This window comes from Arvicola amphibius, chromosome 18 (genome assembly GCF_903992535.2).
Source record: "Arvicola amphibius chromosome 18, mArvAmp1.2, whole genome shotgun sequence".
Lineage (NCBI taxonomy): Eukaryota > Metazoa > Chordata > Mammalia > Rodentia > Cricetidae > Arvicola > Arvicola amphibius.
The window spans coordinates 2,245,724-2,317,812 of NC_052064.1; the positions used below are offsets into that span (position 1 = coordinate 2,245,724).

At 37.2% G+C, this 72,089-nt stretch overlaps 1 protein-coding gene across 5 annotated transcripts; it reads right to left on the reverse strand.

The window, feature by feature from the left end:
* Positions 1–9,260: 9,260 nt before the first annotated feature.
* Cd36 (CD36 molecule) lies at positions 9,261–58,243 on the reverse strand. Of its 5 annotated transcripts, XM_038315516.1 has the most exons (17): positions 58,106–58,243; positions 57,353–57,481; positions 54,551–54,772; positions 37,440–37,529; positions 36,748–36,956; positions 28,267–28,427; positions 23,542–23,689; positions 22,958–23,137; positions 21,715–21,806; positions 19,579–19,625; positions 16,758–16,827; positions 15,711–15,898; positions 14,446–14,564; positions 13,267–13,340; positions 12,694–12,748; positions 11,648–11,812; positions 9,261–9,407 (listed from the first exon to the last, which is right to left on the reverse strand). In XM_038315516.1, the coding sequence occupies exons 5-16, from the start codon at positions 36,865–36,867 to the stop codon at positions 11,648–11,650; spliced, it is 1,419 nt and encodes a 472-aa protein (XP_038171444.1). In that variant the 5' UTR covers positions 36,868–36,956; positions 37,440–37,529; positions 54,551–54,772; positions 57,353–57,481; positions 58,106–58,243; the 3' UTR covers positions 9,261–9,407. The 5 variants fall into 5 exon arrangements, with proteins under 5 accessions (XP_038171444.1, XP_038171443.1, XP_038171445.1 ...); XM_038315515.1 differs by lacking the exon at positions 54,551–54,772; XM_038315517.1 differs by lacking the exons at positions 54,551–54,772; positions 57,353–57,481 and having other exon boundaries at positions 58,106–58,232.
* Between the last annotated feature and the right edge of the window lie 13,846 nt (positions 58,244–72,089).

Consider the following 72,089-nt stretch of genomic DNA (forward strand, 5'->3'; position numbering starts at 1 on the left):
AATCCCAGCACTCGGGAGGCAGAGGCAGGCGGATCTCTGAGTTTGAGGCCAGCCTGGTCTACAAGAGCTAGTTCCAGGACAGACTCTAGAAACTACAGGGAAACCCTGTCTCGAAAAACAAACAAACAAACAAACAAACAAAAAACAAATAATAACAGGAGAGGACAGACCTGCAAATCCAAACCATAGGATCTCCATGACACAGGGTAATAACAGGATATCCAGAAGATGTCCCAGTGAGGGCTTAGTGTCAATAGTGTAGCAGAAGCCAGATGCCTCAAACCAGACCAATGACTCATTACAATGAACATAATTACCACAGATGTATGGACTAAGGGGTAAACTGTGCAACTCACTGGGCCACACTTAGCTTCCACACCGAGATTTGTTTGCTTGTTTTTAAGGTTTTGACTATACTTTTAAATTTTGTTTTGTTTTCTTGAGGGAGGTTGAAAGAGCAGAGGGTGGAGGTGAGGGGAAGGGGAGATGAGTGTGATTAGGAATGTATAATGTGAAATATACAAAGAATCAATAAAATTTAATAAAAAAATAACAGGTAAGATCATGTTAACAGCAAAGTTTTACATTTAAAAACTATGTTACTTTGGAGTCCTACCAATAACAAAACAAAACAAAAAACCTGCAAAGCCTTACTGTATATAGTTAATACAGATGAAGGTAACTCACTCTTAGGTAATTAGCATGGTTCATCCCATAATATATGACTAACAACAATAAAGACCGGGGCTGATCTTGTTCACTGAATGACAAAGGTACAATGGGCAGCATTTCAGTCCAGAGAGTCAGGCCACAGAAGAACGGCCTCAGTATCACAAGAACACAGGACTTTATTCCAGACCACTGATCTGATGGGAACACTCTACAGTGAAGTCCAGCCAGAAAGAGCTTGACAAAGCTCAAACAATGATCACAGGTTCAAAGATGGACAGCTGTCGTACAGGTGTTCATATGCACGGAGCAGTCAATATTTGTACTGATGACTTTCCAGAGACAGTCTGCAATTCTAATCCTCCATGCATGTGTAAGCAGCAAAATGCAAGTTACCATTCTCAAAACTGTTCATTTTCTAAGCCCATTTGCAGATGGAATTGAGCTTTAGACAACTTATAGACAGCAGCTTAATGGAGATTTTGTTTTAAAATTGACTCTTGAATGAATGATATTGTTTTTTTACAGAATAAAACACAGATTAATTTATGAACAAGCACCATTGTTGTGTGGAATAAAATGTAATTTATGAACAAACCTGAATATAAAAATAACTTCTCTGAATATCATTTACTTTCACTAGGAAAAATAATTTAATATGTTCAATAAACCTTCTATCTACCAGTACAATAAGTATGTATTACCCAATATGGGCTATTTAAATATTTCTTTTATTTACTTAATCTTTTGAGACAGACAGTATCTCACTGTTAGGACAAGCTGGCCTTGTTCTTATGAATCTCTTGCTTCCAACTATTGAGTACCAAAGAATGCAAGGATATTCCATTTATTCCAAGCTTATATAACTTGCAGAAAAATCTCTGTAAATTTTATAAAGAAAGTCACGTGTGTGAATATACATGTACATGTGTGCTATTGAACAGACCAATATCTCAATTACATGCGGATGTGTGTTTACATATGAATATATGTATACGTGTGTGCTATTGAACAGACCTATAGCTCAATTATATGGGGATGTGTGTTTACATATGAATATATGTATACGTGAGTGCTATTGAACAGACCTATAGCTCAATTACATCGGGATTGCCTCACTGTATTATGTCGTTGATAGAAAAATTAGAAAAATGTCAATAGACATTTTTGCCATTCAAAGATAAGTACGCATTGTTTATTCTGTGATTGAAATTTTTCTTTTATTAAAGATAGATAATTTTCACATACCTCTTCTCTAAAGCATTTTTGATTTTCATTTGACAATTAAATTTTTTGACTTTTTAACGTTAAGGAATTCTTAACATATTTAGGCTGGTTTATTTCCACAGTTCCTTCAGTTCCAGGGCTCTTAGCAGCAGTCTTTTGATTTTCGACAATCAAAAAATTAAAAATCAACACAATATTACTATACAGGATCCAGACTCCCTGTATGTTTCTCATCTCTACATGGCTTTTTTCATTTATATAACTTTTACTGTCTCTTTAAAGACTTTATTATTTTTAATCTATTTATTCCTTTCTATGACTGCCTTTATTCATTTTCTTTATTTCATAAACCTACACACATTGTAAAACACACTGAAACCTGTTTAGAGGGTTTTCTTCTCCATCTAGATATCTTTTTACTGCATATCTTTTAGCATTTTTGGACTGCACGAACAAGTTTTAGACCATTAAGCTACACCTGGATCCTCCGCATGTTCTAGCAGCTGACATCACCTACTCTCAGGTTGGGTTGGGAAATTCAAGCCCAAAGCTTGCATCTAGGATATACATGACCAGGAACTGTGTTCAACCTTACCTGAGTTCTTAACTGCCAATGCTTGTGTTGTGTCAGGCACAACCTACTGGCTGTTCAAATGCTTTAGCAGGTACAAACTCTTAAAGAATCTATTTTGTTTTTGCAGCTTTCTCAGGCTCTACATGGGTATTCAGGCTCCATGATGGAATACCAAAAATGTTGTATGATGTTTTACTCTTTCGGCTTTTGAGGGGGGGCCCACCACTCATCTCCTAAATAAATCACACACAGGCTTTTTCTTATGAATGCCTGGCCTTAGCTTGGCTTGTGTCTTGCCAATTTTTCTTAATTTATCCTGACTACCTTTTGGGTTTTTATCTTTATTTCTGTATATATTTTTTTACTTCTTTCTCCATGGGTGGCTGTGTAGCTGGGTGGCTAGAACCTGATGTCTTCCTCTCCTTGTTCTCTTACTGCTCCTCCTTCCTCATTTCTCCTTCTGTTTATACTCTCTGCCTGCCAGTGCAGCTATCCTTGCTTCTGCTTTGCTATTATTGGTAATTCATATCTTTATTAGGACTCTGGGGTGGTGGAGGCAGGCACAGTAACACAGCTTCACAGAGTTGAAAAATGCAGTGTCAACAAAAGTAATACACCTGAAAATAATATTCCCCAACATCCATCTTAGACTGTCTGTCCACATAATGTCTGACTGTGTATCTGTGTATGTTCCTATCTGCTGCCAGAGGAATAATAATGATAATGATAATGACTGAATAAGGCACTGAGTATAGCAGAATATCTTTAGGAATCATTTTTATAGATTATTTTCCCCCCAGTAGTGCTGGTTTTACTGTAGGTCTCTGGGTTGTCTAGTCAATGGTTCTTGAATATGCAAGCAGTGTCAACATGAGCTTCTTCTTATGCCTTAAGTCAAATCAGACATTGATACCCTACTCCCACAAGTTCATTGATACCATCACTGCAGCATACTTTGCAGGCAGAGCAGATTATAGATCAAAGGTTTTGTGGCTGGGTTGGTACCCATGTTTCTCTTTCTATATCCTACAGAGTGCCTTCTTGGACCAAGAGAATGAAAAATAGGGGATTAGGGCTCCATGTAGGTACCAGCTGACCTCTCCATATTTAATGAGCTGTGTGTGGGTATTCTCAGCAATGGGCCCTGCTGTCAGTTTGCAGTTTGTGGAGAGTAAGCTTTGGTCTTAGCAAAAGCCTTGGTTATTTGTGAATTTCCTTGGGACTGCTTTGGGCAACAACTCAATTATATGCAACCTGGTCCTGCTATTAGAAGCCTCACCTGGCTACAAGGAATAGTCAGTTGAGACTCTGTATCCCCCATTACTATATGTCCTCATTAGGATAATCTTTGTCAATTCCAGGAAAATTTCAATGTACTAGGTAAGGCTACATACACATCACCCCCAAGTGGTCCCCAATTCCAGTAATCCCTGCCCACACTCTTTCCCTTTACTCCATTTCTCTCCAACTAATTCACCCCCTACCTCTTGTTCCTACTGATTCCCAGTCTGCCCGTAAAATCTATTGTATTTCAACTTCCCCAGGAGATTCCTTATATTCCTTATAGATTCCCTCCTCTTTACCTAACCTCCCTGGGTCTACAAGTCATAGCTTGGTTGTCATTTAGTTAATGGCTAATATCCACTTATAAGTGAATATAAACCACAAATGTCTTTCTGGGTCTGTGTTATCTCACATAGGATGATGTTTTTCCAGTTCTATCCATTTGCCTACAAATTTTACTCTGCCTTATTTCTTCAATTATCTGAACACTACTCCATTGTGTAAATGTATCACTTTCTTTACCCATTCTTCTGTGGAGGGTTATCTAAGTAGTTTCCAGTTTCTTTTTTTTTTTTTTCTTTTTTTTTTTTTTTTTTTGGTTTTTCGAGACAGGGTTTCCCTGTAGTTTCTAGAGCCTGTCCTGGAACGAGCTCTTGTAGACCAGGCTGGCCTTGAACTCAGAGATCCGCCTGCTTCTGCCTCCCAAGTGCTGGGATTAAAGGCATGCGCCACCACCGCCTGGCTTTAGTTTCCAGTTTCTAACTATTATGGATAAAGTTGAATATGGTAGAGCAAGTGTCCTTGTGGTGGGGTGGAGCCTTCGTGGGTCATGAGCCCAAGAATGGTATCACTGGTCTTGAGTTAGATTGATTCCCACCATTTATTTATCTATCTATCTATCTATCTATCTATCTATCTATCTATCTATCTATCTATCTATTCATTCATTCACTCATTTGTTTATTCATTTTGGTTTTTCAAGACAGGATTTGTCTGTGTAGCCCTGGCTGACCTGGAACTCACTTTGCAGACCTAGAACTCACAGAGATCCACCTGCCTCTGCCTCCTCTGTGCTGGGATTAAAGGTGTGTGCCTCCACCACCTACCTGATTCCCACATTTATGAGGAACTGCTATACTGATTTCCACAGAGGCTGGTCAAATTTGTACTCCTACCTTCAATGAATGAGTGTTCCCTGTAGGCAGGTCTTGGTGTGTAGGTAGATGTTGTTTTAATTTGGTTTGATCATGGGGTGTTTAATTTATTCATCTATTGTGATTTTTCTGGGTATGGTAATTTGTGTTGGCATGTTTCTGTAGAATGTATGTCCAGGCCCCTGTGAGTTTTATAGTTCCCATTGAGAATTTTTGTGTTATTCTAATAAGTCTGCCTTTATGTGTTACTTGTTACTTTTTCCTCGCGCTTTTAAATTTTCTTTGTTCTGTATGTTTAAGGTTTGATTATTGTATGCTGTATGGATTTTCTTTTCTGGCCCAGTAAATTTGAAGTCCTTTGTGCATCTTCTACCTTGATAAACAAGTCGTTCTTTAGGATTAGAAAAACTTTTTTCTCCTATTTTGTTGAAGATTTTTTGTGTCCTTTACCTGAGGTTTTTCCACCTTCCTCTATTCCTATTATACTCAATTTTAGTTTTTCTATAGTAGTTTCCCAGATTACCTGGATGTTTTGTGCCAGGTGGTTTTTTTTGGTTTAATGTTTTCTTTGAGAAAGGTATCCAGTTTTTTCTATTATGTCTTCAATTCTTAAGATTCTTTCTTCCATCTCTTTTTTCCTCTTGGTGAGGATTGCCTTTGAGATTTCTATTTCAGTTACTAATTTTTTATTTCCAGATTTACCTCAGCTTGGGCTTTCTTTATTGATCCTAATTCTAGGTGTTGCTATCTTGTCTTGTCCTTGTTGAATATGTGTTTTTTCTCAGTTTTGTTGGTCTCTCTGGTTTTTGGAAGGGTGTGGTGGCCATGAATTAGGTGGTAGAAAGTTCTTCTGGGATCCTTATGGGTGTGGTCTCTGGGACTCCAGGTAGAATGTGTTTCTAGGTATAGGTAGCTGACACTTAGGATGGAGACGGCCTTGGAGGATAGGTTTTGAGGGTGTCTACAGGTGGGAAGAAAGCAGGGAGTTCCACAAGGATCTGCTTAGTGCTATGGGGATGGGAAAGAAAGTGTTAACTAAAAGTTCTATTATAGATCGAGGGATGAGACTGGGGATTGAACTTGGAAGAATGGAAGAGAGGTAAAGATCTAAGGCTAGCCTGCCAGCTTCCTAGGCCTGAGTAGTCTGGACTGTTTTATGTTACTGTTTCTTTAAGCAAGTGTACTCTCCCTTTAATTTTCTCTGTTTCATTTGACTTGAGCATTTATTTTGTTTTACCTTAAATACCTGAGTTTCCTTCATGGCATTTCATTATTTTCTATTTGTTTAATTAGATTCTAGGGTTTTTCATATGTGTACAGATCCTGGGACTTCATCTGACATCAGATCTGCAGGTGCTCAAATCCCTTATATCAATTACATATCATCTGCCTATATCCTAATCACTTCCTTTCATACACTGCAAGGTACTTTAAGAATACTTATAAGAGATAATAATTGCATTATTTAAGATATAGCAATAAAAATCTGTGCAGGTTCAATATAGATACTATTTTTCCTTTCATATATTTGATTCACAGAAGTAGAGCCCTTTGGTGTAGAAGGAGTTTTGCAGTCTAGTGACATGTCACTTAGATTCGACATTTTTTTTTAGTTTAGCAAGTCTGATCTTGATACATCTTACTGAAAAATTTTAACATGTTCTATCTGTTTTTCTGCTCCAAGAATTTTGAAATATTATTGATATTTCAATCTTTATCAAATTTGTGTTTATTCACATAGTTTGTTCTTACTGAGTTCAGTTGTTTTTCCTACATCTTTCAGTTGCTACAACATCTATAGGGGATATTTTGATTTCTTATGAAACAATCTGTGCATGTCCCCATCTTTCCACACATTGGTAATATGATTCTTGCTGGTTTTAAGGTTATGACCATATAACAAGGTCTACACACTTGAGGAAGCAATTTTTCCATTCCTTATCTTTGATTAAATGCCATCCCAAGAATCAATGCAGAGCTGACTGCCTCTCTTTGAACAACTTTGACCATGTTGCAGTAATATTAAACACCTCCCCAAGTATTGAGACTGGTTAAGGTGACCTAGTATGCAGAATAGGGTCCCAAAAACCAGTGAAAGAGTCAGAAACAGCTCCTGTTCTCAGTGTTAGCAATCCTCCAAGAGGACCAAGCTACACAGCTGTCACACATATGCAGAGTGCCTAGGTCAGTACCGTGTAGGCTCCTTGGTTGTCAGTTCAATCTGTGTGAGTCCCTATGAGCTCAGGTTTGTTGATTCTGTGAGGTTTCTAGTGGTATCCTCGACCTCTCTGGTTCCTACAATCCTTTCTCATCTTCAGCAGGATTCTAAAACCTCAGCCAATGTTTGGATGCATGTCTGCATCTGTTTCCATCAGTTGCTGGATGAAGCATCTCTGATGGCAACTGGAACAGGCAGCAATCTGGACACAGGAGATGGCCAGTTCAGACTATGTGCCACTGCTAGGAATCTGAGCTGGTGCCATATTTGTAGATTCATGGGATAGTCCCTAGCACCAGGTTTTTACCTGACCCTGAAGTGCCATCCCCCTTCCAGTAGTCTTTTTCATTATTCTCTCCCTCTGACTCCTCATCTGACCACTCATTCTCCTGTACCCACCTGCCTTCAGTCCACTCACAGACTCTTCTTTTTCCCTTTCCCAGGGAGATCTGGATGTCACCCAATAAACTTTGCAGCCATGTGTCATGACCTCACCCCTTGTTTCTAAACTCTGGAGAAGGTACTTCTGTCCGTGTCTTAAGAGGGATTATTCTCCATCCCAATTAAAAGCAGAGACACCAGACTTTAATGCATTGAGCATCCTCCAAGAGGCGAGACATTCCTCCTGAGAGGGGCTATCTTAACTGGAGTTTTTTAATAAGATGCTAAAAATTAACTTGAAAACTTGCATCTAGATGTTGTTATTGTTAAAAAATCTTAAAATTTACCATTTATTTATGTAAATTGTTTCTTTTGTTTTTGAGGTTTAGCGTATAATTGCTTCATCCCCCATTACCATTTCTCCCTTAAAACCCTCTCATATATTCTTTCTTGATCTTTTTCAAATCCGTGTGTGTGTGTGTGTGTGTGTGTGTGTGTGTGTGTGTGCCGGGGTGTATCTCCAAGATGTCATGTTAATCTTGATCATTTTTGTATCTAGACAGGAGAGTTGTCTCCCACTTCCTTTTATCTTTCTACGCATAAAACACAAGCTGGCTGTTTGTATTTTCTATTCTACATTAGAATTTGTTGGAACTAATATTCTTTACTATAGGTCACTCTGCTAAAGAAAGCAGAATAATCTATTTATATGTCTCCCACCGGAAAGAAATTGGCCTCTAGACTCACAGCGCTGCTAGGAACCAAACCAAATGTCCTTTCCAATTGGATTAATACATAGCAGAGTGGTTAAATAATTCAGAGAGATGTATGGCTTTAGACAGAATACTTCCACAGGAAATGAGATGCTGTGATGCAATAGGAACTAGACAAAAATCTAAATATAAGGAACAATGCTTTTTAATATTAGAAACCATTCCTTTCTAGGTGACTATGAAAGCGGGAGGTAGTACCACAAATACATTTTAAAGGACATTCTAGCTTTTGTAATATTCCATAAAATAATTCTTTTATTATCATTTACATCTCTTAATACTATCCCAGCTCTCTGATGTTACATTAGTTGCCGGCGAGCAGAAAGAGGAGAACCTACTCAGTTTCTGAAGAGCAATGCAGCGTGGGATATGACAACATACTTTAAAAACGAGGAGCTAAAGTGTACTAGAAATATCCGTTTCATGACGAGAGACAAAACATATAAGCTTAGGGTTAGAGAGTAAAAAATCGCTGTAATATCTTACTTCACTGTGCCAAGGACTCTAGAAAGGAAGAAATTTAAATGATGTATAATCAATGGCTCATATGCCAATTGTTCATTTTCCGTTCTTAAATATCCTTCAGACTAGTTCATACTTAGGAGATACTATGTGCGAACAGTCCCCAGGCACATTTGCTGTAAATGAAGGTGGCACCCCATACATGATGATGTTTTCTCTCCAATGCGGAAAAGAAAAATTGCTTAGAATGTACACTCTTGAAATTTGCTATCAGGGAGCACATCAATAAACCAGAACTAAACAAGAATAAACTGAAGTCCACTTGGGGTTACAAATGATGGACTTTACAAAGTGCTGGATTTTATTAAAAATATAGACTATAGTGACATATTAATCCCTTTGATATATGCTTTGGCCTAGGGTATATATGATATATATATATATATATATATATATATATATATATATATATATATATATATATATATAGAGAGAGAGAGAGAGAGAGAGAGAGAGAGAGAGAGAGAGGAAGAGCACATCACCATTTCTTAAGCTAAAGATGGGTGTGTTTTGTAAAAAAAAGTATATATTAAGTCTTCATTTGTAGATTGATTTTATCAAAGATCTTTATGTATCCGGTGAATAAATGTAGGCTTGTTTACTACCTGTAAAGCAGAGAAAAAAACATTGCCAGTCAGAAAGCAAGCAGTGGGGTAATAAAAAGCTAAGATAATCTTTTCAAATATAGTCATGATACGTTTTCAATTACGCAGCCCAATGTCTCAAGCTGAAGAGAAGCGGGCTCTAAGAGTTTCACCGTCGAGGGACACATGTTCGCATTCAAGAATGACATTGAAACCTGAACCGTAACTCCCAGGAGCTGAGCGTAATAAGACCAGGAAGGGCAGCTAATTAAATCTGCTGCCGAGCGTCACAATGCAGTCGAGACTGGCTTCCACGGAGTGGTGCGTGTGTCACTAGATTTGAACTGAGCTTCGTGTATTCCCCTCGCAAGGTATGCAATAAACCACATCCTCCTTAACACTTGATTCCTTTTTAAATGACTACCTCCTTTTATAATTGTCCACAGATTTAGCCAGAGACAAATTTTACAATGTCCCTAAATGATTATTTCAACAATCCTGGCCCTCCTAGTTTTAAGTCTAGCACAGCAAAGTCATTGCGAAGGAAAAGTCTGTTTGGGGGGAAAATGCTTTCTAAAACACTATTTCCTTTTTTACAACAATGAAAAGCATTAACAAAACAGAGAGTGATGGAGACATTAGGAGCCTTTAATTCTTTTTATCAGTTTGTCATATATGAACCTAAGAAACCTTACATCCAAGGATTGTTAAGGAATGATGAATTTATTCATGCAAATAAAAAAATTATAACTTGTATAGGCATTCTTTTGTACCTTGAACAGGGATTTGATCAAACTTAGTAGTCTTTTTAATCTATTATAGACATAAGAATACACATCATAACTCACTCTCAGGCTAATGGGAGATAGTATTTTCATTTTGGAGGGAAGAATTATTTCTCTCATCTTTTTTATTACAGATAATATTTTTCATGCAATAGATTTAATTGTTTCTATTTCACGTGAGTGGGTATTTTGCCTTCATGTAAGTCTGTGGATCATTATGAGCTTGCAATGACAGTGCAGGCCAGAAGAGGGGGTCAACTCCCTGGACCTGGTACTAGCAGCCATCTTCCGGGTCTTTTGTAAGAACAATGCTGTTCCTAAGGACCCCAACATCCCTCCAGCTACTATTCTAATTATTAAAATGTAGATAGGTTAGGTTAGCATTTTAAACACATGTTATGCAAACAAATTTAGAAAGAGTGGCAGAAATGATCCAGAGTTGCCTTCCTCAATAAAAATGCCCAATTTTCCATAAAATATTGGTAACTAACTTCTGCATTATTTTTGAAAACATTAATATGATTAACTTAGATTTTAACCACAGATAATTTGATACTTGTTATTATTTTAGAGAATGTCTGCAGAAGATATATTAATTCAGATTATTTGAAACATAAAATTCAATTATGGATTTATGTAAAGTGTTTAGTATGACCAGGATTTATTCAATATCAATTATTGATGTCAAACTCAAAATTTTCTACGTAGACAACTTATGACCAATCTTTAGCTTCAGTAAGAATGAATTGATTTATTTTGAACTTGTGATTTTTCAAACCAAGTGTTTTCTGCTTGTGCTGCATTTGGCGAGGGGAGGTTGGGAAGCTTTCCTTCAAAGTTACTTCACTTTTAGGCCAGGGTAAGTAGCTTGAGTTTTCATTTTTGTTTACAAGAAAAACATGGGCACAAATATCTAGACGACTGTGCCTTGAACACCCTCTGCAATTTTGCCAAGACTCTAAAATAAAATCTACAATTACCTACTATTTCTTTAAACTGGGTGACTCAATTAATTAAATAGCTAATTTTCTTATAATTTTTATGTTCTAATTTTCACATAGCGATTTTTAGTTTGTCATCGGAATGTCATGCTATTAACCCATGACTGGGAAAAGACCCTGCTGACATGTCCATCTAAGTTTTATAAAGATAGTTTGTTGACTTCTGTGTTTCTCAAAATCTATATATGCCTGCATCTTCATCTTTTTGTCTTGCTTTTATGACTCTCAATCTACTGAAATTGTGTAATTTCACAAATTATCCGTAATTTTTAATAATTGACATAAAATAAAATAAATAAGTCTAAATTTGGACAAAAGCTATATTTGTACTAATTTTACAGTGGTCATGATTCAATCATTTGTTTCTTAATTTACAAACTTATCAAAAACGTCTGAAAATATTTTTGTCCTAATTTATAACCATTTTGATACGATTAAAACGTTTAAAGAATACATGCTGCTCTGGAGAACTTACTTATTTTCCATTCTTGGATCTGCAAGCACAGTATGAAATCATAAAAGCAACAAACATCACCGCTCCAACCCCAAGCAAGGCCTTTTCAACCAGCCCAAGAAGATTTATCTTCCCAGTCACTTGACTTCTGAACATTTCTGCTTTCTCATCGCCAATAGTTCCAGTCTGTAATCAAGTTGACAATTAATATTATGGGAGTAAATGAACGCGACACAATAAGTCTATCCCATCCTCTTCTTTAAACCCATGCATAGGTATCAGCTGCATCAGCCAATCAGTAAAATTCACTTTGCATCTACAAGTAGACACGCTGCACAAGCCAGTGAACGGTAGAGATGCCGGTCCCACTATGGTCATGCTGGATAGAACTCAGCAGTAAACTAGCATTCATTTGATCGTAGGAATTCTTTTTTCCCCCACGCCATGGGAGGGCGTGGGAAACCTCACACACGGCCCACTACGCTCTGTGACAGAATCGAACAGCGGACTCGGACTCGCAAGTGCCAGGCTTAACAGGCTGAGCTACTGCTCAGCTCGCTCATAGGAATTCTTTGAAATATTCCTCAGCTTTCCTAATGCTGCCTCCTGGTGTCAGGGGGAAATTGCAAAGGTCAGCAGCTGTACTCGCTGTGAGGGTGTATGCAAAACTCTTTCTAATTCTGTGATTAATCACTTTAGGAGTTCACAGGAAATAGCTTATCAGTCAATTGTCAGTCTCCTCGTCCGGTTTAGGAATAATTGATTTTTTTATTACCACTCTTATATTCAACGAGTCTTGAATTCTGCGATATTACATGTATGAGTGTCTCTTTCTTTACTATGACAAGTAAAATATGCAAAATTATTTTTCTGTCTAAAAAATAAACCATAAAACTTATCAAACACTTCTGTGTAATATAGTTTTTCAATTCTAATAGATATAACAAGGTGTAAATTCATATTTATAGAAAATGTAAATACATCCTCAAATATTATCATACACATGTCACTTTAAATATCAAAAGTTTTTACAGAAAATTGTTATTAATGAATAATAAAATACTAACCTCATTAAGCCAAAGTATAGGTACAATATAATTTCTCTTCAGATTCTTCAATGCTCTATAATACACAGCAAAAAATTATTGGTATATTTTTACCTATGTAAAATATGTTTCAAATTAAAAAATTTTCAGAATTCAATTAGTCTTGTGATTGTTCAAGTTCCTTGATTTTGTTCTTTTCAATGAACCAGTTTTAACACAAATATTTTTCAGACTCTCCTTTCATATAATCTAATGTAGATTTCTTATTATATTATTGGCTTATAGGTATAAATTTTAATCTAAGAAAGTATATGACCTAGAAGTTACTGCAGTAGTAATAATTGGATACAATGTACATAAGAAGTGCCCCCAATAACATCCAACTAACAGTAGTTGAAATATCTAAAGGCCATTTAACAAGCACTAGATGTGATTCTTCAAGTAAAAAGTGTCCAATTTACGTAATAACTGTGTATTGGCATCACGATGAAAAACCAGAAGATGTCTTCTTTTCCACCTTCACTAAGACTAATCTACTCACATTTTTACAAGAAATGCTACTGATTGCTTAAAAACAATGTTAAGGAGACTCACTCGATTTTTCTGGCTGGCTTGACCAGTATGTTGACCTGCAGTCGTTTTGCAAATTGTAGAGTGAATCCAGTTATCTAAGAAGGGCAAAGTTAAATAATTACAAGTTTCTAAAACATTCTTTTATAATAGATTTTACTTTTTCTGTGACACAAAGAGTCCTTTTAAATTTAAAATGGAAGAATTCTTAAAGCTGGGAAATTAGATTCTAAAAAACCTTTTGCGTAAAAACCTTTTGCGTAAAAACCTTTTGTAATCATGTTCAACATGCATATGTATGAACACCCTGACCTACATACATAATATATGTATGTATATATATACATACCATATATGGAGAAAGACATAACACATGCTTGTATGTATATATGTGTATATACATACAATACATACATACATACATACATACATACATACATAGACACATGCATATATTTGGAGAGAGAGAAAGAATTTTCTTGACTTAGCTAACATTCAAGTTTTGTTTAAATTATCAAATCTACATAATTTGGTTTTGAAAACATCAACAACATTAGTAGAGCAATATAAAAAGGCAAAATCAGATATTTAACTTAGTTCCTGAATTATGTGTTCAAATTTCTGTTTTGTTACAGTCCACATATCAATAAAAAGCAATGTTACAAACTTCCATTATTTAGCAGAAATGAGTCTCCTGCAGTTATTAAATGCTGAGAGCTATACCCAGAGCTTACAGGCATGGCAAATGTTAGCCTACTGAGCTGCAAACATAAAAAAATCAAGATAAATTAAATGTTAATAGTAGTTCTATAGCAGCTTTACACATTTTTCTTCTCATAGATTTTGTCTGAAACTTACATATAATCATAATATCTTAAGTCCCTGCTAGCAGTGTTTCCTCAAAAAATCAATACCATTTAAGTAAAATAATGATGATGATATATATACAATTGTAAGGTGATTACAGAAAATTTTACAATTATAATTTCTGGATCTGAGGGTCAGTAAAAGTCGTATGAGGTTTTATGTGTTAAAATCAAAATTGATTTCCATGTCATTTATACATTCAAATACAAGGAAACAAGTCCTAGTCTCATTGGAAGTTCCAGTGATCTTACAGATATGATTTAAGATTATGAAACAATTTATTTTCTTAAATTTTTAGACTATTATCCAAATCAGATCAACAAGACAATGGCTTACAGGTTCCACATCCAAGTATGTCCTATGCTCTTCTTCATTTGGATTTAAGCCTTCGATAGGTTCTGAAATATCAGGACTTGCATGCAGGAAATGTGGGAGGGAAATGTACACAGGTTTTCCTGAAGACACATTTTAAGAGACAATTAGAAATAGGTTACTTTATACTTCATATGTTGTTTAAAATATTTGCTAGAGAATAAAGCTTTTATAGGTTACTATATCGATTGTTTTTGAAATGATGAGGCAAGAGCATTGTCTGGTCATTATTACGCAAAACAACATAAAATCTGTGGTATCTCATTAAGTAGCCAGTTGATGTCTGTTTCTTCACACACTGAATTCCAGAACTCAAATGTTCACCACTAAACCAAATTGGGCCAACCTTCCTATGGGCTTGATCCGTGTTCTCAGACTTCCATGATGCTGTGGTCGCACTGCCTGTCTCCCTGGTTTGTTTTTTCTTTCTTCTCGCTGTACTACAGAGTGGCTAAAAAGACAAGCATGACTTTGCTTTTCAGTTCTTTCTTTAGGGACATAATGAAAGTGTATTTAATTATATTATCTATTTTCCAAGGGCAAAAAGCTACAACCATTGCTGATGGTTAGGAGGCTTGTTGTATCCTTGGAATTTTCCTTTTCTCCAACCATCAAAACAACATGGCATAATAACAGCGTGGTTTTCCTAATAGCCAGTTTTGCAATACTGAAACCCTCCAGAAGCCTCAGAATAACATATAAAGGCACGAAATCCACTGCCACCAAAGGTTACCTTCTCTTACTATTGTTTCATTTTAAATCTTCAATAAAAAGTGAATTATGGGTGTTTGTCAGGATACACATTCTTATTCATTCATCTCTGTCCCTGGGATTCTTCTGCCTACCTAGCAGCCCTCATTCAAGCTTTCTTTTTTTCTGTATTTCCTGCCTTCTTCCCTAGTATGGTGTCCATTACACCTTCAAAACTGCACACACACACACACACACACGATGCACAGACACACACAGAGACACACATGATGCACAGCCAGAGACACAAACACACACACACACACAGGAGAAGGGGAGATTTAACTCTATACTCTGCATTTAAGAGAAGGTTTGTGAAATATATATTTATCTTCCTGAATATGGCTTATTTTCATAATACAATGTGTTATGAATTAGCTCTATCTAATTTTTTATATGTTACAACTTATGAATAAAACTCCCAAACATTATTAAATAAAAAATCTGCAGGAGCTTTGATAATGAGCGCATCTTTATACCTTCTTTGCATTTGCCAATGTCTAGCACACCGTATGATGTACAGTTGTTGGAGACGACGGTTTCCGTGCAGAAACAGTGGTTGTCTGGATTCTGGAGCGGTGACGCAAAGGCCTTGGCTGGGAGGACAAATCTGTACACGGGGATTCCTTTAAGGTTAACGTCAGACCCAAACACGGCGTAGATGGACCTACATGGATATGTGAAGAAAAAGTTTCATAATAGGAGCCTGAATCCTATTCTGCAGATCTGATTCTAGTTCTTAAATCTAGTTTATATTCTTGGTTTAACTGAGAAAACAGTCACACATTCCTGATGGAATTATTCTTAGAAAAAATTATTGATGTTATTATTATTATTATTATTATTATTATTACAATTTACAACATACCATATTTAAAACCATGAGTATAAAACAGGAATTCTTTAGTTCTTAAAAATCTTCTAGGGTAGGGTTTACATGTGAACTGTTACAGGGAATAAATATCAGAGAGTTAAATTCATCTATGCAACAAATATGAATATGACTTATTCAAATTCCTCATTTGTGCTCAATTTAAATGAAATTTCCATCGTTCAAAAAGAGCTTTGAGGAAGAGCTGCTCACCTGGTGGGGTGTGTGCATGGAACAGATCTCTACCGTTCAGCCCATGCTCTCCATGCCTTGTTCAGGGTGTAACAGATCATTTGATAATGTCTCTGACCCCCAGCTAAGCCTGTGCCATGCAGCCCTGTTCTCAGAAGCTTTATATATAGGGCAATGATTCTGAGGGGTCTAAAGATTGCCTGTAGTCTCATTTTCAGGGAAAGGACTGAGGATCAGGGGTAGTTGGGTGGGGTCCAGTACTCATGGGTATATCCTAAAACCCTCAAGGTTAAAACCAATTTTGCTCTGTGAATCATTAACACAGCCTTGTAACAAATGAATCTTAAAAAAATCAAGAGAAATATTTGTCAATCTTTTTCAAATAATGTAAATAATGAGGCCATCCATTCTTTCCTTTAAGACGGGAATGGAGGACTTTAATGATTACCTTCCAGAAACTTACCTGCAAATGTCAGAGGAGAAAAACCGCAGCACCCGAGACTTCTCAACAAAAGGTGGGAAAGAGGCTGCATCTGTTAAGGATCAAGCCAGTGACAAGTGTTTTAATGTGATGTGAACTCTGGCAAAGTCTAGAAATCGCTCTTTCCAGTGTAGTCAGGAAAAATAAAACATGAATTGTATATACAATTTTAAAGTTACCAGTAGGTTAGCTGTCTTCAGAAAATAAAAATTTATATTTCATTTATTCAAGCATATACATGTTATTGTTTTAAACATATAACCAAATATCTTTCATTGTCAAGGTAACGCATACTTACAGCACATTTCAATCACAACGATGTGCCAGCTATCTCTGTCAATTCGATGAAGCCTAGAGTGTCATGAGTGGGAAATCTCCATTGAAGAGTTGCCTAGACCATATTGGCCCATGAGTCTGTCTGCAAGGAGTGTGGTGGTTTGAATGAGAATGGCCCCATAGCTGGGGAGTAGCGGCGCATACCTTTAATCCCAGCATTCACAGAAATATCTCTGTGAATTGAAGTCCAGCCTGGTTTAGAGAGTGAGTTGGAGGACGGGCAAAGCTACACAGAGAAACCCTATCTCAAGCAAACAACAAACATAACCCCAAACAAACAAACAAAGGCCCCTATATGCTTAAATTTGAATGCTTAGTCATCAGGGAATGGTTCTTCTTCGGAGGGGAGGGAATGGGGTAGGGTCTTGCTGGAGTAGGTGGGGCATTGCTGGAGGAAGTAGATCATTGAGGGTGGGTTTTCAGGTTTCAACAACCAAAACCGGGCCCAGTGGCCTTGGAGTGCTCCCTGCAGTTCGGGATGTAGAATACCATGTTTGCCTGCACGCAGTCATGTGCTCCTCCATGGTGACACTGGACTAAACCTCTGAAATTATAAGCCAGCCCCACATAAATGGTTTCCTGTATAAGAGTTGTCGTGGTCATGCTGTCTATTCACAGCAATAGAACAATGAGTAAGACAGAGTTGGTATCAGGAATTGGCATTGCTTCGACAGACCTGACTATGCTGCTTCTTGACAAAATGTATGAGTTTGAGACTTTTGGCCTAGAAAAGCAGTGGGATGCTTTAAGTAGAGCTGAATGGGCCATATTGGTAGGAGCATGGAAGACTTGGTTTGAACTGTGGGGCTTGTCTCAATAGGGTGAAGAGAAACAGAATATTAGTAAGTCACTTAGAGACCATTCCTATGATATTTTGGCATCTTCATTGTTGAACCAAGGTCTCTTACTGGGACCTGAAGCTTACTGGATAGGCTGGGCATGCCAGCCAACGAGTTCCAGGGATCCACTCATCTCAACTTTCCCAGATGTAGAATTGCAAGTACAGCTCACCATTTTGAATGGGTTCCTATGTTTCTTTGTTTTCCCATGGTCTTTGAGGACCCCCCCAGATTCTTCAACTAGAGAGTTGCTTTTCTGAGAAGAAACATTCTCAGTGTGCATCTAGCCTGTGAAAGGATGTGTTCCAAACTGCAGGAGGATGCAGCTTTAGATCATGATAGGCACACATTGGCTTCTATGTTCCAGAGGCCATTTTCTCCCTCCTGGTCCCATATCAAGTGTTCCTCTCACATGAATCTTTCCCTATCTACTCATCTCTATTTCTACCCATTTTCACTTCTTTAGTCTGCTTCGATATTCTCAGCTTCATGCCTGATGTTGTTATCAGCACCATGACTAAATTCTCAAAGCTCTGCCTTCATTAGTTAAATCAATTTTGGTTTCAGAGTCCTTAACGATTTTTTTCTCTCATACACAGAGCATTCCCGACTGTTTAAGAAGAGCATAGTATATTTCTCTTTGTCTAAAGATTATTAAGTTTATGAAACTATGAAAGTGTTGAAATACTTGAAAATTTATTTGGAGAAGGGCCTTGGAAAACATTAATGTCTTTGTTCTACCTATTCCAACCTATGAGACAGGACAAAAATAAACTTGCAAATCTCAATTATGCCTTGGAAAAGGTAAACAGCACCCGTGTTTCCTTTATTTAACTTTCATTATCTTCATTATGTCGTTTCCCCATTCAGTATTTCCTCATCTACTTCGTAAACATTAGGCATGTGCTTGACAGTGATTAAAAGCTTATCTTGGACTTGAATTACTTCATGATATTTGATTACCATTGTGTTGTACAATCATTTTTTCTTTCACAAATGGACAGAGTGTACTCTGCTTTCCTTTGAGGACAATAGTAAGCCCAACCTACCTACATCTTAAATCAAAGGTTTTATCTGTTTCTTTGCATGTCAAATCTAATTTAGAGAACACATTTCAACATATATTCTTCACAGAAAGTAGACATCTAGTATTGCTTCACTTTTGCCTTTTGCCCATTCTAACCAACTTGTCCAAATGAGGTCGCATCTGTTCTACAATCATACTGCCTCAATCTCAGCTCTGCATCGGTACTATGTTTCCGTTTTTGAAAGGATATCTTTCCACATCTAAGTTATCAATCGAACATCGAGACAGCATTGACTAGTAATTATACCTCTACATTTGTTTTTAACTACCTGTTGGACACCAGCTTACTAAGTGAGACATTTTTACAAAGCAGTGTTTTGACAAATTTTTTCTAGCAACGGAACAAGGCTGATCTTCTGTGGTTAATCTAAAAGTCCCGTCACTTTAAGAAGATAGCCCCTTCCTGAGTGTACTCAAAGATAAATACTCCCAAATATGGTGTTTGATAAACACCGTCTTTCAACCATCAGAATCCCTTTGGCTGGGAGTGAGGTAGAAGGTGGGATTTTCTCATTTTGGTTATTACAACAAAGGTTCTTACCTGTGCCATTAATCATGTCGCAATAACTTGGCCAATAGGACAAATTCCTTAGGAATAAAAGAAATAAGATGAGCAAACACTCCCATGTCAAGAACACCATGTTCACACCATGCTTTCTTCTTTAAAACACTACTTATATCAACGTAATGAAGAACAGAGGTGATGACAGCTAGGATTTAATAAATACTCCACATCATTCAATCCATGACTGTTTGATCCTCTAATCTTATTGCAAGAAAGGAAGTACTAGGAACCTTAACAGGACAGATCTAAAACACAAGCTGCTAAGTGCCAAATTCAATAGAACCCACTCAGATAGACACAGTTCTACAAGAAAATGAGAGGAGGGAAGTTCTCTACTCAGGAATTTGTTCCCTTGGAAGAAATGTGCTAGTGGTAGTCTGTCCACTTGTTCATACTGACTGAATCAAATTGTTGAGTAAGTTCCTGACATAAGCTCATCCTGATATAGAAGGGGGCGAAAAAGGAAGAAAGTGGAGTAGCACCTGTTTGGATGCATATAGTTCAAAATATGTAAATATTTAATGTTTTCCTTTTCTGCATTGTGCTTTTTGCAGGTTTTACATTCTCCCCACTTTGACATTATCAGGTACCAGTATTAGAATGATATAGAACCTATTTATCTTTTTTTATCTAATTCATCTAAATATATACATATATGCATGTGTGTGTGTGTGTGTGTGTGTGTGTGTGTGTGATTGAAAAGAATAGAATTAAATCTCCATAAATCTTCTCCAACCATTTTGAGTGAGAGAAAAGCTAGTGCTGTCCACTCCTCTAACACAGCTAGTCTACTGGGATGTCAAGATACACCGTGGCTTATGTTTTCAAAGGAATTGCTGCCAATCATATTCAGTCTGGGCACAAGAGATTAAAGCAATTGAGTAATCTGACATCTCCACGGATCAACCACTTTTAGTTCTAACCCCCGCCCTGGTGATTGACAATGCTTTTCAACCCCACTCTACAGTCTGAAACTCAGGGAGTATGAGCAGTGTTCAACATGCAAGCTTTAATATGATGAACCGAGAAGGAAACACATAGAACTGTTTTTCTCTGCTACACTTCTGTATAAAACCATGTGAGTGTGAACTTCTTTCTTCTTTAGAAGCAAAAGCATACAGCAGCAAACACTCACTCATTGGATGTTAGGGCTACGTAAGGGAGCAGGTGTATGTAATAGTTATGTCTGTCAAGAAAATCATTTACACTTTTATCTACCTCGAGTGGTCTTCATGGAATTAAGGCATAAGTAGAAAAAAAAGTTTTTTCTCCTTATTTGGCTTCTTTATATTTTACAGAAATAAATAATAAGGAATCTTTCAGATGAACTGTCAGGAACTGTGAGAAAGAAAAGTATGGCATCGTGAATATACTTTGTTCTTTCACTTTTCCAAAGGTGATACATTGTGAGATTTATTATTGTACTGAAATTCGAATTCCATTTTCTATCAGTAGAAAAAATATGGGCATGGCAGGGAAATTGTAAAAGTGCTTGGATTCTTTAAGCATTTTCCTGTTTGGAATCATTTAGAAGATAACACTGCAGTGTACAATTTTTTTTCAGATGCTCATTTAAAAAGGTGTGGTAAGATCTATTTGCCTACCTCATAGATTGTATTGATGTTTTAATTGGTTATTACTTAATTGTATGGGTTCACTGTAATGTTAGACATGCTAAAGAGATAAAAATTAACACTGTATTTCTTTGTCTAAGAGAAGGAATGAATAAAGGCAAATGTTTCATGTGTTGGTGCTGCTGCTTGTCAGTCAGACTGTAAGAACAAGAAAGTGGCGTGAAGAATGGTTTACCACCTATATCGCAATTGCCAAAGATGCTCCATAGCCACGTCTGTTTCAGAGACTGATGCTGCTGACATAGCAGTAGTGGTAAAATAATACTAACAGTTCTGTACAACAGCCTAGTCTCCCTCTCTCTCTCTCTCTCTCTCTCTCTCTCTCTCTCTCTCTCTCTCTCTCTCTCTCTCTCCCTTTTCCTCCTTCCCTTTCTCCTTTCCTCCATCCCTCCCTCTCCCTCCTCCCTATCATACACATACACACAGACACAGACACATATACACACAAACGGATATAATAAAAACACAGCATTACTACCTTTTTCCTTTGTAAGAATCAATTATGGCAACTTTGCTTATGTTATCCTTTCCATTGAAAACTTTGTACACTCCATCTACAGTATCATTGTACTGAAAAATATAAACAAAAAAATCACTCATAGATCAAGTCTTATTTAATGTCTCACAACATGTGCATTTAACTCGCTTTCACATTTCTCATTTAGGGGCCATTCACCATCATTTATTTTGTTAAATATTTTAATGGTAGAATATAAAAGTTGCCTAGCAATAACTGCTAGGTGCTGAGATAAAATATAAGAAAATAACTAACAGACACTGAGGGGCACCAGGCTCCAGCACTGCTATGGAGCAACCAGAGTTAGTGTTCTTCACTGTCCCTAGCATGTTCTGGTGAGGACACTTTGAGCTAACTTACAAGAATAACAACAAATTTCTAAAAGTATTCTAAATTTTCAAATTGCTAATAGTGGTCACTAAAAGGAAGAAGATTATTCAAGCAAAATTAAAGGTTCTGTTAGCCAAAGAAGGAGCTGTGATAATTTGGTTCAAATAATAATTGAAAATAATTCCTTCAGGTCTCCCAATTAATATTTAACTAGTATATATATATCTGTATAATCTGACACACTAACAATAAGGAAATGGAAAACCCAAGTACTATTCATTACAGTGTCCAATGATAGAGCAGTCAAGGCAAACATTTGGTTGGCATCACACTTGTAAGGTAGAGTGGTAGCTACACACAGCCACATACAGCAGGAAGGTACACCTTCTTCACTAATCACTGCTCTCTAAGACTGAGGCACAAGCCTCAGTAAGTGAAGCTTGCTGAGTTTCTCAAGTAGAAATTAACAGTAGCTTTTTAATCCTTTAAAATTTTAAAGGTCTAAAAAGTGAGGAAGGAGATGATCAATATGTTTGAATTTTAAAACAAAAACATCATATTAGCCTTGATTCTTTAGAACCAATAATTAAAATTAAACACAACATGCAAAGATTTACAAATAAATTTTAAGTTGTCTTTAAGAATCAAAATTTGATTAATTTTTAAACTAAGATGAGTTTAGTCAAACTCATTAAATAATGTTTTACTAGCAACACTTACGGCATATAAGGTTGAGACTTTAAAAATGAATTAATTATATATTCTCGGACTAACTATAATAAGGCTCATATGCAAAACTATAAATTTTTCCCCAACGACATTTTATTTCCATAATTAAAAGATAACAATGTACTCATGTATATTTGGTACTTACAGGATAAAACACACCAACTGTGGTAGAAATAGGATATGGAACCAAACTCAGAAATGGATCCTTGTAGCCCCACAGCAGTTCTTTCAAGGTTCTATTTTGGAACATGGAAGACTTGGACTTTTTGATAAGTGAGTTGAGCACAACTTGAACAAATGAGTTTGTGTATATATGTGGCGCAGCCTACAAAACAAAGATCACTGTTTGAGAAATCAGTATATGCCATTTCTTAAATAAATGGACTAAGGATAATTAAATATATTTAAACTACAACTAAGCCTTCAAAATATGTCAAATTCTGTCTAAAGTTATAATTTGTGTCATTTTTCTAATTCCGTCATGATTACGTTTTTTTTTCTGAATAATTTCTAGCCACAGGAAAACATTCAAATTAAGAGCTGGTTTTTAATGATACTTAAGTCGAATATCGTGATTGTGTAATCATTTTTCTAGTTGATAAAATAACATAAACTCATGCTTTTTAATAAGTGCTAAGATAGCTAAAGCCAAGTGATGAAGGTAATTATGAGATGAACTGTGGCAGGGTCTGCACTCCTCCACACGGTAGTAGCTTAGTATACACTCACTGCCACAGCCAGATTGAGAACTGTGAAGGTGTCGTTCTCAGTTCCAACAGACAGCGAAGGTTCAAAGATGGCTCCGTTGGGCTGTACAAAAGAGACAGTGTTGTCCTCAGAATCCTGAGTTATGTTCTCCTTGGCTAGGTAACGAACTCTGAAATAAAGAGAAACCAACAAAATGGGGGGGGAAATCAATGTCCCATATAACCACTAGATATCAAATGTCTCTATTCATTCAACAACTATTTTAACCCAGAACAATTTACACCAACTCACAGAATTACAATGGTAAATAACTATTTAATACTACATCTCTGAAAGTCTAATCAGAAAGGGTCTTAAAACTGGCAATAGGAAAGTGGAATAGGACTGAGTTAAAAATAGATGATGTCTCGGGAAATCAAAGTGGAATGGGTTGAAGATATTTTGGTAATAATTCCATGTGATAGTCCAAGTTAATAGAAATGTACATAAGAAGTACTAAAAGTAGCAAGTACAAAATACTAAAGATGATGGTCTTGTGGTTTGAGAAATTCAAGTGTTTGAGTTTCGTTTAATTATAGAGTGAGAGAAAAACAGTTGGTGGTAATAGAAGCACAAATGAGATTTTAAACATAAAAGTGCTATATAACTAAATAACGGTCTTTATCCTGAGGGTAAGGAGGTCAGTGCGTATGAGTGTATTTTTCATATTAGAAAGACCTCTCAAAGTGTGCAGTCTATCCAACATTCATGCTGTAAGCTCATTCGTAACACCAACAAGGAACAACAGAGTCCATTTAAAGGGGGTCCAGAACTAATTCTATCCCTTCATTTTATCTCTTGAGTTCTTATTTCTAGGCTCTTGGTTCAACAATTGCAATACTTTATATGACTGTGTTAAAAGATATTGCTTTAAAAAAAAAAACACTTTGTTGGCACAAGCTGTCCATTAAAGTGAAATAAAGTAGACATCCCTCCGGACAGGTTTCTATACTTGGATGTCAAGTATGTGAGGAGAGTTAGAACTAGTGTACAGACTGAAGCATGAGCCTACAAGTTTGATATGAAATGGAAATTCCTGTGGAATACAGATTATGGGTCCCCGTGCACATTATGACTTTGGGTATTTTCAGTTGTTTTTTTTTTTTTCTTTTTTTAACTGCTTGGTATGTTTCAGCTTAGGCTGGCCTTGAACTATGTAGGACAGGAGGGACATAAATTAACTATGTGCCGACCTTTCCAGTGCTGTAGTTACAAAGATAAACCATCACACTTGACTTTAGCTTCTCCATGAATAAGCAAGGTAATGGCCATATTACTTCAAGATGTGGTTTAAATAAAAATAGGAACCTTTTAATAGTTATACCTTTATTGTTTAATTTCTGTTGAGTGAGATACTTACGCAACCTATGATAATCTGAAACATCTCAAGACACTAAATTCCTAATGTTAGGATGGGAGCAAAGTTCCCAGTCCCTAGCATCTATCCCAGCCCCCAGGCCAGGTCTGGACTTCAAATCCCAGCAGGCCAGGACTTGACCCCTCCCTGGTGGGGGGGTCAGGACCTACTCCCCAGGGTACTTAAGTGATCCCCCAAAAGAAGAACACATGGTCTCCCTTTCTTCCTCCCGGGGGTCACGTTCCTGTGGCTTCCTGGTGTCCCCCTCGGGGCCACCCGAGAGCGCAGATCTCCCATCAAACCTGGATATTTCTTAATTGGGCTTGTTTTGATTTGGATTGATTGAGAATTTTAGCGTTGTCAGAGAGCTCGCTTAGGAAATATTCCTAACATCTAATAATGGTTTTATCGTAAAATAACTATTTTAAAATTAAGGTACCTGTTAATAATAGTTCAAGTAAACCTGAAGCAATTTCAGAAACTTTGATGCAGTTGTGACTAAGTGAAACAAAACCTAAATAATTTTGGATATTTTTTTCTCTTAAGTAATACTTACAACCTCAAACCAGTAGATGGCACTCAGTAAGAGAAAAATCAGCAAAATATGGTCTCTTAGAAAAGGTCTTTTGAAAGAACATAATCACTCTCTTCTTCAAATAAAAAGGAAACCTTGGAATGTATTAGTTAATAAGATTAAGGGAAATAAGTTACCAAAGATGTTTACTTGATGTCTTCATTAGTATCCTTGCCAAAGCAAAGATAAATTTAAAATAACCAAAGGGACTATAGTAATCAGAGTCACGGCAGGTCGGGGTATAATTATGATATTAAACTAGGTAATTTTATGTTTTGACCATGTCTTATATTGTAAATCAGTGCTTTATCACATTGTTCTAGCAGTCCTTTGCCAAATCACACAGTGGTTCTGTTTTAGGAGGCATATTTTCCTCCAGCCTCAATTTAAAATGAATTCAGAGCCAGGCATGATTTCATCTAATATATAGAAAACCTTCGAAACACTTTTTTAAAGCAGTTGATTATCCTCCACTTATTTCAAAGATCCTAAGCAGGCTAAGCTAAAGAAATTCTGTTTTGTTGATATCATGAGACAAGATGACTCACACTCCATCAAGGCCAATTTGAAATTGCCATACAAAGGAGAGCTTGCTGTCTGTAAATTGTATCTATAAATCCTACTTCTTGCCAGCTTTCTCTGTTGCCTTGACGAACAAAAAAGATGTACCTAATTTATCCCCTTTAAGTTTTATGTGAAACTAGACTAAAAGTTGTAGGAATGAATCCTATAGGATAGACACACACATGCTTTCTAGGAGAATATAACTAGGCTTAATTGCTATGATTATACTTCTTTGTAGACCCACAAAATCCTTAAAGGTCAAAATCATTATTGCTAAACAAATAGAAATTTAAACAAAAACCCCAAACAGAGAATCATTATCCCTAAACAACAACAACAACAAAAAGACATGAAAATTTCTTAAATTCTATTATCTATTCTTTTCTTCTCACACTTGGTCATTTTAGGCATATATTTTATACTTTATTTCTAGTGTCTTTTCATAGATTACAGATTTCATAGATGCAAACTTAGATACCATACATATTAGCATAGATATCACATTTCTTAGAAATTAGATATTCATAGTTTGCTAATAAGTACTATAATATAAAAGTATTTTCTTTGCAGTTATAAAAACAGTTTTCTTTGGCCAAACTGTGAATTGGTGATATTTGCAGAGCAAACTGTTAAAGCGTGTTAACCCATAGACTGTGTGCTGGTATAGTAGGCATGACTTTTACAACAAATACTTCTTTGTCTTCATAATTGAGAGTGTCAGATGTTAATCCAGAAACGTGCTTTAAAAGGGATTTAAAAAAAGTGAACAATGACATAATGTACAAAATGCTTAGGGACTACAACTGTGGATTATAAAGATAATTAGGAATACAATAATGTGGGTATAATTTAATCATGTTACATAAGTGGAGTGGGCAGTCCTTCTGTATTTGTGTTGCTTTTATTGATTAGTGAATTAAGAAACTGTTTTGGCCTATAACAAGGCAGAACTTAGCTAGGCAGGGAAAACTAAACTGAATGCTGGGAGAAAGGAGGTGGAGTCAGCAAGTAGCCGTGTAGCTCTGGTGATAGACACTCAGGACAGAACTTTACCCAGTAAGCCACAGCCACATGGCGATACACAGATTAATGGAGATGGGCTAGGTTAGAATATAAGAGTTAGTCAGAAATACATTTAAGCCATTGACCAATCAGTATTGCAAATATTATGGTTTCTGTGTGATTATTTCGGGGCTGATCAGCCGGGAACTAACTAGCGGTCTCCTACAACACATAAGTAGTTGTGTTTCTCCTTGAGAGGAAATCACATAAATGCATGAAGAATGATACAAAATACTCTACAGTGTTCTCATGGGAAAATAAAGTTATTCCTAATTCACAGCTAGGGTAGTTTTTTCAGTACCTTTGACAGCTTTGAAAGTTAAAAAGAAGAGGATCTATGATTTTAATAGAAGAACATGCATGCAGAAAAATGATTGTCAGTCCCTGTATCTGTGAATGTGGACAAACATCTTCCCTTTGATGGCCTGTTTTGTTTTCTTCTTCATACAGTGATCGCTTCTGACTGATTATCTCTCCTAGATTCATTCCTTTAAGATTCTATTTATAATCTTATTAAATCAACCATTAGAACACTTAAGATAATGAGAAAATGGGTTTAAATAGCTATGTAAATCTCAGCACCTAGATGACCTCAGCACTTACAGGAACTACTATTATGCAAAATCACTTTAGCTTGTGGTTCTCAAAGTAGAGTATGTATCTGAAACACACAGAGGAGTTTAAAATCTACAGGCAGAGTCTTCGACTCCCTTGTCGTAGAGGTTGGTGTTATTGCCATTGTCCCGGCCTAGAGTCTCACCTTGGCAATAACAGTTATAAGATACTTATTTCATTTTACAGTGTTCACCATGGATGCATAAAACTTTCAACATGCTTACTGTGGACTTAGGAATACGACAGAAGTGTCAAACAAAACATCTGTAAGTTGTTGAATGCAGTTATTTGATAGCTTTAAGTTGATAATAAATTCTATACTTCTTTTCTGCACAATCAAAATCTGGTAACATTTGAATGCCAAATATGTATAGCAACACGAGGTATTGTTAAACCTATAGATAAAAGATCCATTACAGGTAAGGTCAAAAAGTAAGCTAATGGCAAGAAAGCAAATGCATTTCAATACAATGGAGCTCCTGGGAGGCCAACTTCCCAGAAATGAGGCGAGAACACTGCTCAGGAACTCGCTCACCTGTATGTGTAAGGACCTCTCTGTTTCACTTTGATTTTGTCACTGTTCGTCGCCACATCATCTGGATTTTGCACATCAAAGATCCAAAACTGTCTGTAAACAGTGGTGCCTGTTTTAACCCAGTTTTTGTAAGCAATTGTTCCGTCTTCAAGGACAACTTCCTGTGGAAAATGAAACAAGTTTGGGCTGTTTCTTTACAGTGAACATGGATACTTCTAAGACCTTGTTATACTTAGAATAAAAGGAACAACTTGTGAGAACTTGTGCAACTTGGTCACACACTTAAAGCAGGAATGTTGTCCCCACAAAGCCCCCTCTCTTGGTTAAAGTTTTATGCAGAGAGTCAGTGTGAGAATGTTAAAGCTATCCTCGTTGCTTTTTAAAGCCAGCTTTCAAGTGAACCTGTGGCAACATTTCCTTAGTCAACAAAACAGGGAATTAAGCTAATTCTAAAAGTTATCGCATTGAAGACGTTTTGCCAGGTACAGTCTTCTAACCCCGAGGAGCAGTGTCGGCGAGACATACAGGATAAATGCTGAGAGAAAACTAAATACTATTGGGAGCTTTACACAGCAGCAGCACCAAAACCCATTCTTCTTCTCAAGCAGGGCAATTCAAGGGATTGGGAGTAATCTTTGTTAAATGGAGTCCATAAATGCTCGTGATGAATTACAGAGGTATGAATTTTCCTCTTTGGAATCCCATTCAACATAACCTCTGGAAATCACTGTATGTTTGCAGGAATGCCTGATTCTGTTTCCAAAAGATATACCTGCTTAATTTATCATTGTACTACTAATTTTCAAAGGAAAGAACAAGATTAAGAAGGAATATTCTCTCTCTCTGTCTTTCTGTGTGTGTGTGTGTGTGTGTGTGTGTGTGTGTCTGCGTGCATGCATGCATGTCTGTCTGTCTGTCTGTCTGTGTGTGGCATGATACACATTAGAAATCATGTATATGAGTTCTGGTGAAAATACACAAGAAGAAAATGTACAGCAAAGGAACTGAAACTGTTACCAGCGGCCTCTTGTTGAGATTTGAGACCAAGTAAAAAGCCACAAAGCCCCTGATGGCCCATCTCATTGTCTGCTAGGTAAGAGAGTTACCATAGATGCTAGCCAGCTGCTGTCTAGGGCAGGTACTCTCTGAACAGGAAGTCCGTGAAGTCATAGTAACTAGTGCAAACAAAGAGAGTTTGTAGCTGGTAGAAATTCCCGGTAAGTGATTTGAAAAGAATGCCTAGGTCCAAGAGTGTGTAAGGAGAAAAGGAAGTAACATATTTCACAAACCTTTAGCCTAGTGGAATCCATGAACACAGGGACAACATAACCCACTTTTCTTTCCTCACCTGGAAATATCAGTTCACTGAATGACGGGGACAGGAAAGGGTAAGAAGCAGTAGCGTGCATTTGAGGTTGAACCCCCGAGAAAGCAGGTGGCTGTTGCAAGTGCAGCCCAGGCAAGCAGTATCACGGTGGCTGAGGAAATCCGCGTCACTGACCCTTCCACCAGTCCCCTGTTGCTTCATACTGTTCCTAAATTTCCCTGCCCCCCCACACCCTGGTCATGTTCTGCTCTTAGATGGGGGATGTGAAATCAAGTTTCATGTCTTTAGGAATCATATTGCTTCATGCAGAGGATAATGGGAGTCCAGAGAGCAGAAGGAGGCAGCAGGCTAGAATGTGGTGTGCCCCAAGTATGCTTGAACGACGGCTGCTCAGTAGTGGTATAGGCAGGTGCGTTGGAACAAGAGCTGCTCGCATGATGTTCAGATTTCCAGTGCTTTTCTGTTAAAGTATCCTTGAAAACAAGATATGCTGCCAAAATGTAGACTTCAACAATAGCTCAGTATTAGGGCAGACGTACAAAACTAAGAATACTTGCTTTTCTTAAAATAAAGGTGTTTGTGAGTGTCAAAGCTAAAATCTGTATTGATTCAACTATGTCAGAAGTATGTCAGAAGACTATGAAAAAAGAACACCCCCCACACACAAGCATCAATAGGTCATAAAATTTATAAGGCCCAACATAACAGCTATTAGTGATCATATGTCACTAAAAGTACAGATTCATTTCAGTCTTTAATGAAAATAAGTCACTACACTCTTCTGAACTTGAAATGGTTTCTGGCCGTACATGTTGTTTTGTTCTGTGAACAGAGCAGCCCCTGGACTGTGGCTGGTAGGCGGGGTAGGAAGAGAGCTGTCATTCAAAGGCTGAGATGTACACACTAACTTTGATAGTTATGTGGGTGAGTACTCTTGTAGTGTAATGGCAATGCCAAGAATGTATGTGTCACATTCACATGACTGTCAAAGTAATAATTAAGATAGCTTTATATTTTTCTGTACTGGAGTAGAGGAAGCACAAGAATTTAAAGAAAATGCCTTAATGCCCAAAGAGCCCATAAAAATTGAGAATCATGGGTAGAACACTCAGTACACAGCGAAACTAGATACCATACTAGAAACTAGATACTAGAAATCTGTGTGGATTCAGACAGATTATTTCAGTTAGTTATATCTTAGTTTCCTCATAATGTACAGATTAGATATGTTGAGCCGTATGGACTAAGCACATTTATAAGCAAACATATGGATGACATTTGAACATGGTTTGTCTTCACCTTATGAATTACAGCAGCTAAGAAGTGTGGGCTGAACACTATGAACACACAGAAGCCATCTGACAAGTGCTCACTGCTAGTACTGTGGAGACAGACTCCATATGTTAGGGTGAAACTCCCCATCATTTCCTTCCTGTGCTGCTCAAAGTCTGCGGTCAGGTATTCGCTGTCTAATGCAGTCATGTGACAGTTACAATACTACATGACATTTCTTTTTCTGTTACTTAATCAGTGATTTTTTTTACGTCTTCTGCATTAAACACTTCCTTCAAAGGCAGATGTTTGTCTTTGTCACCATACTTCCCATCGACCCTGTACTGGTTCTAAGCAGGACAGTATGTTCAGCAGTATGATGTCCCTGGTGGGAGTGACCAGCCTCACTCTGTGCAGATTTGAAGCTCCACTCCCCAGGAGGAAATTATGTTCTCCTACAGTAAATCTGGTCAAATGCTCATGGCTGTACAAGTCGTAGGCACTAACAGCTGTTTTTGTTTTGCTGAGTGGACTTGCGCCCTTCCAATATTCTACTTAATATTCATCTCCATGCTCATAGACGAGTATCAAGCAGTGCTTTGTTCAGAGAAGCTCGTTTCTGCAGGGGGTGGTGGTTATTGCAGAGATTCATTACTGGTGAAAGCGGCAAGTGTAAGTGAGCGCTGGCTCAGCCTTGAATGAGGCATCTCTATCACACTGCTCCCTTGAAATCTCAGAAACATCCACGAAGAAGGGGCTGAAGGCATGTAGGAACTGGAGGAAGGGAAGGAGCATGGTGACATGCTGTCTCCCAGCCACGGTATGGATGCTATACTCAAGAATTCATCAGACTTCTTAGTGGCTGAATATTCCGTGCCCAAGGATAGATGCACAGAATTTCATTGGGAATGGGAAGAGGATCATTGAATCCCACTTGTTTTCATATGAACAACACAAATTAACTCATCCTATCATTAGTAATTAAAAAATCAGGTAGGAATAGTGCTTGAGAAAAGATATCTCTGAGAGGGGACAAATAAGATCATAAGGGGTTACTATGATCAAAATACATTCTACACATGTTGGAAAATATCATAAAGAAACTCATCGGTATGTACAATTAAAATAAACTAATAAAATTTCTAATACTTATGTGTTATATCTGCAAAGGTAAAGAGAATTCAATAGACTATTGGTGACAGTTATGTTAAAAAGAACAAATGGCTTTAGTATTAGGATACAATCAATTAAATATGGAATAAAATGTATTGATATATATTGGAGCATTAAGATTTCAGAGGTTCAAAAATTAGCCTTTCATAATTTATGAAAGAAGCTAGAATGAGAGATTTAATCCCAGTTGGCAAGTGAACTATATGATATTGACCACGGAAATGAAAAGAAACTCACATGTGCTGAATTCTGTTTCTAAATCATTGATTGTGAGCCATTGTTTATAGTTCTGTGGAGGTATATGTGGTATGCATGTTGTTATTTTTAACTTAGTTATTCTAATATTACTTAATCTAATGCCATTGTATAGGAGAATAATCCTTACATATATAATGGTTAAAGATATTTTTACTGAGCTTTTAAGTACCATACAAAGATGTGATTTATTCCATAATTTCCAGGAATACTACAACCATATATTATGCAAATATAGACTACTGTCCACAATTTATCAATTTAATAAATCATGCTGGTGGATTTCATTCTCCCTCCATTTCCAGCTTTGTGCAATCTCCTTTTGACCCTGGTTCTATATTACCCCATTTTCTTTTGTGAAAGATTACACATATATCTCTCATTTCACAATAGTGAGCTCTTGCATGTGGGATCCTGAAATCAATCTCAATTTTCAGTCTTCAGGAGCCCTCCACTCCTTTGTGAGGTGAAATAATTCATTGACCTGAACCTCAGGTTAGAGTGCTGGCCAGAACTCCCCAGACATCTGGCTCTGTCTCTCCATGTCTGAGGTTTACAAGTACAAGCTACTATGGCAGGGATTTTACATGGGTTTGAGCATTGAGCTCAGGTCCTCGTGTCTGCTTGGCAAATACATCACCAAGAGAGCTGTCTGCACAGTCCCTAGCCACTGTTGATTTAATGCTCATCAGCCAGGAAACATTTCATTTCAGCTTCCCTTTATATCAGCTTTCCTCTTAACTTCTAAGAAATTATACTCCCTATTCCTGTTTCTTCATAACACCCAACTTCGTTTCCTTTTCTCCTTCTCCTCGCTTTTGACTACGCAAAAGTCTATAGTAAGCAATCCTGCTTCTCTGGACACTCAACCCCTAGAAGGCAATGTGTTTGTTTAGTTTATCTGTAACCTCGCAGCAATCATCAAATCTGTTGGAACTCTGACCTTCGAGTACAGACTGATGTTCACGCCAGGCCACGTCTAAAACTTCTGTGCCTTTCACTTCTTTGGGTATCTATTTCCATCAACCAATTAGCTGGGCACTTCATGGAATGTCACATTTATTCCTCTCTCCTGACTTAGTCCCCCTATTGAAAATAACGATGCATCTAGGAATCCACCAATTTTTATAAAGCGTTACCATTTTAGTCCTTTGGCAATATAATGGGCCTGTAAAAAAAAGATATTTCTATAAAAGTAATTTTAATCTCACTAGTATAGAGGTTCTGTCCTACAATGCCTATTCTTTTGAAGATCTCATGTTTTTGTTTCCCAGTCACATTCATTTTAGGATCACAGTATTCAAAGTTATATCATTTAGTCTCTAATTTTTCCTATTTACTACTTAAGATGGAATGTTGATTTAAAAGCTTGTAAGAATAGATCAAATAATATCACGTGTTTCTTTATGAAAGTTAAATCAATTTTGTATGGGAAGCTCTTAGTAATACTATTAGTTATTCGTGTTTCTTATATTATTCTGAAAATAATATACCAACTGTTTTTTACATTACCAATTAGTTACTCTTTTTCATAGTGTTTAAAATTTCACAAATTGAAGTATTTTGCCTTATGCCTGACTCTCTTATTATTCTAGTAATCCTGTGATATTCTCTATCTTTTAATATTATACAATATATTTTGATTGTTTTCCTCTCCCCTAATTCCAACTTCTCTCAGAGCCTTCCCTCCTACTCACCACCCTATGGACTCAACTTCATATTCTCTCTCTCTCTCTCTCTCTCTCTCTCTCTCTCTCTCTCTCTCTCTTTCTCTCTCTCTCAAAAGTGAAAATTGAAACAAAGAAACAAAATAAAAACAATAAGACAAACCAAGCAGAAAACCTAAACCAAACCAAACCAAGCAAAAAGTGCACCATGAAACACTAGTCCATTTTGTCTTGGCCAACTACTTGTTGGCATGGAACCTATCCTGTTGTGTAGTTTAAATACTCGGTGAACTCCATTGGAGAAGAGTGATTTTTATTTTCTTCCCCAGAAGAAATCAATTGTAAATAGCTTTTGGGTAAGGGGTGGGACTTTGTGTCCATTCCCACTTCTCTGGGCTGCGGTTTTGTCTATTTTGAGCGTTTGCAGGTCTTCTGATGCTCCCAGTCTCTGTGCCTGTGCCTATTGTGTCTGAAGGCACTGTCTCCTGGAGCCGTCCACTACCTGATTTTCCAGCCTTCCTCGCTTGCCTTTCACAGAGACCTTGAGCTGTTCCTTCTTAAGTGCATTCAGCCGCATCCCACAGCTTTCCCTTGCTGTTAATCAGTCCTTTTGAAATTTGTAACACAATCTTCTACGGGCTTTTCAAATTAAATACTTCTTCAAAATCAAATAAAATTCCATTGTGTCTTCTTCAATCTGCATGAATAATTTATTTTTCTTCCCACATAATATTTATTTTTCATATTATACGTAATTTAGCCCTATATTTTCAAAGCTTTGTCCGTTTTCTTTCACACGACACACATTTTCTTAGATATTTCTTATACTTGTTGAGAAAAACTTTTTTTGCCTGCTCTCAATTATTCATTCTATAAATGAAATAAAACTCTCTTTTATAAGTTTTCTTTGTGATCTCTGAGAAAATTATTAAAGATTTAATACAAAATAGTGTTAGCCTTCATGTATCACTCAAGAAAGGTTATGTGATTTAATTGTGCTACATAAAGAAAAGATTAACTATTCAGCCAATGTCTATGTTAGTCTATAATGCTGTTTCCTGGGAGATTGTGACTTTTTGTTCAAAAGGAAGTTCCGGTCTGTGTGTTGACACAGGTAATGCGCTGCCATGATCCAGGTGGAAACCACAAGGGACAATTAGAAAGGGCCAGAGCAGTGGCAGTTCCGTCCCCTCTCCCACCCACACCCTTCTTTGTAATTCTACATCAATAATGCTACCAAGCAAAACTGGAGAGGCCATTGAAGGGGCTATGTTTCAATCAAAAAATTACGTATAATCTGGACATAGCATGCATATTTCAATACTTGTATTGCAAACTATAGCTTACACTTTATTAAATGTAAACAGCTGGAGAAATGTTAAGAAGAGATGATCATTAATTAGTTATCAAGCAACATAGTGTGTGTGTGTGTGTGTGTGTGTGTGTGTGTGTAGGAATTCTTTCAACACTCTGCATAGTGAGGTGGCAGTAAAGGAACTCAGTGAGAGAGAATCTTTCACCTTACAGATTTAGCATTTGTAATGAAAAGATAGGAAAATCCCAAAGTAGTAACATCTGTTTGTGGATAACTATAATTGAAGTTCGTTTTTACGTTAATTCCAGTAAGCCAACGCTCCTATGAATAGACATAAAACTTGCTTATAACTCAAGGATTGCCACAGTGCCAAAAATTAAAGAATGGATGAGCGACTAAAGGTCTTGGTAATAATGGAGATTCCAGTGGAAATAAATAATAATATGTCTGACTCTCCTTGCTGTAGTACAGTTATTGTCTATCTAGGTTGCTAGGATCAAACCAGTCCAGGAACTGAGGTCAAGGCTCCTGGCTATGGCTCTTGGCCACCATTAGTTGACAGTTTCTCAACTGAACATGGGTGCCTCTGGGCAGAACAGGTGCAACCGTCCTTTCCCCACCTTTCACTATGATGTAGAGAGCTTTATTTCATTTGTGATCTCTATTTCCAAACTGCTGACGCCACTTGAATTTCCAACTATCCTGCAGGATGACAGTAAATGGGCTTCCCCACATGATATATGGGAAATCTTCAATTCATTAAACTTCCTTTGAATGTGAACCTAATTAAAGCGAACTAGGGTGAGAGATGACAATGAGCGTATCCATCTTCTTAAATCATTCCAATCCGAGCTAAAACTCCAACTTATTAATGGATGACAAGATGTGCCTTATATAACATGTTCCCTGAACTTTCGAGAGAACCAGATCCTCAGGTGAGTACACGTTCATTCTATGTATTAGTAATGACTATTATCCCTATTCAAAAGAGGAGTTTCCCAGAGGTCCTAACTCAATAATAAACACTTTTTAACATGTACACCCACATAGATGTATACATTTTCTCATTGTTAATGAAAATGCAACTTCTATTATAAAAAAATATCCTTAAAAATACACCATTTCTCTTCAAAAGCATGCCAGTGTACTCTCCAAACATTAAGATAATCATTTCTACTAAACCATATGACTGTTACCTGAAGTTTTATCAAAATTTTCTATACTTAAACTTAGAAATACATTCATGTTCAGTTTACACTATACTCATAAGAGTATCTGCAGGTTAATTTTCATTCTGTTGTGATGTTTCACAAGACATACTTCATCATGTGGGGCTCTAGTAAGTCTCATCACCTTCCTACCCAATGCACAAAATGGCCAGGTAACACAAAACCAGCATCCAGTCAGAGCAACATTCACAGAGACATGACAGAACAAGCAAACACCCAGCAGGTTTTGTTGGTCGCCAGTACCTTTTTGATGGTCTTCTCAATGAGCATGTCTCCTACTGGCATGAGAATGCCCCCAAACACAGCCAGGACTGCACCAATGACAGCTCCGGTGATGAGCCCACAGTTCCGATTGCAGCCCATTTTCCTCGTGCAGGTGAAGAATCGCTGTGGAGCACTTGTTCCTCACCAAGGACCAGGTATGATTACTGTGTTTTCTGCGTGTCCTGATTCTGCCATTAGAACAATGTGATAAAGCAGGAGCTTAAGTAACAGCATAAAAAGATCAAAGTACAAAGAAGCATGCCACCATAACAAATAATTCTGCCCATTAACGAGAAACAAATACTTTTTGCTTGGCTCACCAAGCTGGTTTTCTATGTCCTTCTCCCCCCCTCTTGCTCCTAAAATCCCACTAGAGGCAGAGAATATCAAACAGACTGCTTTTTCCTCCTTTCTAATTCTTCTGTTTTGAAATTTCCTCCCTGGGTGATTAACATATTATTATCTTATCTAAGCAGAACCGTGTGTACTTGTTCTCGTTCTCCAGCTCCCTACCACTGTACCACAGTGTGCACCTTTATCCTCTCCCTTGCCTATCTATATTCTGCACCCAAACAGAACTGTAAATATTCAGATAGGAATCATCCTGAAAACCAAATGTGGCTGGCCTGATATTCCCTGTCTGCCAAAGCATCAAGGCAAGGAGAACATACCTTATTCATGAACAAACAGCAATAGCTATTTGCAAGAAATAGGCTGGTGGGGCTCAGAAAGAATCAAACTTCAGATCATTTGTAAGCTACCTGTCAAAATGAGAAAGCAGAGGAACAACACATTATCAAAAAATTAGTACTACTATATTTTTCAATGTAGTTCTACGTGTTAAAGAAAATTCCACTTTTCTGGCATTTAAGTTTATTAAAATATTCAATAAACTTTTAAAAGTATATATGGCTTATAATTTAATCACTAATGACATTTTATAGAATATAGGTTAATGAACTTGATGAGTACACACATATTTTATTTGTGTATAGATTTAGCATTAGGCTTTCCTTTTGTTATTCTTAAAGAGTTTTTACATAACCAATTGTAGTACCATTCATTTTTTTCCTATGTAGGGATCCTTGTCAATTCTTTTAAATAAGGTACTATTGTTAATATGTACATCATGTAGTCAGTTAAATTTGAGATACCATGTTTTGTGTGCTTATCATGCAACATTGGAAGAAAACATTTTACTGAATCACTGGATCCTGCTGCAACAAAATTATTAAAGCTGTGTCACTTTTAAATCAATATTTGAGGAGGAAGCTGGGTTTCAGTGACAGATGTATGACGGTCTTTTGCCTTCCTTAGCGCGCGGTCTACTGTGGATTTGTCATCATAACACCTGTTGTTTCACATCCATGGCCAAGAGGAACACAGATGTCAATAGAACCGAGAGAAAACCAAGACACACAGAGAACACTTTGACAACACCTCATATTTCACAAAGATGGAGGAGAATAAATGGTACAGAATCTTTCTTGACAACGTTGCACCCTCTATAATCCATGCCTCACTCCTGACACATCCCTGTAAAGCTGAGACTTTTCCGGAAACACAGCATTTCAACCAACCAAAGAACTTGTGGGGAGTACCTGCTGTAAACCAAGAATCCTATCGTGAGGCAGCAGTCACAGCAGAGCGACCCAGCTGGCACAGCAGAGATAAGACCCTGGAGGTGAAATAAAACCTGATCTTTCACCCTCCTTCCAGGTGACGGTGAAGAAAAGATCCAGCCACTCTTGACTTTTCTAATATTTCAAATGTGATCTACAGCGAAAGCAGTAGTTTCCAATATAAGTAGCAGAAGTCCTCCTTCACCCGTGTTTGGTCCTTCTCCAGTTGTCACCTGGGAGACTAAAGGTCTCACAAGTAGGATTGCGTAGCAGGGTGATAACCCAGAGACCTTTGCTCCTGATAAACTCTGCGCCTGCTTAACACTTCTTAGACATGTTTAAGAAAAATTCTCTAAGAACATGTGCCTCTAACAGGGTGACACATGATCATAGCACAGGACAGGTAATATGTGTGCTACAGTGTAAGGGCATGGAAAATTTTAAGAAACTTTGCTTGATCAGGACTTAGTTAAGGCCCTGGGTTCAAGAAATTTTGAATCATCAAGAGCTAGCTGAAAGCATGAACCTCTGCAAAAGTGTAAACCACGAAGTGCTCCAAGCAGCTAGCCACCTGTCGGCACCCAGCTTTGTGGTCCAGACAGAAGTAGACATAACTGCTCTGGGGAGGGCAGGGGACATGCACAAAAGCAAAAGTAGCTGCTTACAGGGAAAGAGGGTGTGCAGAAGTAATCCACCCCCTATATCTAGCAAAACCAGCCCCTTTGACTCTGAATAAACCTGACTTGTGGTTGATGCCTATATATGTCAGTGGCAAATGAGGAACAGGAGCTCTCCCTGCTGTGCAGTGTCATATGTAGTATCTGAGCTCCCAGCCTGGCTGGAAAGAATAAACCTTGCTTTTGCATTCTGGACTTGACTGCATTCCATTGGTCTCTCTGGAGGGCTCAACTTGGGCACAGCAACAGAAGTTTAGCAAATATAAATTAAATCTAAGTAAAAACACATAGATACTACTTTTGGAAAGTTACTTAATGCCCCATATGAACATCATTAAAATATTCATTGGGGTAGTGAGAAGGCTCCGTGTGTAAGCACACTGTATGCCAAGTTTTACAAGTGAATCATTGGCACCTACAAGGCCAAAAGAGAGAATTGAACCCTGCAAGCTTTACACACACACACACACACACACACACACACACACACACACACACAAACTCACGCATACATGCTTTTGTAAACAAATACTAGAAATTATTCAGTAAAAACATTTCCTATTCTGACAAGTAGAGCATAAAATGACCTTGAAATCACAATATTGGTTCTTCTGAACTATATGTACCCTTATTCATACAGTTGTGAAGATGCATTTTCAGAATCTCTTTTCCTTACTGAATTATCCTAATGCACGACAGGAAAGAGTTTCTATAGGAGATGGGGAGCTATACAGCACCTACTGTAGAATCCAAGTACCCGACACTGCTCTGTAACACCTAGAAATCAATCTTAGGATGCATGCATCAGTATATTGGGCAATAGAAAGATTCGCGTACAGTCTGAGTTCTGTCTGCTTCAAACTGAAGTGAGACAGTCCACACATCCCACTGGTGTTGAATCACATTTCTTAGGAAACAAAAGTATCAAGAATATATTTTGTTGGATCATAGTTAAATATCAATGTAATTATTTATTAAACATGCTTTCAACTATGTGTTGCTATTTTACAGAGTGGAAGATAATACCTTGTCCACCAGCTCACATTTTTAATGACTGATTCATTATCATTACATTGTGACACAATACAGTTTCTGAATTTTCCCTAAAGTTAGGGAACATACATGTTACTTGAGCTCACAAATTTTCACTTAGTTCCTTGACATATGAGTAATGAGGAATTCATTGTGAAATCATATATTTTTTTAATAGTTCATGAAATTAAACAGAATGTTTAATTGATTGAAGACATAAATGCTCAAGTTAGCACATTCTAGCCAGCAGTTTGACCATCCAGATTTATCTTCAGAGAAAAGCAGTGGTTTTTTTTAAACAACTTTCTGTAAATATAGTTATAAAGGAACACAAAATTTGGGTCTAATAAAATGACATTTTCTCAATAGCAGAGCTGCTCATGTTTTACAATAAGCCATTTCATTTCACATCTTAGATTAATTTTCCTAAAATCCATTCTTTAATGAAGATTATTATTTGTAATAAGTTATTTATGGCTTAAAGTACTGAAATTTAGAAGGCAAAGGATAACTAGGAACAGAGAATTCTCTGGACTATTATCAAAGAAGAGGGGCAAAGGGTGCAGGATCTAAAATGTCACTCGTTACATACCTGTCTTGATTCTACGGTGGATCAGCTTCTATCTCCTATCTGGTGTATGAAATACATACAGATTCCTCTTTCTGGACTTGTGAGTGGAGTTTATAATTTACAAGGTCTTTAAAAGAAGCAAGGGAAGTGGTCTTCTTTTTCCTCTTCCTGTTGTCAGATTGACAGAGTGCTTCTGTCATGAACTTTGAAGCACAACGCCTTTCCAGTAGATGGGGAAGCAAGTAGAAACTGAGAGACTGGGCAAAGCCTGAGGTAGGATGAGCTATAAGCAGCCTCTCTGGCAAATAGGCTAAGCAGTGGAGCAAATTCTCCTGAGAATCTCTAATTATTCCCATGTGTGCTTCAAGCTGGGTTCCCTCGGAAACTCCACCCAGAAGAGGCATGGCCCACAGGTAGCACTTTCTGAGATGTGAACAATGAAATGTGAAAATGTTTCAGCGTCAGACTGGGACACAGGGGTTTATTGCTTTCACCATCTACTGACAGATGAAAATTTCTATTCTACACGTAAAGCTTCTTCCACTTGCAAATACAGGAAACAAGGCCACAAGACTTCCAAAACTGCCATTCTCTTCATGGAGAATCTTCTCTACCCAAGAAAAGAGCAGCACCTGCCCATGATAACCTTATGTGACAATACCACGAGGGGAGATTTAGTGAATAACAGGTTGAGTATGAGTGTGAGAGCGGGGTTTTCAAAATGTATTATGCCCTTTTCACACATTTACCTTCCACCATGTCTACTGGCCTTTGGTGAGTCATGATTCTATACACACAACATATACGCTCAAATTAAATCCATACAAAGGAGTTCAGTTATCTGGTAATACTTGATCATGCTGAAACACAGGACCTGAGGCCAACTTGCTAAACTTTTGTGTAGAAATAGAACACTCAGGTTAATTTGCACATATGATTTTGGTATTAAAATAAAAGCTCACAGAAGAAATAAATGGTAGAAGAATGTAAGAACTATGGCCTTTCTTTCAGCTATGCCTCACAGAGGTTCTAAACTACCACTGCTGAACTCAAGGATTCTGCACAAAACTTAGAAATATCTTCTTGATAAGGTGATCTCTAATACCTTGTCTCATTGAAGTCACTAGAATCTTTTGTATTTCTCATATGTCCATTTACAGCTTAATAGATTATATGCAGGCAAACATTTTAGCAAACATAAACAAACAGGTGTTTTTAATGTTAATAAATCATTCCACTTAATTAAACTTAGCAAATATCAATAAAAACTTGTCTTGGTGATAATCTTTAGTAAGAAATAAAGAGTTTGTACTATGCACACAATACCCCAAATCCTGCAAAGTAAGTCTGTCTTTTAGAGTCAGAACAAGGGAGAAATATAATCTTCCAATGATTTCTTTAGACACATTGGCTTAAACCTAACAGCAGGAAGATCTCTTTAATGAGCAACAAATCCAAAGGCTATCTAGTCAATGATCCAAAAGTATTACCTTTTTCCTAAGCCTGGGAATCAATTTTTATAGTTTCTATAACCCGAGTCCCTAAATTTTTGACAATGGAGAGACATAGCAATGACCTAGGCTCTGTCTGCTTTAACACAGAAATGAAGTGAGACTGGAATATAAGCCATGAGTAAAATTATTTTAATAATTTAACCCTAAGTAGGAATGCTATTAGTGGTTCTTTCTCTACCCTAAATTCTACGATAGTTAGATGATATTCAGGCTTTGAAATCCAAAATTAAGAAATAAATATTTATTTCTAGGTTTTCATAAATTAGCTTTGATTCTGTTTTCTCTGAGTTGTAGTAGATTAAGCAAGATTGCAAGGGCTCAATAAAATCAAACATGATAAGGTATTGGTAATCCCACGTTTTACACATAATGAGTTTGGGGTATTATGCAATATCATTTTAAGCACCTATAATACAGGAATAGTTGTTACTTCATGTTGCTCAATGGCATTATTTGGAAAATTCCACTAAATATAATCATATAAAATACATGAATATTTTCAAATTTCAATAAAATGAATATGTGAACTAGTCACTCCCTCAAACCATATTACTTGGAATTTTAGTAAGCTAACTATAACATTTTGGATTAAATTACAAAAAGTGTAACATAATTGATTTCTTCAGGAAATCAAGAGCAAAATAGGCAAATAATACAAATTTATTCAAAGTAATTGAAAAAACAACAATCTTAATTAAAGATAAGAGAAACAACCAGTACTTTCAAAATGAACTCCGAAGTTCTTAGTACACTCTGTACAAACAGCACTCCCATTGTTAAATTTAATTTTTTCCCAGGCCAACCTGTTATCTGATAATCTGAACTCAGTTTATTGTTCTGCTTTAATAATTTTCTTGGTAGAAAGTGTTTTTTACATTATTTTTCATTTATAGACTCTTAAAAATTCCTGGAGAACCAACTTGTAAAACTTTTTGAAGATTTTGTTCTTACTTATTCACAAAACAATATTTATAACAATGTTTTCTTACATTTTTAAAAGGCAATACCTACTTAAAAATCATCTCACAAAGGACTGAAAAGTCCTGGAACCCTTACATTTTCAAAAACAATTTAAATTAATTATAAAGAATTTATGCCATTTATAGTTATTTGTAACGTTATTTAATTAGACAGTCAACTTACCTAGAATGATTTATCTATTCTTTAAACTCAAAATTATGATTTATGGACATGATTTACTAATATTTGAAACAATTTTTTTGAATTTTTAAAGGCATTAATTTTCCTTTTAATTTTACATTTAATATTAAATTATATACTAATACATATGCATTAATTAAACTTTGGGTCATTGTTTGAAGTAACCCAGTCCTTTTTAGCAAATAAAATATCCTTGTTCATTAAAGAAAAGTGCTTGGCAAATGAATATTTAATGCATGTATTGCTCCTAATCATGTAGAATGAAATCAAGTTCCCTAAAAGTTGTGCATTGAAAATTCAACAACAAGCTGATAACACTGAAAAGTAACAGATAACAAATTGCATACAAGACACACTGTTGGTATAAGATTAACAAGTCATTTGCAAAAACCAATCTCACCTTATCAATGCTCACTAAGAATGCTCCTTGTCACCATTTAAAGGAAACATATCTAAGTAGACAATTTTAAATAGAACTCAAATTGGATTAAAATATTTTTAAATATTGAAAAATTAATGTTGACAATTACAGATGATATCAAGAATCATAAATTCAAATGTCTTTAGCCACTGAACATACTTCTAATACTATTAAACAAAAATGTAGGAAGCTTGGTAAACAGCACATTCATTCTGAAATGAAGTCTAGAAGATAGCACTGACTTTACGGAGACTCACTTTCTTTGGTATAAAAGTTGCCTTTTAAATACTGTCATCTCTTATCAATTGAAAGATAAAAAATTTTTCTATCATTTTTATTTCTTTTTTAAGTTAAGGAAAGAAACATCTGACTTACCTTTGCAAGGCTAAGGACCTCTCCACCAATTGCTGCAATCATCTCAGAAAGCAACTGGTGAAAAGGAAAGGTCCTCAGCAGAAAACCCCTAGCCTGAATTCCTCATTACTTATGTGTGTGAGAGTTGAAACAAGCTTTTAAAAAAACTCAATGTCAGAGCCCAGTTTGTGGTTTGTTGCCAGCGGAATTGAAAAAAAAAAAAAAGAGGCAAGGCAAACATCACACTGCTATTAAGTTCACAAGGGTCTATTTCTGGTGAAGACCCATCACCTATATTCCTTTTTCTTTCTTTTTGGCCATGCTCCCACCCAAGTAAGTCAGAGGTCAGAGAACCAGAGAACCAAACGGAACTGGTTAAGTGAGCCACCCCTCCTATACTTTGTTTTCAAATGCAATCATTATTCCAGATGTTGGGCTGAAAGAGAGTAGAAAGTAAATTAGGGAACTCGCTGGCCTGTTACAACTAAGCTTGCAAATCTGAGTTCATAAAATGCAAAGGAGAGTCCTTTTCTATACTACATAACAGGAACTTGAAGTACGTTCAGACTAATAATTTAGAAAACAATCGGAAACTCTGTCAATCAACAAGGATGACAAACAGATTTTACAAAAGGAAATGGCCTATTGTTCTAGCTGGAAGTTCTGAACTATTTATCATTTTTTTGTTGTTAATTTTGCTGAAATTTATGAGGATGGTGAAATTATTCTCAAAACCCCAAAACCAAGATAAAACCTAAATGTCTTCATCCAAAATATAACTAGCAAAAACCACTCAAATCTAAATACTACTGAGCATGGTGTCTCAGGGCAGAAGGTATATGTATCTCAGTAACCTTGGGTGGAACTAATAGTATTGGTGCCTAACCAAACAGAAGACCTTGCCCTTTGGGAAAAGCAAGACCCTCAAAATGAGAACTACTCTCACAAGATTCCAGGATCAGACAAGCAACCCCTCCAGAAGGTTACTCTGGCCTCGAGCTGGCAAGGTCGCTAGAAATCTGTCTGCAAGTCTCTCCTGAAATTAAGCAACCTAGGACGCACAGGCAGGGATATGTTTAGTTGACAGGCTCAGGTTTTAGACAGTCCTTGGCTTTAGATTGCCCCTGCTGTCTCCTGTAGGCGTGTCTCGTTCATTGGGGGGAAATATCATAGGAGAAAAACCTCAGACTCCTTGTGCACCTTAAGCTTGACCGAGTTTTGCAGGGCGACTATACCGATACATTCATCTAACTCTAAACAAGAGGCCATTGAAACACTTCAGGTTTATTCGATTTTCACTTTGATTTCAGACCACTTACTTGGGGAGAAAGATGAAATGATTTTGTGTACTCTCAATATAAATTAATTACCCTATTCATTTCAAAAGAGTTACTAGAGATTCCAGAAAAGGAAACTATAGGCAATCCTCTTATAACTGTGACCATTTTATCTCCATTGCATAAAATGACAAGGGAGGATGAAGAATATCTTAATTAATATTTTGATTGAGATTGTATATTTTATAAATATCTGTTATGGACTTCATTCTTTTTGATATAAATACTTTTTCTCAAATTAAATTCTTATTCATACAAATATCAACACGACAGTCTAGAAACAGCTTTTTAACACAAAGGCAAAAAAGGTCCGTCTTAAAGAGAATATTGAACACTAACAGAATGTGAACACTAACAGAAAAACATATTTCCTGAAAATAGATGCCTAAATGAACACCACATTCACTTGGATTGTGTTTTAGTCAGCAATTTAATGTCATTTTCCGGCTCTCTCTGGAAAGCAGTATCACAGACTCCATTGAACAGGCTAAAGAACGAAGTTTACACTCTGAGAGGCCACTGGTGAATGTTCAGCTGCATAGTCAACACAGCCAACAGTGCCCAAGGAACTTGAATGAGACTCCAAAAGCACACAGAAGAATCACATCCTCAACATGAATGTCAAGAAAACACAGGCTGAGCAATAAGTCATTAAAAGTATGTATGTCCATTTAAAAGTAAAGATTTTGGGTTGTTTTTGAGTGTCTGTGTATGTGTATTTATGGAGGGAGAGGATATGTACATATATGTGTGCTCGTGCATGTGCAAAACATATTCATACAGAGGTATGTATCTATATACTCAATGCATATGGAGGAGGGTTCTGTGTATTTATGGAGAGGATATGTACATATATGTGTGCTCATGCATGTGCAAAACATATTCATACAGAGGTATGCATCCATATATTCAATGCATATGGAGGGTAGAGGGCAGCTCTGGGTATGATTGCCCTATGAGCTGTCCATTTTTTGCTGTTTCTTGAGACAAGGCCTTTCACTGGCATTAGGGACTCGGTGACTAGGCTAGGATGGCGGGCCATAAATTCCCAGCTGTCTGCCTGTCTCCATCTCCCCAGCACTGGTAATAGAATGGTCAGGCCTGGGCTTCTTACATGGATTCTGGCTATGGGGCTCAGCTCCTCAAACACTTTGCTTGCTGAACTATCTCAGCAGGCTGAGGTTTTCATTCCTAATGATTATTTAACAGCATTTGTAGCTGATGTGTTCTATGTGAAGTACACGTAGCCTTATAGATAGCCATTGCAGCAATACACAATCAGATATGCATGGCAGAATAGGAAAGTCAATGGACGTAAGGCATCTTGGGAATGTCTCATTGCTATGAGAACACCATTCAGATGGTTTTCATCTTTTTCTTGCTAGATACGAATGGACTCGAGCCAGCATCAGGTGTCAAATAACAATCCTTTGGCCTGCTTTTGTCTGCTTTGTTCTGCAGTTTTGTCAAGAAACTCCAAAGCTATAGATGGTAGAGAAGCAGAAAAGCTTTTGACATTTCATATTTTTTTTAAAAAATGTTTAACTAAAAAGGTATCTATTTAAAAAGTATTTCTTTAAACTACAGAATTTAGTGTTTTATTCATTAACTTCCTCTCGTTTGCATTTAAAGGTTGTGTAGTGGTTACGATGCTTCTCTTTGCTTTAAAATTGCAAAAATAATGCGCTTTACCCAGCAGTTATGGGTAAAGGATTTTTAAAAATCCTTCATGTCAGTGCTTTAGATGGCTGATTCATGCACTGCAACTGTTGTGAAAAGAGGAAGTGCAACACGTTGAGTAACACAAACGTTGGGACAGACTTAAGAGACGAGTGACAGATGACAAACAAGACTTCTATAGAGACTTCTAGATGACTCATATCTGGCTCCCACTTAATTCAGAATAGGATCTGAAACCGAGCGAGAGGTAGTCACTGTGTCAGTGATATCTTTCGGCAGTAGAAGAGGAATCCCACACACCTACACCTTCAAGCTGAATGAAAAATCCTATGGTGGCTATAACATTATGATGTATGTTTAAATAAAAGTCTAGGCTGTTTGTGGTTCAGAATAGTTGACAACTGTTTATAGAATTTGAAGTTTTTTCTCTGACACTTCAGCAAATGAAAAGTAACATCTCCGTATAAATTGGAATATAATTGTAGACTGTATAGGTAAGAAAAATTCTTACTATTAAGCGAGTCATAAAGTGACAGTGTAGTCACATTAGGCATTTATTATCTTTTAGACATTGATCTACTTCATTTATATTCCTTCAGTTGCCCACCCTGCCACCGCAGACTAGACTCTTAGGAAAACTCTAAGGTCTTCACGGTGATGTTTGCCAAAACAGAGAGTAATCCATTTTCTGGAGAAGAAAGAATAAGTAGGCCAGCTAGGTGCCTTAAGGGGAAAACGTTTACAATGCAAATCCAAGAACATGAGTTTAATACCTGGAAATGATGGTGGAAGTTGGAAACAGAAAGCCAACATCTGCCTCTGACATCCACACGTGAGCCATGGCACACAAGCCCCACCTCCATCACATACAATAATAATACATTACATAAAATAAATAATAAATACGTTCTTAATACCTAGTTTTATATGCCCTATTAATTATATATTTAGGAATTGAATAAAACCAAAGTGATATCATATGAGGAAAAAATTATGCATGCAGATGATAAACAATGAACAGGCAGTAATTAACACTCATATAAGATAAAGCTGCATTTTAATACCCTATAAATTATATCAAAACATTAATTAACAAAGCAATGCTAAGGAAACCCATTATCAATTATTACTTAATATTACAATAAATATCACTCATGAAGACATATTTTGCACATGTGTTGCATGTTATATGTAGAATTTTAACTGTGTTTCAATCTTAACTTATTTACCTAATAGAAGCACTAAAGACTGTTTCATTGATATTGAACACTTTTTTATTAATAAACAAACATTGATATGTTGTAGGGTTGTAGTATTCTGATAAAATGTTGAAGACATAAATGAGATTACTAATATTACTTTCAAAAGAAAAATTCCTAGGATCCCTTCAAATACCAAATAGGGAATATTAAAGCACACAGTAGACTTACATCACATGATCCAGATGAATCAACAGAGAATGTGAAAGAGCACATTAAAAACACAAAATAACCTTACTTACATGCTTAATAGAAGCCATAGGAGGAGCTGTGCATAACGAGAAAGAATGAACAGATAACACCTCTCTATTTGGAGAAACTTCTCATGTGGGCATGGCTAGGTCAATATGCAAATCTCATGAAACAGAAAAGTATTGGCAGACTCAATTCTTACGTGAACAGTTTGCTAACAGTTTAACTCTCTCTGGAGAGGGAAAGGAAAGTCATTGTTTAAGTTATGGGTTAAAACAATGAAGGAAATGCTAATTTCAACCTAATCTGTCAGGATGCCATTTTCGTTCATATTCTACGTGGAAGACCATAAGGAGAAAAGAGAAAAATATGCAGGAAGAGCAAATATTTCAAAGCCCAATGTGTTGAAACAGCACGACACGGCCCCAATTAACAGCTAAGCAGAACATTAAGCATGCAATGAGTGAAGGGAGGGAAGATTTCATTCAGTTAGTTAGCATGAAGGGCTACATGACAAAAAGTCAAAGCATTTGTTATAATTGAGGACAAACTAATGTTTTTGCTGAGGGATTTTGTAGCAGACCCAGGCTACAGCAGAGTTCCTGAAAGTGGGGTGTTAAAAAGGAAATTAATAAAAAATACATTAGTAAAAAATTGATTTCCTCTGCACTGGCTTTTGGGCTGTACGAAATAATATACGTTGTGCTTCTAAAATAACATTTTAATTCTTGTGCTGTTTGAACGGTAATGGAATGGAAGCACATGATTAACGCATTCACACAGAAGAATCTGCTCTTCTGATTAAACATCAGGCTTGGCGCCTTTGTTCCATTTACTAAATATTCTTAATGAGACTGAAAAGTCTGTGTTGTGAATGCATAAATGACATAGATATTTGTGTCTTCTGTTTGAAGACTAGAGAACAGCATTCGGTTTCTGAAGGAGTTAAATGCATGTACAGGAACACAAGCAAAGTCACTGACTGTTCCCAAGACCTTGGATGGAAACTTTAGCTTTTCTTGTAGAGCCAAGGAGATGTATTCCAAGAAGGATCTGACATAACAATGGCTTATTTCACATTTCACCACGTAGAAAATAGTACGTCTTTGACGCTTCTTGTTGTTGTCAAGTGAAGAAATATGATCCTCCTTCCCTGACTTTTAAAGAACTACCTGGCACGAACCTTACCTCTGAGTGACAGGAAAGTTTCAGGTACTTTTATGTAGAAAGCAATCTCCAGTGAAATAGTGCCTCGTTTCTCCAGACTGGCTTTCGAAGATTGATTCTTGAAAATAGCAATACTTATGTCTTTTAAAAAACTTGTACTTCTCAAACCAAACCCTGGAGATCTTTAGATAGTATGCTTAGGGGACTAGGGGGTTGATTCAGCAGTTAAGAGCACTTGCTGCTCTTGCAGAGGCTCCAGGTTTGTTTCCAAGCACCTACATGGTAGTTCACAACCATCCCAAACTCTCGTTCCAAGAGCTCTGATATCATCCTCCATGCATACCATGTACACACCCAGTACAACACACACCAAGAAAGCAGCAAGAGCAAAATGGTCATAACACACAAAGTAAATAAATCTTAGATAAACAGCGTCCTTCGGATTTTTAGTCATCCATCCCATTAAAAATGGGAATATCATCAGCTGGGCTCTTGGAGCTTGGTCTGGTGCTTAGCTGTGGATCTCTGTATCTGCTTCCAGCTACTGGATGAGGGGTTTGTGATAACAGTTCTTGTGTTCACCAATCGGATTATAGGAGAAGGACACTAAAGGTACTTTCTCCATTATTTACAGGGTCTTGGCTGGGGTCATTCTTGTGGATTCCTGAGAATGTCCCTCAGCCTTGATGGAGGGGTGGGGAGCTTAATCCTGCCTCAACTTTATTTGCCAGGCTTTGTTGATTCCCCATGGGAGGCTCTTACTCTTTCATAGTAGATGGAGGGTAGGTTGTGGGGAGTTGGGAGGGGACACAGGAGGAGGGGAGGGAGAACTGTGGCTAGTATGTAAAATAAATAAAACATTTAAAATAAAAAATAGGAATATCTTATACTCTAAGAGTTTTTTTTTCAGTTTCAACAAAGTATAATCAAATACTTTGCAAACAATATAGACTTATATATTATATTGATATGATGTTGTTGTATAACATTTTAAATATATAGAATGCTTATCACATATGTTATAAAACCTCCAGAAGAAAATGTTTTTCTTGGAATGCTATGAATCATTTACACGTCTTGGTTTCATATTAGACTCCAGAAGACTGAGAGGTGGCAGACTACCAGGACATGAGGCACCTGACATATAGATTCTAAGTTCAGAATTAGCCTGCGTGGTATTTGCAATGGATGTAGTGACCTGCTTGGAGAAAAGAATTTCAAACCTTGCAGAGTAGAAGAGAAAATGTTCCCTTTGAAATCATGCCTACCAAGCTGTGAATAACGGAAGCCCCACAAACTCACTCATGCTTGTTTCAGCCCTGACTTCCTGGCAGCAACATTAATGTTTGCGTCCCGTTTTTGAACACTGACAGTGATCTGGGTATTTCACCTTGTGGGTTACAAAGAAAGAAACATCTTTCTGTCTCTTCGGGGTAGGTATAGATATCGTGTACCTGATTTTATATCAATGTCTATTAAATCCCATTGTGTTCCATACTCCTGCATTAAACTTTCCTTTTTTGTTCCTGGCTATAACTTAAGGAACCAGTAGTAGGCTCTGGAATTTTATGAGTTGTGAACTATTACCTTCAAATGAGTCTACCTGGGGTGCAAGTTCTGCGACTTTTGCACTACTTGAGGAAAACAAAATTTATGCTAGACTTTCAGGACACAGCCCTGTTTTCTGGCTCTGGAAGCCTGCAGTCTCGTAGCTGTAGTTAGCACCCAAACCTAATAACCCCATTCTATTGTTTAATGCCTCCTGTCCATGGGTAAAAAGTATAAGGTAAGAAGCTCATGGAATCCAAATATACTTTGTGATGCTCTAGAATACTGTCTTCGTTAGTAATATATTGCTTTGGTGTTCAAAATGGATATGTTAAGGATGTCGAATGTCTTTCCAAGCTCTATGTATATGGCTTGTAGCATGATCCTCCATGTGTTCTAAGAACTAAAAATAATTTCTGGATGTGATCCAAGATCATTGCGGGGATGTTTTCCTCTCATTTTCAATAACTCCTTGGGGAAATTTTTTTATAATAACACTAGTTGAAGGGAAGAGGATGAGAGTAAGAAGATTTGAAGTAAAAAAAAAAATCAGCCAGAAACATGATAGCCACGTTTTATGCTAACCTAAATAAAAGCCATGAAGACGAGCATACCGGGAAACAGATTTCATAGATAGCCTCCAGAATGGTCTTAGGTCCTTCTTATCTTTTTGTCCTAGCTGCCGTACATTTGCTGTCCTGGTTTATTTTTGACTATTTGACATCTTGTTTTGAACTTAATTTTCTTTCCCCATGACATCTGCTTCTAAATATGTGAATTTGGGAGTGCATCCAAAACAATGTATTACAAGTCCACATACATGAGTACAAGCTCTTAAGTTAGAGGAAACCGTCAGTTCCTGTAGTCCTTGACTCCGTTTATAGACATGCTCATTTTATCCACTTAACAGATGTTTCTGTTTTACTGCTCTCTGCCTTCCAGGGGCAGCTCACCCCATCTAAATTAGTGTGAAACATGTTCGAGCCAAAACTGCAGCTTCTTTTGCTGCTTCCTGTCTTGAGCTCATACATGTCACTCTATTCAACATCAAAATTAAAAATTGAACACGGGATTAAATTTGTGTTATTCTCTGGTTTACCTGATATGTCATTTGGGTGAAAAAAAAAAGCTGCGGTAATATCTTTTGATGTATTTTGGTGCAAATTATTGGTATGAAAATCCTTTCTTTCTGTTTATAAAATGACTTTCCATGACTACATGGCACCTTGAGATTTCATCTAATCCTATGTAAATAAAATAAAAATGTAATAATGGCGTATAATCTACTTTAGAAGGATCTAATGCATGAATGTGTTCTGGAGATTTGCTTTTATACATAAAGATGAAGTTAAATCAATACATTTGACCAGATGAACCCAACACAGTTCTGTAAGTTATGACCTTTAAAAATGACTTCAATATTTCAGATTTTTTCTAGATAAAAGAAAGATAATAACATTTCTTCCACATTAATATCATCAGATTTTTCATACCATAATGAGAACTTTGATCTAATAGTCATATACCGCTGGATATCTTACAGAGATAACCTTTGACACTGCATGGAGAATCAGTATTAAAAATTTACTTTTGGGGGGGAGTGGTGGCACACACCTTTAATCACAGCTTTTAGGAGGCAGTGGCAGGCAGTCTCCAAGGCCAGGCTGGTCTATAGAGCGAATTCCAGAATAGCCCAAGCTACACAAAGAAACAAAATCAAACAAAACAAAACAAAAACATTTTTTTAAAAAAATAAGCGTGTGTATATATGCATGTGTGCATGAGATGGCCTTTTATGTGGTAGTAAGCCAGAGGCTGATGCTGTGTGTACTCACCAATTGTTCTCCACATCATTTTGGGGGGAGAAAGTCTTTTATTGATCATTGAACTCATGGTTTCTGCCAGTCTGGCTGGACAGAAAGCTGCAAGGATCTGCCTATCTCTTATTTCTAGTGCTGGGATTATACATGTGAATTACTGTTCTGGCTTTTGTATGGGTGCTGGGAACCTGAAGTCCCAGTCTTAATGCTTGCACAGAACATACAGAACTTCCTTAGCCTGATCACGTATACTTAAAACAAAAACCAACTAAGTTATAAACAATCACTTAATTCCTCTTGTGTCATCAAGAAGTCTGTTTGAAATAATAGTTCTATTTTTTAAGAGCAGAAGAAAAAGAGAAAAATATTTGTATACATAATAAATTCTATAATATACACAATCTATAGGCAACAATATACAGTAAGATCCCACATTGCTATATTTCAAAATTTTGTGGGTTTTTTCAGAGTACATTAGTGTTGCTGCCACAGAAATTGTATACCCCCAAGTTCAACTTATGAGTATCAAGGTAGAAAGACATATGACAAATCCCTTCAACATATTCGCTGGTAATTACTCCTCTAATCTGTATCATATATCCCAGAGTTTAAAACAGTAATTAGAATATAATTTTATCCAAAGATTTATTGAATGGATACCAAATAGCCTAAGTGTCAAGGTATGCATTTAGAAGGGCATGATTGTGCTAAATACTTTTTTCCAGTTATTTTACACGAAATTGAAAACTTTATACTTGTAAAGTTTTTGACTTAAACACACAATAAAAATAAATACAAATAAAAAGTTTTAGACATTAAATATACAATGTAACCAATTACAGGTATAGTTTGCTTAAACAAAAACTGAATATGTTCAATATATATCATATGATTACTCTATATTAGGAAATATTTATATGCAGGACTTGAATTATTCCATTCTATAAGATATTTGTTATATAATTACAATGCTCAAAGAAATGACATGTTTTCCTAAATATTTTAAATGATTCTGTGTGCAAATTCTGTCTATGTGTTAATAATCATATCTTGATTTAAGGATATTTTCTAAAATTTGTTAAAGCAATTAACTGTGTGAGCCTTAAATGAATATCATTAAAAAGTTGCATACACGTTGCTTTGTTTTGGCTTAATGCAAGTCCTTTGTGTCCTGATTCTGCAAGCCAATCTTCTGTCTCCATATAGACTGGCATACAGATGGATGACCTTGTAAGAATAGATGGAATCGTTTACAGTGGCAAGTGCTCTGAAATAATCTTGATTCTTTCGAAAAACAATGAGATATTAGCTATCAAATACTCCTCTGCGAAGGGGAAGCATCACCACAGACTGTTGATTGGAATCTTAAAAGTAAGATGTTGAATTTTGTATTTGTTATAGAAAGTATGAATATTCAATACACTCACCAAAAACTGGTGTAGAAAAGAAGGCTTCAAAATGAGTAAAAATGAGTTATAAGATGTCAGGAAGAAACAAACATGACCAACACACATTCTTTTGAAACTTTTGATGGCTTGACCAAGGTGGCAACTATATCAGCTCTTGGAACTTCATTGTGAACTGTTCACCATGTACAGACGTCAAACCATGTAGACTGTCAAGGGAGTGGGAGGGAAGTTTGGGAGGAACTAGGAAGAGTAGAGGGAGGGAAAACTGTGATCAGGATATATCATATGAGTTGTATGAGAAAAGAATTTTTTTTGTTTTGTTTGTTTTCTTTTGTTTTTTAAGATAGGATTTTTTCGGTGTATCCCTGGCTGTCCTAGAACTCACTCTGTAGACCAGGATGGTCTCATATTCAGTTATCTACCTGCCTCTGCTTCCCAAGTGCTTGGATTAAGTGTGTGAGCCACTACTGCCCAACTAGATAACTATTTTTAATATAAAGGTAAAGTACTTATGCAATGTATGATCTGCTTAGTGAAAGTTTATTGGGATCTTCAAAAGCCCTGGGTTAGGCTTTCAAGGACAGTTAACTCCAGGAAAGCAGCCCACAGTTCTATGTTTATGCTTGTTTCCACCTGTGAGTTGTGGCTTTTTACCATCCACAGAGGAACCATCTAACTGAGTTAATACCCTCAGCAATTCACAGACGCTATTTGAGGAGTCATGAATACCAAATAGGTATAAAAATAATGAATGTGTTAATTGTGACATTTTCTGAAAAACCTGAGTCAAACTGATGCTGCTTCTCTCAAGAGAAATATTAACCGGGTGAGATCTTAAATATCAAAACAAAAATGCACAAATGATAATGCCCAGGAGAAAAGAACGGTAAATAGAGCCTGTGGTGTCTGGTCTCAGGAGAACCTTTGCCTCTGCCTGTGCTATTGATAGTGCTAAATATAAGGTTGGAGTTACTACAGAGATAAGGGGAGCACAGCATTCATATAGGAAGAGGCGCAAGGAAGAGCACAGCTTCTGTATGACATAAATATGGATAAGAGCAAGGCTACTCCTCGAACCTGATAGCAGAGCTAGCCACTTAAAGACACGGGCGTGAGGGGCTACACAAACTGAAACACACTGCCCCGAGGAGCTACTCAGCTAAGAGAAGCAGTCTCCCTAGTGCCTTTACAGTGACCTCCAAAATGTGCTCTGCAAATGATTTTGATTTTGAGTATAGCATATTACATTGTTATTAAAGTAAAGTCTTAAGGAGAAATTATACATAAATACACACACACACACACACACACACACACACACACATATATATATATGGTCTGCAAATGAGTTAGTAATGTAAAATGAAAATAACAAGTAAGTCATACTATATATGTAGAATATTTAAATAGAACTATTGAGTCAAATTTATAGAACACTTGATATAGCATCTTAATTATATACTGCACCAACTTTACTTTCTTTCAGTTTTAATGCACCATTCTTAGTTCTCTATATATATCCCAATCTACCTATATCTACATCTATCTTATCATTGTCTGTCTATCTATCTATCTACCTACCTATCTAAACTGTAACTGTATTTATATATATGGAGAGAGAGAAGACAATAAAGTAACAAACAGGAGACACTATAAATTTGAAATCAAACATAGGATTAAAAATCAATTTCATATAGGCATAATCTATTATAGTTATTTTCAAATTTTAGTCCATTTATTCTAATTGCATAAATAATGAAAATCCTGAGATTTATAGAAGGGATTATCTGAGTATTCTTGCCTACAAAATATGGAGATTTAGCAGAATGCCAGCTAAGGTTGCATTCACTGATAACTTGGGTTGCCATAGCAATCCCATAGTCACTGAGTTCCTAAGCAACCCAAGGCTCCACAGACTGCGTATACTTAGGACTCCACTGGTCTTTCATCATCTCTGCACAACAAATATCACTGTTGTGCTACTAAACTCAGTGAAAGATTCCTTGATTATCCAGTAGAACAGCAATCCTCGCAGGTCCCCTGTTCGGATGGTCTTGCATTTTATGAAACAGTATTTGCACTGAGAATTCTTTGAATATTTACAGTGCTATGCAAATTAGTGTCTCTGAAGAGCTTGATACTGTGTTCCATATATTTTGTTAAATTATTAGTACTTATCTGCCCAATAATACGAGAAACTGATCATTTTCTAGATTGTCTATAGTATGTAAGCAGTGTTATTAGTTGCCTAAGGGACAACAAACTATGCTTATCACTGGAAATATTCAAAGATTTAGATGCAAGCAAAGCTTTGATATTTGAAAGGCCACAGTATTTTTTCTCCTCCATTCTACAAACACATTCAGTTCTACATTCCCCCAGTGCCCACTGAGGCTAATTATTCCTGCTTCCCTCTATTCTAATTCCCTAGGCCACATTGCCAACCATTTAATATAACCTCCATAAAGCTGTGAAAATATTGCTATAGAGCATTGCATCACAATGAAAGTCATAATATAAAGAATTAAGTTAGCCAAATGATGGTATGTGACCAATAAAGAAACTGTGCCAGAAATTTTGCCTGATCCCAATACTGGATTTGATTTCATATGCTTCCTATTGCCAGCTAATTATTACCAGGAAAATATCGTAGTAGTGATTTGCAAATGGAGAAACATGTTTAACTTAAGTTTGATATTTTAGTATTACTCATGTAGACTATTGACTGTTTCATCAATGTTTAAGCAGCTTATGTGAAGTGAATTACATTGCAGTGATGAAATATTTAACTTGAGACGATAAAAAAAGTTGCTAAATCACCTCTCAAATAGTTCACAGAGATGACCTGTTGACTTGCACCATGCCAGGAAAGTCGGCAGCAGAGAGAGCGCTGTGACCTCTGCTTATTATTGTCGGTCACCAGAAGCAAGGACGGATATGTTCTTCTTTCTGAAAGATTCCAAAGACAACCACTCTGCTGTGAAATCTTAACAGGCGACAGCCTCATTTATAGTATTTCTTCCTTCTTTAGAGAGGAAAGGGCCATCTACATTTGTCTTCTTAGGATAGATGAATGGATAGGTAATAGGCAGACAGACATACAAATAAGTTACATATAATATAGATTTTATATATATATATAGTAGATGGCACCTAGATGATAGATATGTGATAGAGAGCTGTGCATAAATTTGCCCCCTAAACCCCATTAAAATGTCCCTCTATTTAAATACATATATATGAAATGACTTAAATAATTTTAGGTATTTCTGAATCATCCTTTCTCACTTAGTTACAGATATCACTGGCAAGATTACCGTAAAAACAGTAGAGTTCACCAAGTATCAACCTTTTTTTTCTTAAATAAAAGTTTAATCAGGATGCCAGAATGCATATACTACTCCCACTATTCCCCCCCTTTGTGACAAGAGAAAAACCCAATTATACTCTAAACTGTACAAGAACAAAGACCATAATCCAGCAAAGCAAAAAGATTTCAGTTTTGCAGGCATAAATTTTGATCATTAAATCTTTAAGCTAGGTAATTTTTACTTATTACACACAAGTAATTACCAGTTAGAAGTCCGAGGATAGAGTACAAGGCCACAAGAAGAGCTGTCAAAATGCAGTAGCAAGGTTACAGTGTTACACGGATAACTCCGGTCCTCTTTGCCCTAAGTGCCTGGTCAAATTACTGCTGCTTGCATATAGCCCCACCTCCAAGTATCAAAGAATGGCTGTGGGATTTTGATTGACACTCCAGTGAAGCAGTGGAGTTTGTAAACCAAAGAAAGCTGGACACCCTGAGTTTGTTAACCTGTCCAGCTTGAAAGAAAATGAGCTACTCTTTGAAATGAGAGAGAGAGAGAGGGAGGGAGGGAAGGAAGAGAGGAAAGGAAGGAAAGGAAGGAAGGGAGGGAAGGAGAGAGGGAAAAAGGGAAGGAGGAAAGAAAGAAAGAAAGAAAGAAAGAAAGAAAGAAAGAAAGAAAGAAAGAAAGAAAGAGAAAGAAAGAATTACTCTATAATATTTAAAAGAGCAGAGGAGCTACTTGCAGATCTCTCTCCAAGGAAAACCCCACTTACATCCTCAAAGAATTTCCTTTGACTGCATCCTGTGTCATAAGTAGGGCATTATAATCATAATAGTTATCTCAGAAAGATATGAGCACTTATCTTTGAGAAGAAGAACACTACTTTCAAGGACAGTATTGTTTTTGAGGACAGCATTAGAGAAAGTCCTGCAAAATGACCAAGCTTAGACTGAAAATAATTTTGATCCTCTTTTGTCACATATAAGACTGAAGATAATAATATTTGGTGAGTCTAATTTGCATGCATATATGTATCAAATAATATATTTGATAAATAGCAAATAAATATGAAAATAAAAATACTCTAGAACCATGAGATCATTATAATATATGCAAAATAAGACCAAGTATTGATGATTTTTCTCCCTAATCATTTAAGGCTCTGATTCTCCAAGGATCAGTATTGATAATATTCTTTCATGGGTTAATACGTTTTGTGATCCCTTTGTGCTCAGAACACTGTCACAAAGAGCAAGGAAACAGATATCTACTTTGCAACTTGTTCTTTAAGAAGTTTACTATAGTTTTCCAGGAACCATAGAAGGATCCAGTGTGACCTCATGATGTGTGCATTTTCCTTAACTTAGAGCAGTCAGTCTGGAGCTGGTTATCTGGTACCGAATACGTCACAATTTACCTTCATCTCCTCACAAGACTGATACTAAAATATCGGGCATGAAAATTTCGATGGCGAAATGATTCCAAAGATTTATTAATTGAATAGAATCAGTACTAAAACACACCCTCACATAACAGGCTTCAAAGAACTCGACCAAGCGGAGTTGTCAAAAGCCTGGCAGGGGCTCTGTTTGTTATCTGGTTGCTGATTTTATGACAGTCATGGCTGCCTGTGCTCAGAAGGTCAGTTATCCACAGTTAACACATTAAACACAAGTCTTTTTTTTTTTTTTTTTTTTTTTGGTTTTTCGAGACAGGGTTTCTCTGCAGCTTTAGAGCCTGTCCGGGAGCTAGCTCTTGTAGACCAGGCTAGTCTCGAACTCAGAGTTCCGCCTGCCTCTGCCTCCTGATTGCTGGGATTAAAGGCGTGCGCCACCACAGCCCGGCTGAATCAGTACATTTTTGCAGTTTGTATTAGATATGTAATGTTTACCTCAACATATGCCTCAGAATCTAGAGATGACTCTGAGACTTAGGAGTCTTTGTTCTTAAAGATATGCTGGATATGGGGCCAGTGGATGAGGCTCAACATGTTGTATTCTTGCTTATCAAACACTGAGGCCTGGGTTAGACACTTAGTGTGAAATAAAATGGGCATGGTGGTACACGTTGCTAGTCCTACCACAGCGGAGGTGGAGGCTGGATGATCAGAATCCGAAGCTCAAGGTAACTCACTGCTATATAGTGAAATCAGTGACGGTGTGGAGTACAGGCAAAGCCATCCCAAACAGACAACACTGACAAAATAAGGAACGCGAAGTATTAAAGAATACGAGGGCTCTCAGTGTCAAGAAGTCCACATGTATGCAGACAGGACTGCTTGCTCCTCCAGTCCGTAGCTCTCTCATCTACTCTGCCCGTTCTCTGCCCCTTGTCCTCATATTACACGAGGTGATGGAGATGTGGGAACCCATTGTCTAATCCTGGGCATCTAACAAAGGAGGCTTTAGAGGTCCGATGATTAAGAAACACTTCCAGTCTGGCACCTTAGGATCTCGAGCAAGACGGGGAAACCTGACCTGAGTTAGTGGGAGCTCGGGGAACTGATAGCTGGGGAACTTGCACGGGACTGAACTAGACCCTCTGAATGTGGGTAAGTTATGTGGCTTGATGTGTTGGGGAGTCCCTGGCAGACCTGCCAGGACACATGCTGGGTTCATGACCTGGCTTTTTGGAGCCCATTCCCTATAGTGGGATAACTTTCTCAGCCTTGACGGGGGAGAGGAACTTGGTCCTGACTCATGTTGGAATACCAGACCTTGTTGACTCCAAGCAAGGCCTTATCTCCTCTGAGGAGTGGATAGGGAATGGGAAGGGGAAGAGTGGGGAGCAGAAGAAGAGGGGGGGAGGGCAACTTTGGATGGACTGTAAAATAAAAGGCAATTATTTTTAAATAAAAATATAAAAAAATACAGAAATAGAAAAAAAGAAAAAGAAAAAAGAAAGGAAGGAAGGAAGAAAAAGAAAGAAAGAAGGAAGGAAGGAAATAAGGAAAGAAAGAAAGAAAAAGAAAGAAAGAAAGAAAGAAAGAAAGAAAGAAAGAAAGAAAGAAAGAAAGAAAGAAAGAGAGAAAGACAGAAAGACAGACAGACTTGGAAGTAGCCTCATGATGAAAGCCCTGAAAGCCCTGAAAGCCCACAAGCAGAGTATGCTGCCTTGTTTCTATGGTGCCTTGTTCTCCTCTTGTTCTCTCTTTCATCTTCTTGTATCTGAGTTTCTGCCCCAAGCTTTGTTAAGCTTTGTTAAAGTACTGTTCTCCTTTTCTATTATGTCAGTATTTGGTTCTGGTGACACAGATCATCGATCCATACCTCCAGGATAATTTGCATCTCTCTGCAATTTCTAGGCGTTGCCAGTTGTATTTTCTTGCTTAAACTTTCTCAGTTAAGTGGGTTTTAAAATTATTTTTAATTTAGAAATTTCTTCTAAATATTTGAAATTAAGCTGCTTCCGTTGACATATCCTGTTTCATCCTCCTCACGTGACACAACTGGAATTCTAGAAAAATTAGAACACTTAGGAGAGAGAATACACAGGGCAGAGCAGTGGTCCCATGCCCTTTCTTAGGAAGAGTTGGGGGTTGGCTAGTTTTCATCTGCCAGTGATATGAAGGAGGGAGGAAGATGGCATTTAGTCATCTCTAAGGGGATTTAGAAATTGCTTGCAGAAGTTCCCGAGAAGGAAACCATTTGTTTCTGTGACTTCAGAATATATGAGAGACCAGTCATTCTAAATTAGTTGAATACCCCAATCACATGCTGTTAGAAATTGCATGCATATTGCTAAATATGCTAACTTCCTATAAAAAATTCTTGTGCAAAATTCATAATTAAGGGTAAGTAGTGAACACATTGAATACTTTTACAAACCTTTCATTTTGATGCTTGATATCTTGAAAACTATAAAGAAAGTCCATTTGAATTTAGGAAGTGAGGGAAAATATGCGGTATTATTATAAAAATTATGCCAATTTTAATTAAAATGATGAGGGAAAAATTAAAGAGGAATATAAATAACTAGAAGCACCTTATTATTTTAGTTTTTTCAAGAAAGGGTTTCTCTGTAGTTTTGAAGCCTGTCTTGGAACTAGCACTTGTAGACTAGGCTGGTCTCGAACTCACAGAGATCTGCCTGCCTCTGCCTCCCAAGTGCATGGAATAAAGGTGTACATCACCACTGCCCGGCTGCACCTTATTATTTTTAAAACTAAAACATTTTAAATAGGTGTTTAAGAAGCTTCGGGACTGTACAGTCTCTTAGACAATGCAATGTTTATTAAGATCTTTGCATACTTTGACATGCCTAGCTTTAGATAAACCAGAGCATCTCACAGTGAGTGGCAAAATGATAGAAAGCCAACACTCACTATCAGGCCTATGGAAACAAACAAACAAAACACTGAAGATAAATGAAAGCAAATAAAACAGAGAATAATTCTTACAATTAAAAGAAATTGAACGTCACAGAGGACTTTCTGTAAATATTTTAAATCTCAGAAGGAAAAAAGTTGTTCTAATAAAAGTTCTGTTTTTCGACCAATTCCACTCGTAATCTGAGGGTAGCTTTTGTTCAAGGTCTCTGCAGTTTTTGTTCAAACATATTCTTTGGTTTTCCCACCCCTTTCTATTTAATACCTTTCTTGTCCCCGTGGTTTCCTCATTTTTAAATTCCCCAGACACACTGCCTGAACAGAAGGCACTTCTGGTATAAGACATTCATGAGCTCAAGTGACCTTCCCAGAAGTCAGACTAGCATGGGGCAGTGTGAGGCCAGAGCATATTCTCATGTGGAAATCACTTCCTGGCCTTTGTCCCTAGTTTGTCCTGGAGTCTTTCCTCCTATTGCTCAACTCAATTAGGCAACTAGAAAAAGCAGGTGGCTCACCCAGTCATAGAAGGGATGCTTATTGTCCCAGCACAAGGACTGGGCTCCTTTACCTCAAACTCAATTGAGCTGTACCTTATGCCAACGTCCAAATATTTGGATATCTGAGTAAAATTTCAGAATAAGACCAGTAGGGAGATAACATTGTAAACAAGACAGCGAATTACACATAAATGTTGTCTTGTAAGCTTTCTGTCCTGTGGCTCAGCAAAATTAAGACTCTTGTCATGAGAGTTTTAAAAGTCTCTTTGGGGGCTGGAGAGATGGCTCAGAGGTTAAGAGCACTGACTGCTCTTCCAGAGGTCCTGAATTCAATTCCCAGCAACCACATGGTGGCTCACAACCATCTGTACTGAGATCTGGCGCCCTCCTCTGGCTTGCAGGCATACATCGAGGCAGAATGTTGTATACATAATAAATAAATAAATCATAAAAACAACTATAAAAAAGACTCTGTGCACAGAGACAGAATCTGATTGGAAAATGGGTGTCACAGTCGTGAAGAGCGCTGACATATAAATTACTGCACCAGTCTCACACCTCTATGGCTAACTATTTGCAAAATGGTAATAACCCTTCCAGGAGCGTGTTTGTTAAAAGACCTCAGATGTGTGATGTTGGACTAATGTTTAGTAAAGAGAGTGCACTCCCATGTTAGTGAGCATCCCAGAAACAAATGTATCATGTAAATAATCTTGCTATCAGCACTGGGAGGTAGCATTAGTTTCCCAGTAATATACATGGTGAGAGTGAACCTGTGAGGTTGGGAAACTTAGTGAAGCGGAAGTGGAGTCGAGTGGCAAATGAAAGGCTTGGTGTTTGTTCTATGAATAAGTATCTAGCGCAGATGCCTCCACTCCTTACCAAGCCAATGCTACTTCAACGTTTTGTGCTCTCTGAAAAACACTTCTACTAAGAGCCCCATCCCTGGATGAAAGGCAAGGGCAATTAATCTTCAGCGGGATCATAATGACTCTTTTTAAAAAATGGAATAGTAGCATAAGGTCAGTTTCTTGCCCCTTCCCCCAAATCCTTTCCCCAGTTTTCAGATTCATAAATATTCAGTACAAAAATAGAACGAAGATTAAGAGAGACCAGTTTTTCAATTGATACCACACAATAGCATGTTTGAAGTGGCAGGAAGTAGACCTGTGACTCAGAAGTTAGCTGAGAGGTCAAGAAGGACTCTAATCTGATAAATACATTCAGAGAAGCATTAAAGCCTTAATCTGTCCTAGAAGATTAGTTGGACCCAAGTATAAGGAAGTCAAATTATCAGTAAATAAAATAAAACCGTATGTGATTGTATTAGCATAGCAGTTGATGGGACTGAAAAAGGCAGGTGAACTTGTTTGACTTAAAAGCTCACATCTGTGGGTACAGGGTACCAGACTGAAATTAGTTCACATATTGATAGAGGAAAGTGGGTGAGATAATCATAGGACACATGGATGCCCGGCTATAACCCAGCATGGATCATGTACTGGAAAGAAAGGTGATGACTGGATCATTCCAAACTTGGAAATTGCGACCAAGACTCCTGATCAACACGGCCTTCTTACTAAAGGATTTATTTTCCTCTTTTCCTTAATTCTCACTAAAATGCAATTAATACAATTTAGAAAGACGTACGTACATTTGCCCAAAAATGTAGATGAAAATCAGGACAAAAGCTGAGAAATGGTTTAGAAAGCAGATGGACTGATGATTAGCTCAACAGACCCCAAAGTATCAGACACTTAGCCCTTAACCTAGAGCAGATGCCAAAAGAATGTGTCAAGTAATCTTACGAAAGACAATGGTCTAACAATAAGAGGAGCCAGGTAGATCAGGGTCTAAGTTAATACTCTTTAGGAACTCTGAAACTCCAGGTCACTTTCACTGCCAGCGTGGCCTGTCTATTCTCCTTTGGGGATTTCTCTTTTGAACCAGACCGTGACATGACAACAGGAGGCTCAGCTAGACAGTGTTATGGAATTGTGTCTGAAAGGAATACAAGAACAATTCTACACACTGACTCCTTCTCCAGCGCTGGTTCCTGGGTACTGACAAAACACTCATGGTAGGATTATTTTGTGATGAAATGGAGTGGTACAAGCGAAAACAAGGATTGCTACATTTTTAATTTTAAAAACATATAACAATATTCTTAATTATTTGATAAGTCCATATATGCACACAATATATTTTAATCATATTCTCCCCACTCGTCTTCTAATTCTTTTAAGATCAATAACCTGCATATAATCTTCTCACAACTTTCCAAATTTTATGTCTTCTTATCATTTATTTTTTGTAACCTACCTATTTTAATTTCTATTAGAATACTTGTGCTGTGTAGCCATCTACAGGAGTATGATAGACCCTTAAAGAGAGCTGATTCTTCCTTTCCCAGAAAGCCTCAAGCATCACTAGCTCCTCTGTAGTTGCTTAAAAAAAAGTAGAAACTATGTTTTTTAGGGGGTCTGACACCCAGTTCCCAAATAAATACATAGACATGGAGTATTATTCTTTCTTATAAATGCTTGATTTTAGCTTGGCTTGTTTTTTTTGTCAATTTTTCTTAAATTATTCCATCTACCTTTTGACTCTGTACTTCCATCTTTATTCTATAATCCTTTCCTTCTTTCCTCCCCCACGGCTGTTTGTGTATTTGGGTGACTGACCCCTGCATCCTCCTCTCCTTCTCCTTCTCCTGTTCTCCCTTTCTCTTATTTATTCTCTCTGCCTGCCAGCCCCACCCATTCCTCTCTCCTGCCTAGATATCATCTGTTCAGCTCCTTATTAGACCAATCAGATGGTTTAGACATGCAAAGTAACACAGCTTCACAGAGTTAAAGAAACACAGCATAAAAGAATGCAAAACATCTTTGCCTTATTCAACAAATATTCCATAGCATAAACAAATGTAAAACATCTTAAATTAATATCTCATAGCACTCCTCAGCTAGGGGTAATGATTTATATGTTGCTTCTCCATCCACTCTGGGAAGTTAACTAACTGCTGTCTGTTGTGAGTACGTAAGTATGTGTGTCTTCTTGCTCAGAAGCCATCCTTTTGCTCAAGGCCTTCTTGGTATCGAGCTCCTTCAATCTTTTCCTTCTCTATTCTCTAAATGTTCCCTACACTTTGGGGAGTTGAGTGTGATACAGAGGTCTCATGTGTGACCGAGCATTCTTTAAGTTGATACTATTATTAGTGGTGGTAGGAGAGATGGAAAATGCAAGAGAAATGACTGGGACTGCCTCAGATCATAGAACATTACAGCGTATTATTCAAGGTGATATATACAACATGCATGCACTTTGAAAACTTCAATAGCTACATTAAACATTAGAAATAAACAGGTGATATTAGTAATAATATGCTACTTAATCCAGTATAAATATGATACCATTTCAACATATATAAAAATTAATCGATGGATAATTCAAATCTTTCATGCAACGCTTTGGATAGAATGAAATGTTATCCAATGTTCCTTTTATTCGCATTTTGAATGCTGTGCTGTCATGAGTGTGTAATGACCACCACAGTGGTCTTTGCACTACGGCTCTGACATGAAAACCCATACTCATTTCCTACAATAGTAAATAAAAAGACAAAAGCATCAGTCACCCGACAAAAATACGTAAGATAAAACTTACAAACAAATAACTAAGAAAGCTTAAAATAAAAAATATTCTATTTATTTTTTTTATAAGGAAAACTTTTTTATTCAGCAAAGATTTAGGGAAAGTTAGTCAAAAATATCAAGTATTTTTCTTTTTCTTTTTTCTTATTAAAATTTCTACCTCCTCCCATTTCACTCCCCCCGGCCCCCCTCACCGTCCCTCTCTCTCTAGTCCAAAGTGCAGTCAGGCTTCCCTGCCCTGTGGGAAGTCCAAGGTCCCCCCCCTTCCATCCAGGTCTAAGAAGGTGAGCATCCAAACAGACTAGGCTCCCACAAAGCCAGTACATGCAGTAAGATCAAAACCCAGTGCCATTATTCTTAGTGTCTCATTCAGCCCTCATTGTCCGCCACGTTCATGATCCTAGAGAAGCTAAATAAGAAGGTGAACTCAAAAAAAAAAAAACATATAGTTATTCTCCTGGATATTGGAAGTAGACAAGATTGCCAGGCAAAATTTGGGAGCTTGGGGGTGGGGGTGGTGTGGAGGTAAGGGTAGATGGGGAGTGAGAAGGGGAGGATGGGGAGAGCTTGGGTGAATAGGATGGTTGGGATGGAGGAAGGATGGATACGGGAGCAGGGAAGTATATATCTTAAGTAAGGGAGCCATTTCAGGGTTGGCAAGAGACTTGTCTCTAGAGGGGTTCCCAGGTGTCCATGGAGATGTCCCCAGCTAGTTCCTTGGGCAGCTGAGGCGAGGGAGCCTGAAATGGCCCGATCCTATAGCCACACTGATGATTATCTTGCATATTACCATAGAACCTTCATCTGGCGATGGATGGAGATAGAGACAGAGAACCAAACTGGAGCACTGGCCTGAGCTCCCAAGGTCCAAATGAAGAGCAGAAAGAGGGAGAACATGAGCAAGGAAATCAGGACCGCAAGGGGTGCGTCCACTCACTGAGACAATGGGACTGATCTAATGGGAGCTCACCAAGGCCAGCTGGACTGGGTCTGATGGAGCATGTGATCAAACCAGACTCTCTGAACGTGGTGGACAAAAATAATATTTTAAAAAATGAAATACTTTATGACTAATGCCTTCAGAAAACCTAACCATGAAACAAAAATACATATTCTAGTCGTCGAACTGCTGAAAGAGAAACTATGCTGCCATAGAAGAGCCAAATAAAGCTAGTGATTGTGAAACTAATCCAGCAGAGATAAAATGAAATCCTGGGATAGCAGTAAGCTAGTACAGAAAAGCCAGTTTTGCAAGATTGGTTGCTATTCGTCAGGTGCAGGGGAAATTTCCTTTTTGTCTAAGGTCAACCTCTTCCACTGTGATTTTGCTGCTTCTGGGCGCTGTGATGGCTTTGGTCTGGGATCTTGATGAGTCTACCCTCCAATGACTTCAGCTGCTCATAGTTATATTTTATTAACCTGCGAAAAACATTCGCTGTATATGGAGCCCCTTCCTATGCCTCACCAGTTTTTGAACTTCCTTCTCCTTTGGCAGGAACTGAATAACATGGAGATTCAGGTGTTCAGTAGCTGGAGATACTGCCTGGCAGTTACAGAAGAGGCTGCATTGCATGTGTCCATTCCAAATGGGTAACATTCAGCAACTTCCCCAAAGGTCCAAATTGAATAAATTCATCACTTATTATCAGGGTAAAGTTAACATTTTTTGCAATGCTACAATATAAAATTACCAGGGACTGTATTTTAGGAAAGTAAATTTATAAAGCTCTACCAAAAAAAAAAAAAACCTGTCTAAAAAACAAAAAGAAAAAGAAAAGCCAGAATAAACCTTATCAGATTAACTGATAAATCACTTTGCCAAGTACTAAACCCTGTCTAAAAAACAAAAAGAAAAAGAAAAGCCAGAATAAACCTTATCAGATTAACTGATAAATCACTTTGCCAAGTACTACATATTATACAGATAAAAGCCACCCACACAAACATTGCTTTCTCTGTAACAAAGATTATAAAATATTGTTCTTGCCAATGATTATGATGGCAATGGATTATCTACCAGTATTCTCGTAAGAAGACAGTTTATAAATTCCTTTTGCAGCCTATTTTGAAATTCAACTAACTTTCTTTGGTAACATAATTCAGTATAATTTTCATAAATCAGAGAATAAACTTTTCATAATTGCTGAAAGAATGTGAAGTAATCAAGCTCAAAACTTCTGAAAGAATAAAAGTTTTAACATGAATCATTTAGAAAACTTAAAGGTAAAGAGAAGAGAGTGTGAGATTTATTGCTCTCAGATGAGTAGAACACATTAATAGTTTTATGATATATTAATTCTGATACAACAGAATGGCAGAGAAGTGTGACTCCTTGTATTGGCAACACTTCTGTGATTTTAAAAGACTGAACAAGGTTCTGGATCCTCAGAAGGAAGAAACAGTATGACCCATGTTCTTAGAATTCTTAACTATAAAATTTTACACTTAATGTACAAGATTAAATTTTGTCTTGAGTAGACAATTGTTTGTAATTATTTTATATATCATTCTTCCTTACCTTTAATGTCCATTGGAAAATAAATATTATTACAAGTTTTATATTTGTTGTATATTATTCATAAAAATATATTGAGATAGTTACATATAATTCCTTCATTACTTGAATAATTTTCATTTTGTGTTTTTTAACTATTTCCCAGTTATTTTCCTTGTAAGTCTAAATAGTTTTCTCCTTTTAAAATTATCTTTGTTAATAACATTAAAAACAAAACTAGTGTTGATTATCACCCCACAGGATTTAGGAAATATTATAGTAGATTGTAGTGAGGAGCGGTGGACTGCGTTCCCGCCCAGCTCCCGCCCAGCTCCCACCCAGTTCCTGCCCAGCTCCTGCCCAGCTCCCGCACAGCTAGCTTTACACCCAAAATAACAATACACAAATTGTATTCTTTTAAACACTGCTTGGCCCATTAGCTCTAGCCTTTTACTGGCTAACTCTCACATCTTGATTAACCCATTTCTATTAATCTGTATGGCACCACGAGGTGGTGGCTTACCGGGAACGATTCAGCATGTCTGACCTGGTGGCTGGCTCCATGGCGTCTGTCTCACTGCCTTCTTCCTCTCAGCATTCTGTTCTGTCTTTCCCACCAACCTATGTTCTGACCTATCAGGCCAAGCAGTTTTCTTTATTAATTAACCAATGAACGCAGCACATAGAAGACCCACCTACATCAGTAGAGGGTCTAGAATGAATGGAATAGCCAAACTAAAAGGGGGAGTTCTGTGAAAGAGCCTCCAGACATGCGAGAACCTCTGCACACACAAGCTTACAGTAGCTGTGGATACTTGCATGAGATTAAGGCAATCAAAACATCCATCACGTGGCAATGACGACTTCAGGAGACCTATCCCTAGTCAAAGAACTACTGACTACTGCTGACTTTGGAATCAGGAAGCAGCCTAGATGTCCCTCAGTCAAAGAATGGATAAAGAAAACTTGGTACATTTACACAATGGAGTATTACTCAGTGGAAAAAAAAAGTGGTAACATAATGAAGTGTGCAGGCAAATGGATGGAATTATAAAAATAATCTTGAGGGAGATAACTCAGTCCCAGAAAGACAAGCATGGTATGTACTCATTCATAAGTTAATATAAGATGTAAAGCAAAGGATAACTAGGCTATAATTTGCAGTCCCAGAGTACCTAGGTAACAAGGAAGACTTTAAGAGGGACACACATGGATCACTCTCGGAAGGGAAATAAATAAGATCTCTTGGGTAAACTGGGGGTAGAGGAAAGGGGAATTAAAAAAAGAAGAAGAAAAGAATAAGGTCTAAGATCATACTTCCTGACTCTATAATATGAGAGGTACTAAAAGTCACAGTGCTAAGGTCTAACTATTAACTGGTTTTCTTCTGTTTTCATACTACAATCAGTGCTGACATAAGATTTATAACTGATTTTCCTACACACAAGTAGACAAGTAATTCAGCCATAGACCACAATCTGCTATCACATGGTTAAGTGTAGCTTTGACACTATTGAAAGTGAAGAAAATCTCGAGTAGATCTGGATTTACCTTGGGTCAGTTGATTCAGGTGACAAAAGGTCACTAGTTCTGGAGGTCTTAGAATTAAGCAATGTCTTATTCTTCCACTGGCTCCCATGTAGTTGACATGTTGACACACCAGTAACAATGGACATGCTTGCCTAAGTTGCATCTTAGGATCTTGTGGGCCGACTTTGTCTGTTTTGAGTGACTCACCCTACACTGGGGTCTGAGAAGGTATCAGATGAACTGGTGTCTTTTTGATGTATCTTCAATTCTTAGAGCCTGCTAAAGCTTCCAACTTCTGAGTATGTTCGCAGTGGAAGTTCCCATGAAGTTTGCTTATATGCGCAGAGATACTCTACATTATTTCTTCCAAACCTCTAAAACCATATCATCATCATCATCATCATCATCACCATCATCAACATCACCATTATCATCACCATCACCACCATCATCATCACCATCATCATCACCATCTTCATTAGCACCATCACCATCACCATCATCACCATCATCATTCATGCCCTAGAAATGCTTAAGCATGCATGGGCAGCCCAAAAATGGCAGTTGCCCAGTTGTGCCTATCCTAGATGCTTGTGTTGTTGTCATACCCAAGGTTCCACAGTAGTCATTTATGCTGTCTAACCAGTATTTTTTCGCCTTACTCTTTGCCTTTTCCCATGTACTCCTCTATGCAGTGTTATCTTTGTGTATCTACATCATTCATTTTCATAACATGGCTGAAGTATCTCAAATGCCATTGCTGTATCCTATAGTTTACTTCTTTCTGTAGACAGAGATGTTTTTAAGGTCATTGTTGAACAGCCCGTTTCTTCGTGTGACACCTAAAATCCTCCTGAGAGATACAGAAGTTATGTATTTTTTTGAGGTAATAGAACACATGTGATGTAGAAATACTGTTGAATTCAAAGACAGCCCATGACACATACTGGAAGGCTCTATTAGGAAATCTCCAAGAATTTTCCTAAGGCAATTTCACAAAGCCATTACAGAAGAAACTACAAAAAGAAAAGAAAATGTCTAACTTCTAATTAAGAAGAAAGGAAATTCTTAAGGAACTTGTACTAGGATACAAAGAAAAAAGTGTTTAAAATATACTGGCTGGAAATCTTGTCTACTTCCAATATCTAGGAGGATAACTACATGTTTTTGGGGGGGGGTCACATTCCTATTTAGCTTCTCTAGAATCATGAATTATAGGCTCAATGTACTTCATTTATGGCTAGAATCTACTAATGAGTGAGTACATACCATATTCATCTTTTTGGGTCTGGGTTATCTCACTCAGGATAGTGTTTTTTTTTCAATCCATTTGCATGTAAAATTCAAGATGTCATTGTTTTTTACCACTGAATAGTACACTAATGTGTATATATTCCACACTTTCTTTATCCATTCTTCCATTGAGGGGCATCTAGGTTGTTTCCAGGTTCTGGCTATTAAAAATAATGCTGCTATGAACATAGTTGAACAAATGCTTTTGTAGTACTATAGGGCATCTCTTGGGTATATTCCCAGGAGTGGAATTGCTGGATCCTGGGGTATGTTGATCCTGAATTTCCTGAGAAACTGCCACACTGCTTTCCAAAGTGGTTGCACAAGTTTGCATTCCCACCACCAATGGATGAGTGTTCCCCTTACTCCACATCCTCTCCAGCAAAGGCTATCATTGGTGTTTTTGATTTTAGCCATTCTGACAGGTGAGGGTGGGATGGGGATAAGTGGAG

What these genes read in the sequence shown, in the direction of transcription:
- Cd36 (XM_038315515.1), bottom strand. Translation starts at nt 36,867, where the DNA reads ATGGGCTGCAATCGGAACTGTGGGCTCATCACCGGAGCTGTCATTGGT. An exon ending in CATACTTGGATGTGGAACCT is followed by an intron (nt 13,341 to 14,445) that starts GTAAGCCATTGT and finishes TGCCCTTCTTAG; the next exon opens with ATAACTGGATTCACTCTACA. An exon ending in AAGCCAGCCAGAAAAATCGA is followed by an intron (nt 12,749 to 13,266) that starts GTGAGTCTCCTT and finishes TGTGTATTATAG; the next exon opens with AGCATTGAAGAATCTGAAGA.